The 68,321-nt window shown below is 46.2% G+C and overlaps 5 protein-coding genes across 23 annotated transcripts; 4 read left to right on the top strand and 1 right to left on the bottom strand.

Annotated features, from left to right (window-relative positions):
- The first annotated feature begins 11,499 nt into the window (after positions 1–11,499).
- Positions 11,500–18,994, top strand: KIFC1 (kinesin family member C1). Of its 2 annotated transcripts, none has more exons than XM_074236562.1 (11): positions 11,500–11,682; positions 13,640–13,774; positions 13,917–14,016; positions 15,475–15,528; positions 15,781–15,828; positions 16,013–16,413; positions 16,861–17,511; positions 17,878–18,168; positions 18,268–18,341; positions 18,500–18,575; positions 18,870–18,994. In XM_074236562.1, exons 2-11 carry the CDS (start codon positions 13,652–13,654, stop codon positions 18,912–18,914), a joined length of 1,863 nt encoding a protein of 620 aa, XP_074092663.1. In that variant the 5' UTR covers positions 11,500–11,682; positions 13,640–13,651; the 3' UTR covers positions 18,915–18,994. The 2 variants fall into 2 exon arrangements, with proteins under 2 accessions (XP_074092663.1, XP_074092662.1); XM_074236561.1 differs by having other exon boundaries at positions 16,861–17,628.
- A 686-nt stretch (positions 18,995–19,680) lies between these two features.
- Positions 19,681–25,109, top strand: PHF1 (PHD finger protein 1). 4 transcript variants are annotated; one of them, XM_074236556.1, is made up of 15 exons: positions 19,681–19,826; positions 20,606–20,779; positions 20,907–20,988; positions 21,091–21,186; positions 21,353–21,456; positions 21,584–21,732; positions 21,922–22,017; positions 22,191–22,259; positions 22,554–22,677; positions 22,765–22,832; positions 22,999–23,103; positions 23,212–23,404; positions 23,713–23,807; positions 24,034–24,114; positions 24,329–25,100. In XM_074236556.1, exons 2-15 carry the CDS (start codon positions 20,621–20,623, stop codon positions 24,615–24,617), a joined length of 1,710 nt encoding a protein of 569 aa, XP_074092657.1. In that variant the 5' UTR covers positions 19,681–19,826; positions 20,606–20,620; the 3' UTR covers positions 24,618–25,100. The 4 variants fall into 4 exon arrangements, with proteins under 4 accessions (XP_074092657.1, XP_074092658.1, XP_074092659.1 ...); XM_074236557.1 differs by lacking the exon at positions 19,681–19,826 and adding an exon at positions 19,984–20,249 and having other exon boundaries at positions 24,329–25,101; XM_074236558.1 differs by lacking the exon at positions 19,681–19,826 and having other exon boundaries at positions 19,984–20,779; positions 24,037–24,114; positions 24,329–25,108.
- Positions 25,084–26,386, bottom strand: CUTA (cutA divalent cation tolerance homolog). Its single transcript, XM_074236560.1, has 6 exons — positions 26,254–26,386; positions 25,859–26,058; positions 25,668–25,727; positions 25,538–25,583; positions 25,397–25,446; positions 25,084–25,280 (listed from the first exon to the last, which is right to left on the bottom strand). Exons 1-6 carry the CDS (start codon positions 26,296–26,298, stop codon positions 25,178–25,180), a joined length of 504 nt encoding a protein of 167 aa, XP_074092661.1. The 5' UTR covers positions 26,299–26,386; the 3' UTR covers positions 25,084–25,177.
- A 3,166-nt stretch (positions 26,387–29,552) lies between these two features.
- SYNGAP1 (synaptic Ras GTPase activating protein 1) lies at positions 29,553–62,235 on the top strand. 15 transcript variants are annotated; one of them, XM_074236555.1, is made up of 19 exons: positions 29,553–29,619; positions 33,024–33,145; positions 35,497–35,602; positions 42,262–42,353; positions 42,737–42,858; positions 44,842–44,995; positions 45,198–45,296; positions 46,882–47,511; positions 47,696–47,840; positions 48,072–48,216; positions 49,611–49,847; positions 50,024–50,225; positions 50,525–50,703; positions 51,400–51,441; positions 51,832–52,927; positions 53,189–53,362; positions 55,494–55,705; positions 56,622–56,712; positions 61,455–62,235. In XM_074236555.1, the coding sequence occupies exons 1-19, from the start codon at positions 29,553–29,555 to the stop codon at positions 61,599–61,601; spliced, it is 4,062 nt and encodes a 1,353-aa protein (XP_074092656.1). In that variant the 3' UTR covers positions 61,602–62,235. The 15 variants fall into 15 exon arrangements, 14 of the variants coding, with proteins under 14 accessions (XP_074092656.1, XP_074092654.1, XP_074092647.1 ...); XR_012478482.1 differs by lacking the exons at positions 29,553–29,619; positions 33,024–33,145; positions 35,497–35,602 and adding exons at positions 41,292–42,135; positions 57,617–57,696 and having other exon boundaries at positions 61,455–61,539; XM_074236553.1 differs by lacking the exons at positions 29,553–29,619; positions 33,024–33,145; positions 35,497–35,602 and adding an exon at positions 37,881–38,090.
- Positions 62,236–65,022: 2,787 nt separating this feature from the next.
- Positions 65,023–67,617, top strand: ZBTB9 (zinc finger and BTB domain containing 9). The gene is made up of 2 exons (XM_074236541.1): positions 65,023–65,078; positions 65,195–67,617. The coding sequence occupies exon 2, from the start codon at positions 65,239–65,241 to the stop codon at positions 66,616–66,618; it is 1,380 nt and encodes a 459-aa protein (XP_074092642.1). The 5' UTR covers positions 65,023–65,078; positions 65,195–65,238; the 3' UTR covers positions 66,619–67,617.
- Positions 67,618–68,321: the final 704 nt, after the last annotated feature.

Raw genomic sequence — 68,321 nt, 5'->3', positions numbered from 1 at the left:
GAAGGAGGGGAAGAAAGGGATGGGATGAGGGGAAATGGGGGAAGGGAAGGGGGGGGAACAGGTGATAGAAGAGAGGGAAAATCGAGGGAGAGGGTACTCAGATTCAACACACTTTTGGACAGGGCCAGGATGAAAGGAGAGAGAGAATAGAATAAATGAGAGTGGGGAGGAATAGAGTGAAGGTACAGCTAGTAAGAGCAACTGAGGGAAAAATATTGAAGCAACTTCTCTGGAGGTCTTATGATAAAAAAGGCAATCCACCTCAGAGACAGAGTCATTGAAATCTGAACACAGACTGAAGTACATTTGTCTCTCTCTCTCTCTCTCTCTCTCTCAGATATATATATATATATATATATATATATATATATATATATATATATTATATACTTGAGGTTTCTCATCTTCTGGGGGGAGGGGTTTATGTTTATTCTTATGTTTACTCTTATAACATTCAACTTACATCAATGTATGGCATGGAAACAATGTAAAGACTGTCAGACAGCCTTGGGTGGGGGAAGGGGGGAATTGTAGAATTCAAAGCCTTGCAAAAAATGATGGGTACATATTGCTATTGTATATAATTGGAAAACAAATAAAATGTTAAAAATGTTAAAATGTTAAAATGTTAAAAATGTTAAAAAAAAAATGTTAAAATGTTAAAAAAAATGAAACCAGGGGAGGCTAGGTGGTGCAGTGGATGGAGCACCGGCCCTGGAGTCAGGAGTACCTGGGTTCAAATCTGGCCTCAGACACCTAGCTGTGTGGCCTTGGACAAGCCACTTAACCCCATTTGCCTTGCAAAAGCCTAAAAAAAAATGAAACCAAACTTTGAATAAAAAAAACATTGCATCAACTTGTATTTTTATCTTTTATATTATTTCTTGAGTATTTATTTTCCCCACCAGGAAAATTATAAGGTTAAGAGATATGATTAGGGGCAGCTAGTTGGCCCAATGGATAGGGCACTGGCCCTGGAGTCAGGAGGACCTGGGTTCAAATCCAGTCTCAGCACTTAATAATTGCCTAGCTGTGCGACCTTGGGCAAGTCACTTAACCCCATTGCATTAAATAAAATTAAAAAATATATATGATTAGTTTAATGGCCTCCATTGAGTGTTGCCAGTTAGTTTTTTGGGAAAATTGTACTATATTTCAGTAGCTACTAGTAATATTTAACTCTGTTTTCTAAAGCTCCAAGAGTATCACATTTTATCATTTCTATTTATTTTTGTCAAGTTGATATATAGCAATAAGACTTCTTGGTCACTTTAATGTGTACTTCTTTAATTATTAGTGAGGCCGAACCATTTTTAATTGTTTATTCACTGCCTTGCCTTTTATGCACTATCTCTTGGGGAATAGGTGTTAAATACCCTTATAGATGTGTATTAGCTCCCTATAAAAAAAACTGCAGGTCTTGTTTCATCCGATGGAATAACATTAATTTCTCTATCATTTTGTTCATTTTCTTTTTATCATTATTTTAACACTTTTTTATTAAACAGCTTGAGAGAGACAATGACAAATTTAGTTTCTTCTTTCAATGCAGCATACCATCTAGGCAAACACAAACAAAAATAACAAAAACCCAAAAACATTTCTTCTGCATTGTGTTTAGAACTAGATCTATTTAGAATCAAAATGTCATTGTATAAATAAGCCAGTTTGCAGGAAATTGGTCTCAAAATGGACACTGCAACACCACATACTCAGACAGAGCTCTGAGTAATAGACATGAATTGGTAATTTTTATATATTCTCCAGAGTAATCTAGGCAGTTATTTCTGGTTTATCACTTATGTAAAATGGTACAGATCAGGATAGAACTAATTATCTCAAGAAAGCATTTCCAAAGATCTTATTACAGTATAAATAGAATAAGACATATATAATATTAATGGTCATCAGATGCATCTATGAAATAATTCATGTTTATTATCTTCTTTTTCCTTTACCCTGGGTTTTAAGCCTTTGTTTTTATTTTACTACAACTTGAGGTCTTAGTTTCTTTGCTTCTACAATAAATTTTTTATCTACCCTGAGCATCCAGTCATTTCAGGGAATATTTGTGCAAAATAAACTCTTTGGGAGTCCCTGACTTCTTTGTTATAAGAACTATTTGAATATAAGAAATCTTCTTTTTAGTATGGTGAAGCTAGAAAGAAAACAAATAACAGTTTCTCAAAAGTTTCTCATATATCACCTTTAAAAAAAGGTGACACTTTTATTGATACCTTTTGTTTTTATACCATAGTCACTTACCAATACACCTTCCTCTGGACAAACTGAATCCTCCCCTGTGACAAAGAAAAACTGTCTGAACACAGCACGTCCAACATTCCACACCCATCCTCTCTCTAGAGAAGAGGGAAATGAGATCCATCACTTATTCTCTAGGACTGGAACTACTTCAACCTTTTATCTTATGAAGAAGTTGAAAAGAATTCTTGATAAGAGATTTTGCTAGGGGGCAGCTAGGTGGTGCAGTGTACAGAGCGCCAGCCGTGGAGTCAGGAGTACCTGAGTTCAAATTGCTGAGAGAGAGGAGAGAGGGAGAGGAGGGGGAGAGGGGAGAGGGGAGAGGGGAGAAGGGAGAGGGGAGAGGGGAGAGGGGAGAGGGGAGAGGGGAGAGGGGAAAGGGGAGAGGGGGAGAGGGGAGAGGGGAGAGGGATTTTGCTTTCTAACCTGAGAGAAATGAATGGTTGTGTAATAAATGGTTATAAGTGAATATTTAGTCTAGAGTGATTAATATGGCACACCTCTCTCAAAGGGAGAGGGGCACTGAAATCTAGAACTGCTAGGTGTGTTAATATGCACTTTGAAAAGCTTTGCTTTTGCCCCTTTATGCCAGTCATTGGCTAGAGTCACAATCTAATTGATACATTCATACCAGCCCTGCTCCTTTGATCAGCTACCTCCTTGAGCATGCTCAAAGGAGAAAGAAGCAGACCCTAGTTAACTCAGAACTAGGTGGAGCAGACCTGACCTGATCTCAGATTTTGATAAGATTGAGGCTAAATCTTAAGTCTTAACTCACTTAGTGACCCTTTTGCAACAATACAGACAAACCCCAGTCTTTGCAATGTACACTAACAATTCTCCCTTCACATTCTTGTGGAACCCAAACACCCCCACGTTCCTCACATTCCAGAAATGGAATACAGTTATTGTGATGGTTAAAGGAGTTGATGCCTGTGCTTTTTCTCATAATTCAAATATTGTGGATAGTTATGCTTCATGCTTATTAAGACATCCATTGTAGGAGATGTCATTTAAAACAAGGGATCAAGTTGGGGTTTGGGGTTTTTTTTTTAGGTTTTTGCAAGGCAAATGAGGTTAAGTGGCTTGCCCAAGGCCACACAGCTAGGTGTCTGAGGCCGGATTTGAACCCAGGTACTCCTGACTCCAGGGCCGGTGCTTTATTCACTGCGCCACCTAGCGGCCCCATTAAAGTTGGTTTTTTGGTATTTGTTTTTTCCTGGCTATTGTTGCTAACAAATGATATAGTATATATATGAGTATAAATATATGTTTGTATTTATGTATAAGGGAAACTAAATGGAGCAGTGGATAGAGCCCTGGTATTGGAATCAAGAAAACTCATCTTCCTGAGTTCAAATCTGGCCTCAGACATTTACTAGCTGTGACCCTAAGCAAGTAATTTAACCCGATTTGCCTCAGTTTCCTCATCTGTAAAATGAACTGGAGAAAGAAATGGCAAAGCACTTCAGTATTTTTGTCAAGAAAATCTTAAATGGGGTCACAAAGAATCACACATGACTAAAACAATTTAAAAACACATATATATGGGGGCGGCTAGGTGGCGTAGTGGATAAAATACCTGGGTTCAAATCCGGTCTCAGACACTTAATAATTACCTAGCTGTATGGTCTTGGGCAAGCCACTTAACCCCATTGCCTTGCAAAAAAAAAACAAACTAAAAAAAATAATAAAAACACATATATCATATATGTGTATAAATTTGTATATGTATGCATATATATATACAAATATATATATATAAAGAGAGAAGAAGGAAGGAAAGGAGAGAAAGAGTAAGAGAGAGAGATGATAGGGAGGAACTATTTATGGGGGATAAATTTTCTCCAGTTTAGTGAATAATATCTAATACATTAGAGTGGAAGTTTTGAACTAATTGATTAATCAATGAGAAAGAGTTTATGATTTTGTTAATTAGAAAATATCCAAACATTCCCCTGGATTACCCTATAATTTAGGATAATGAAAATGAACATGGAAGTGAATCAAATAATAAGTTAAAGGGCAACAACGAAGTTTGTGTGATTTGTCAACCCCATGTAATTTGTATAAATACATATATGATATGGATATACATACATACACAAACAATAGTATTATTAAGAAGGACCCTTACTAAATCACGTAAGAAGTTAACATCTTCTTTTGCTAATTTTTTTTAAAGAAATGTATAAATCAAATTTTAAAAGGTAATGTAAGGATGGGGCTCAACCGAGGGAATCAAGCAAATCACTCCACTTCTCTCTCTTTTTTTTTTGCAAGGCAATGGGGTTAAGTGGCTTGCCCAAGGCCACACAGGTAGGTAATTATTAAGTGTCTGAGGCCAGTTTTGAAGTCAGGTACTCCTGACTCCAGGGCTGGTGCTCTATCTACTGCGCCACCTAGACACCCCACTTCACTTCTCTTAAAGCGATAATGATCAGTTAATTTAATCAGGTGGAAACAAGTAATCATATAGACTTTAGACTAAGTGTGGATAGTACTTGGAACTGAAATATTCAGATCTAGGGTCATCCATAAAATGTCAAGCTAGGGGGCAGCTAGCTGTGTGGCCTTGGCATGCCACTTAACTCCATTGCCTTGCAAAAAAAAAAAAGCAAACCCTAAAAAATGTCAAACTAGGTTGAGAAATTATTTTGGAGATAAGAGTAACAGTGGTATGGCTCTAAAAACTCCATGGAAAAAATACAAATAAAGTCAGATCTGAACAACTGGGGGGAAAATCAGTTTTTCATGATTAGGTTGAGCTAATATAATAAAAATGACAATTCTACCGAAATTAAATTACTTATTCAGTGCCATACCAATCAAATTACTAAAAAAAAATTTACAGAACTAGAAAAAAATAGTCACAAAATTCGTCTGGAGCAACAAAAGATTAAGAATATCAAAGGAATTGATGAAAAAAATACAAAGGAAGGTGCCCTGGCTATCTGTACCAGATCTATACTATTAAGTGGCAGTTATCAAAAATGACTGGTACTGATTAAGAAATAGAGTAATAGACTAGTGGATTAGAATAGGTATAAAACAAACAGTAGTAAATGACTATTAGTAAACCATTGTTTGACAAATCCAAAGACATTAACTTCTGAGATAAAAACTCACTATTTGGTAAGAACTCTTGGAAAAATGGTAGATACTATGGCAAAAACTAGCATAGACACATCTCACATCTATATCAAAATAAGGTCAAAATAGGTACAAGATTTAGACATAAAGGGTGATACCTTAGACCAATTAACAGTTCAAAAAATACTCTATCAGAACTATGGAAAGGAAAGAAGAATATAATATTTCAAACAAGAAATAAGGATATATTATAAATAGCAAAATGAATGATTTTGACTGTTAAATTAGTTTTTGCACTAATAAAACCAAGAGTAGAAGGAAAATAGAAAGCTAGGAAATAATTTTTACAGCTAGGGCTTCTGATAAAGTTCTTATTTCTAAAATATATAGAGAATTGGGGGCAGCTAGGTGGCGCAGTGGATAGAGCACTGCCCTGGGATCAGGAGGACCTGAGTTCAAATCCAGCCTCAGACACTTAATCATTACCTAGCTGTGTGACCTTGGGCAAATCACTTAACCCCATTGCCTAGCAAAAATCAACCCCCCCCCAAAAAAATAGAGAAAGAGAACTGAATCAAATTTATAAGGCTAAGAACAAAGAAATTAAATATATAAATGAAAATTTTTCTAAATCATTGTTGATTAGAGAAATGCAAATTAAAACAAACATGGGATGCTACCACATACCTCTTGGATTGGCTAAGATGACTAAAAAGGGAAAATGATCAATATTGGAGAGGTTATGAGAAGATTGGGACATTGATGCACTGTTGGTGGAGTTGTGAACTAATCCAACCATTCTGGAGAACAATATGAATCTATGCCCAAAGAGCAATAAAACTGGTCATACCCTTTGACCCAGCAATACCAATGCTAGGCCTATATACAAAAAAAAAATCACAAAAAATAAGAAAAGTTCCAAATGATCAAAAAATATTTATAGCAACTCTTTTGTAGTGGCAAAGAACTGGAAACTGAGGGAATAACCATCAATTAGGGAATGGCTGAATAAATTATGATATATGAATGATATGGAGTATCATTGCTCTATAAGAAACTATGAATGGTCGAATTTTAGGAAAGCATGGAGGGGCCGCTAGGTGGCACAGTAGATGGAGCACCAGCCCTGGAGTCAGGAGTACCTGCATTCAAATCTGACTTCAGACACTTAATAATTGCCTAGCTGTGTGGCCTTGGGCGAGCCACTTAACCCCATTTGTGTTTCAAGAAAGAAAGAAAGAAAGAAAGAAAGAAAGAAAGAAAGAAAGAAAGAAAGAAAGAAAGAAAGGAAGGAAGGAAGGAAGGAAGGAAGGAAGGAAGGAAGGAAGGAAGGAAGGAAGGAAGGAAGGAAGGAAGAAAGAAAGAAAGAAAGAAAGAAAGAAAGAAAGAAAGAAAGAAAGAAAGAAAGAAAGAAAGAAAGAAAGAAAGAAAGAAAGAAAAGCATGGAAAGAATTACATGAATTAATGCTGAGCAAAGGGAGCAGAACTAAGAGAACATTGAGCACATTAACAATAACATTGTAAGTTGACCAACTATGATGGATGCAGCTCTATTCAGCAGTTCAGAGATCTAGGACAACCCTGGTAAATCTGTTATGGACAATGCCATCCACATCTAGAGGAAAACAACATGAAACAAACAAAAAATTCACAGAATATAAATGGATACTATGTTTACTTTTTAAAAGTTTTTCTTATGTTTTTCTTTCCTATCCCATGGTTTTTTTTCCTGTTTCCTTAGTCCTAATTCTGGGGCCAGATAAACATGTTAAATAAAAATGAACATGTACAACTTTGACTAGACTCTTTGCCACTGAGGGGAAGAGAATGGGAAGGGAGAGAACTTATAAATATGCAAGTGAATGAATAAATGTTGAAAAACTTTCATAATATGTAATTGGAAAAATAAAATATCAAACAAAAAAACTGTGGAGAAACTGTTTGGGATGTAATAAGGAGTCTTGGTTTTGTCACCCACCTGGGTCTTTTCTCCTTCCCTCTTTGGCCAGAAGAGGATCTTGAAAACTTCAGAGTGTGGAGAATTTGGGACTTGGTATCTGTTTTCTAGAGACATTCTTGTATCAGTTGATAGCAGTGTCTACTTTGGGAGTCAAGGATAGACTGGACATAGATTTACAGCTCCACAAGAAGCCCAGCAAGGAAATTATACCTTAACTAAGGGGAACTTTGTGAACACTCTGCAATGGAAAAGAAAAGGACTTCCAACAACCAGGGACTATATTTCTCTTTTGCCATATGTAGTCTTTAAACTCAAACCCATTTTCCCTCGGACTCTATGCGTTGCAGTAAGTCACAGACTTCTGATGGGAATTCTTTGTATCAATTTTTCTTACTATATCATTTCTTTAAATACTCCTTAGTAAAAACTGCTTAAAGAAAGGTTGACTACAATGATTTGTAGCTGACAAATCTTGAAGAGAAGCATACTGATGGGGACTCATGAGTTTTTAGAATATTTAAAACTTCTCAAGCTACCCCTATAAGTATCTCTAGAGAACTGACATGTACCTACTGTAGAGTAGCAGAATTCCTTATTTTGGGTCCCATTCTATACTTCTTTTTCTTCATCTGTGTATTTATATCATATTTTTTTCATCATAGAAGTGGTTTGGGAAGGGACTTGTCAGGATATGGCATGAAGGTATGGATCTTGGTGAGATAAGGTGCAAGGACTGGAAAACCCAGAAGCAAATTCTCCAAGGTTCCAGAAAGAAGAACTAAAGATGGTAGCCTTAATGGCAGGTAAAGCAGTTTCTGGGGGGGGGGGGGGGGAAGGTGTCATTTGGTAAATGTTGTGTAAACAGCATTAATGGAACATAGATTGAATGATCTCAGCTTTGGAGACATCAGTAACCCTTCATGAGTGATGTTTTGTCTCCTTCCAATCTGGGAACACCTGAAATCAGTGCCCTCAAATAAACAAACAAACAAATAAATAAATAAACAAATAAACAAACAAACAAACAAATAAATAAATAGATGAATAAATGAATGAATGAATGAATAAATAAATAGTAATAATAATAATAATGTTAACTACTTTCTAACATTCATATACCATAATTCCATACCATTATTCAATTCCATCTTCCTGATAGCTGCCAAGGATTAAGGTTAGCATTTTAAAAAAGTAAATTTTTTTCCAAAAGAAAGGTAAAGAAATATATGGGATTCACAGCTAAGTCTAGTAGCAAGGAATAACTTTCCCAGAAATAAATAAATACCTGCAGTATGAAGGGGTTTAGGAGGTATGCTAGAGCCTGCTGGTAATTGCCAGATGATTGTTAAATTTTCAATGTGAGCATTTACACTTTAGAAATGAGCAAACCACAAATCAGGGCTTAATTTATTGTTTTGTCTAAAGAAAGTAAGAAGGAAATATATTAATAATGCAGGCTAAGTTTAAAAGTATGTGTGTTTGTACACCCCCCCCAACCTCTACCTGTGGAAAGCCAGTTATTAAACATTTACTAGTATACTCCTGAAAGTTTGAAGTTTTTAGTTGAAGCTTTCAGCAGTGTCCCCTTTTTGCTTTCTTCTTCTTCTCTGTAGCTTATTGTCCTGAGATTTCTCATGGAAAGGATGAGGGGATTTCTCCCATCCCTCTGCTCCTCTACCAGCAATGGCTAATGATAAAATATGGCAGCTAGATCTAGTTAAGTGAAGCTGAGTCTGGCTCTCAAAGCATTGGTTGTCTCTTCTCTTTCTTTCTAAGAGCATATGTGACCAAACAATGATTTTGGGTTGGGTATTCGAGCCTTGGTAACTGGAACATCTCCTGAGTTTGAGATATTTAGAAGCTTCTGAATCTCTTAGTTGGTGTTGAGAGATATTTGATGACTCATTCATTATAAGATGAATCTAAACCAGGTTAGACTTTTTTTTTTTGGTAAGGCAATGGGGTTAAGTGACTTGCCCAAGGTTACACAGCTAGGTAATTATTAAATGTCTGAGGTGGGATTTGAACTCAGGACCTCCTGACTCCAGGGCCCGTGCTTTATTCACTGCACCACCTAGCTACCCCCAGGTCAGACTTTTGACTAATTTCATGATATCCATAAGGCCCTATATCACCATACGGAGCATCTATACTCTCAACAAATCAGAATTCAAGAAAGCACGAAGCTTCAGGATCTCCTTTAGTGTCCTGAGTTTAAGTATATCAGTTTCAGCCTAGGCTTAGATGCTGGAGACAGCAAAATTTTAGAAAGGAATACTAGAAAGAAGGGGAATCAGGACTCATGGGCTCTAATCTTGTTTATTTAATTGAGAAAATTAACTAGAATGTATGAGGTGGTCATGAACATGGCAGTCCAAAGGAGAATTTAATTGGGGAGGGGGTTATACTTGGGCTAAGATTCAAGGGCAATTAGACCCTTGCCCCCAAAGGATTAGAAAATCAATCCCCCAAATCAAAGAGACCTTGAGTCCAAACCTGGAGGGTGGACCAGGGCATTTGAGCCCTGTGAAGGGATAGACTTGCTAGTGAGATTTTCAGACTCACTTACTCCTGGGAATCCAGTAGTATATGTAATCAGCTCATAGTGGTAACCGAGGAGAGTCTATTGTTAAATTCTCAGTGTGAGCATTTAAATCCCAGAAATCAGCAAAGGCTATTGATTTTCTAGACTTAAGAAGTGAGGAAGTAAATGTTAATAATTCAGATTAAACTTAAATGTGTATCATACAGTATTTTTCTCCTGCAAAAAATTAAGCATTCACCAGCACACCCCAATAGGTTTTGCCCTCATACCACTACATGAGTACCCTGGGAAAAAAAACACCATTTCACCCAGGCCCTGGAGGCACCGTGTGACAGAAAAATTCAATAAACATTTCTTAACTACCATGTTCTCTTTGAGACTGGGTTTTCTTGCAAAAAGGGGGTGGTTAGGTGGCAGCAGATAGAGTGCCAGGTCTGAAGTCAGGAAGATCTGATTTCAAAACACACCTCAGACACTAACAAGCTGTGTGACACTGGGCAAGTCGCTTCACCTGTGTTTGCCCCAATTTTCTTATCTGTAACATGAAGATGATAATACCTCCTGCCTCCCTGTGTTGTAGTGAGAAGAAAAATGTACAGTGGCTGGCAATATTTATTATTATCATATATTATATTGTCATATGCTGTATATATTATATGTTATTATTGTGAAAGTGAAAGGTGAAAAATGCTGTCTCCATCCAGATAAAGAGCTGGCAGACTCTGGAAGCAGGCGAAGCCTACTTACTGTTTTCGCGTTTGTGTGTGTGTTTTGTGGCTTTTCCCTTTTGTTCTCTTTCTTTCACAACATGAGTAAAGTGGAAATATTTAACATGATTACATATGCATAACTATATGATTGCTTGCCGTCTTGGGAAAGGAGGGAGAAAAACTTTCAAACATTCAAATTTCAAAATCTTCTTAAAAAATGAATGCGGGGTGGGGAGAAGGAAAATGAAAAGATTGGGATTAGAAGACTATCATCCCAAACTTTTCATTTTCCTTTCCCCCCCACATTCATTTTTTTTTATGATTTTGAAATTTGAATGTTTGAAAGACTACCAAGAACGGCTCTAATGTCCTCAGGGACATCACAACGCCCACCCATTACCTAGCCTAATTTATTTGCTTTAGGGAGGCGGTTTAGGATAGTGGCCCCCCCCCCCCGGGGCCTAAATAGCCCGGCGGTGGAGAGCTGCTTTCCTGGCCTTGACCTTGGACAAGTCGCTTCCCTCTCGGCCCCCGTAGGCAGCCGAGGCGGGCTGCACCACAGGGAGCCATCCACACCCGGAGAGCCCGAGGCTACTAAAACAGATTTGTTCCACAAATAGTCGCTGCTACAACAGTCGCGCGTCACGCCCCGCCCCTGGCCGGGGACGTCTTTACTACTTCCGCCTTTTGGCCCGTCCGCGGCGCTGCCCTAGATCTGCGCATGCGTCTCACGGGCGGGGCCGCGAGCGGGAGAGAGTGAGAAGGGCCCTGGGCAAGCCGAGCTTCGGTTTACCAGGACCTTGTAGGGAGAGCGGAAGCGGCCGGGGAGACGCTGCGATTGGTCCGGAGCTAGAGGCGGGGTCTGTGATTGGCCACAAGCTGCTGGTGGGGTTTGGTTGGCTGAGGAGTCGCAGATTTGAATTTAAAAGGGTCGGGTGGCGCGGGCTGTCGCGAACCGTGCGGAAGGATGGGCCTTGGCAGGGACGCTTGGGCTCCCGGAATGTGCGCTGCCGAGTGGTAGGAGGCGGATTCTTCTCCATCCCGCCGCGCCCCCCTGCCCGGCCTGCCCGCCTGCCCTTCTCCCGCGCTGGGGCTCGGCGGAACCGGAGCTGGTGAGTGAATGAGTCCGCGACTCGCGATGCCCACCCCGGCAGCGTGGGGTGTCCACGGCGCGCTCTCGGGGGCTCTCCCCGCGGGCCTGCCTGGCAAGGCAGCCCCTTCCTCTGGTCCCCCTCCGGCCGAGACCCTCCGAGATCCTGTGTGTCTGCAGGGGCGCGGCCCCCACCTGGCCCAAATGTCTATGCATGTGTGTTGGGGGGGGTCTCAGCTGTCTCGAGGGGGATCGCATCCCCCATGACGTGTGTGTGCGTGGATGGATGGATGTTCGCCCGGTGTCCTGGGTAGAAAGGGAAAATCTATCTTTTTCTTCCCCCTCCAAGCTCACTTTTCATTTAGGAAAAGAAAAGCTGAAAATGAAATCGGTGAAGAAATGATTCTTTTAAATTAAAAAATCTGCAGGGCGTGTGCTGGGGTGGCTTTCTTTGTCTCCGAGCGTTGCACGGGGCTGTCTCGTTACAGTAGGCGCTTGATAAATTCTTCTGGATTTCACTTGTAAATTCAGGCCTTGCTTTCCTGCTGCCGCCCGGCGACTTGAGGCAGGTCCTTAAGTCTCTCCGGGCTCCAGAACTGGACCAGATGGCACCTCACTCCAGAAACTGGATCCCAGAAATAGAACTGCAAGAGCCCTCACAGTTTGTCTAGGTTCTCATTTTACAAATGAGAGGTTAAGTAACTTGTCTGAGCCCTACAGGTGGCAATTAACTTGGTCAGGATAGGAACCCAGGTGTTCTGGCTCCTAATCCAGCCCTCCCTTTCCTTTTCCTCCGACTCGGAATGGGGGATGGGGGAGAGGGGGGAGCTGTTAATATATACATACATATACTTACCAGACCAGGGCCAATACAACTAAGTACAACACAACTCAGGTTTCAACCAATGGGGGTTCATTTGTGTTGTGGAGAAGATGGGGTGGTAGGTACATGATGGAAACCAAGGTGTCTAACTTTCCATCCATTGGAGAAATCCCTAACATTTTCCAAAGTCTGTTTTTAACTATGACAGTACATTTCATTGAAGTATAGCTTTGTTTTCAGTTTGGTCTGCCTCCCCTATAATTTTTTGCAAGGAATTTCTTCCTCTTTCTCTATAATCAACCTTTACTATGTTTGAAAACTATTGTATCTCCTCATCAATTTACTTCAACTGGAACTCATAGAATATGATTTCAAGACTTCTTAAGATTCTGGTTCTCCTAGTTTTTAATAACCCTGGCAAATAACAAGTAAGATATGTACTATCTGTTAGAGGCCCTAACTTAAGTACAATTGGTTGTCATTGCATATTTATAATTGGAAGAATAAGTTTTTTAAAAGATTAACTCTATAATTCCTTCAATAAAATATCATTTCTATTAGAGATTTTATCATCTACAAAGTACTTTAACACATATGCAAAATAAATCTCTTTAGTATTCAGTTTAAATTTGGGCTGTATTGAAACCTTCATACACACACACACACACACACACACACACAAACATTCCTTTGGAGTAATGGGAGAGGTTTTGAATCCAGAAGCAAGCTGGATGATTTGGAGAAGTCAACTATGTATGAATTACAAATTTGTTCCAGTTAAATTTGCACAAAGAAATTGATTGTGTTCTTTTTTTTGAGAAGGTGGTTTGTCTTTTCTCTTTTAATTGTCATGTGGGAATCTTGCCCTGTCTTCTTTTCCCCAACCAATGGTCCCTTCTCCATGAGTACTGAATCAAGAAAGGGACCAACCAAATGACATATATGTAAATTCATTATAACACATTATACTGGTAAGTTAACCTTCCCAATATATTCTTTGGTAAATATTGGCTTCTACTCAAAAACCTTTAATAGATTACTTTGTCTTCAAACAAAAGGGGTAAAGACAATTAAGAGAAATGTTAGACAATGAAGAAATAAAAATGTGGGGTGGCAAGAAGCTCAGGAGGTCTGAATAGCTTCCCTTTTCTTACAGAAGTTAGCACTGATGGAAAAGGGAAACATGGAATTGAAGGTGCCCCCAAGCAAGACCTCATCTTCCCAATTGCCTGTGCTAGGCCGTGGTACAAAGAGAAGACTAGATAAAGAGAATGCCCCTGAGCCAGAGAAGGTGAGAATGAGAAGGGTATTCATTTTTTTTTTAATTTTTAGTTCCAGTTTTTCTCTCTGCCCCCATCTCCTCCTTTCCTGAGACAGTAAAATAAATAATTTGATGTAGTTATACATTAAAGCTTTCCTTTCCCTTTCCTCAGAAACGGATTAGAGGTCCTGCAACAGCAGTGACTATCGCCGTCTCTCGTCCCAGGGTCCCTCCTATGGCCACTGTGCCCAGGACAAAAAAACAGGAAGCAGGTAAATAAACACATGTAGGTTTGATAAATGGCAAATGACATGGTCAGAGTGATTCTGTCTTAGGTTACATGTGAGGTAGAAGATGAAGAGATCTGAGAGAAATGAGTACATTATCTCTTTTTTTTAATGTTATTTCATTTTATTTTTTCCTAATACACAAAAGCAGATAGTTTGCAACATTCATCTTTTTGTAAGTACTTGAGTTCCACATTTTCCTGCTACCCTCCTTTCCCCTCCCTCTTCCCCATGCCATCAAATAATCCAATGACAGGTTATAGATGTACAATCATGTTTAACATATTTCCATTTTAGTCATGTTGTGAAAGAAGAATCATATCTAAAAGGGGAAAAAAATGAAAGAAAAAACTTAAAATAAGTTTTAAAAAATGAAAATAGTATGCTCAGTGTACATTCAAACTCCATAGTTTTTCTCTGGATCTGGATGATATTTTCTAACACAAGTCTTTTAGAATTATCCTTGACCCCTGAACTGCTGAGGGAAGCTAAATCCATCATAGTTGATCATCTCAATGTTACTATTAATGTGTACAATGTTCTCCTGGTTCGATTTACTTTTCTGAAATTAGCTCCTCAAGATTTACAGAACAGTATACTCCATCACCATCATATACCACAATTTGTCCAGCCATTCCTTATTTGATGGGTATCCCTTCCATTTTCAGTTCTTTGTCACTGCAAAAAGAGCTGCTATAAATACTTTTGTACTCCTGGATCTGTTTCCTTATTTTATGTTCTCTCTGGGACACAGAACTGAGAGTGGTATTGCTGGATCAAAGGGTATGCACAGTTTTATTGTCCTTTGTTCTCCAGAATAGTTGGGTAAGTTCACAACTCCACCAGCAATGCATTAAATGCTCCAGTTTTCCCATATCTCCTCCAACAATTTTATCAGTTGAGCCAATGTGATAGGTGTGAGCTGGTACCTCAGAGTTGTTTTAGTTTGCTCTTCTCTAATTAATAGTGATTCAGATAGTTTTTCATAGGACTGACTGTTTTCCTTTGACCATTTATCATTTGGCGAATAACTGTATTCTTTATAAATTTAATCTAGTTTTCTGTATGTTTTAGAAATGAGTCCTTTATCAGAAAACTAGCTGTGAAAATTATTTCCCAGCTTTCTGTGTTCTTTCTAATCTTGGTTGCATTGATGTATTTATGTAAAGCCTTTTAATTTAATGTAATCAAAATTACCCATTTTTACATTTTATGTTTCCTACCTCTTCTTTGATCACAAACTCCTTCCCTTTCCATGGATTCGACAGATAAACTATTCCTTGTCCAAATTTGGTTATAGTATCTCCCTATATGTCTAAATTAGGGTATACTATCTCTTCAGAACATGAAGTCAACCCTGGGCTGCCTCCCATATTCTTTCCCAACAGTATACAAACTGTCCTGAGGATATTCCCTATCATCCTCTTCCTTATTTCCTCGCAGCACAGAAAGCTCCCCTGAAATCTGGACCCTGGCATACTACAGCTACCACCACAGGTGAGTAGGCATTACCAATCATCTCAGGGAGAAGAACATAAGTCGGAATGGAAAGAATGATGAAAGTATTTAGCCGCCTTAGATTCTGGGCTTGATTTCTGTAGCTTATAACTTAGGTGAATTTAGGCAAGGTACTTAATTCTCTACTAGTCCTTGGTTTTCTCTGAAAAATGGAGTGAATCACACCAGTCATCAGATGGCCAAGTAAGGCTGAGTGAAGCTGAAATTATATCATTTTTTATATTTGTACAGATGTGAAGAGTAGGAAGCCAATCTCTGCCATCTCTGCACCAAAATCTGGTACGTCACTGATCTCAGGTTAGGGAATGAAGGAAATAATTTGTACTGAGTACTCTTCTAAAACTTAGCCCATCTGTCTTCCCTGTGACACAAGGAATGGGAGGGAATAGTGCTTGTTACTCATCAAAAGTAAGAGAATGGAGCTAAAGTTTTCATTCACCTTGCTCCTCTTTCTCATTCCTAGTATCAGCAGCATCCCCTACAACAGCGAGGAAAGGATCCAGCAAGCGACCAGCCTGGGATGTGAAGGGACAGCTTTGTGACTTACGCAAGGAGTTCAGTGCCTGCCAGGCACGGACTGAAGTTCTTACCAAGGAGAATCAGGAACTAAGGAGCCAGTTTGGGCAAGCTGAGCAACAAGTCAAATCTCTGGAGGCTGAGAACAAGGTGTTGATGGGAGAGCTGACTAAGGCTCAGGCCCAAGCTAAGCAAGACCAGTTAGAGCTGGTGAGGCTGGGTGCCCGGGTCCAAGAACTGGAGGAACATCTGCATACTCAGGAAGGCCTAGTTCAGTCAATGCAAGAAGAGAGGTTACAGTTGCGAGAGGAGCGAAGGGACCTGGCTGCTCGACTAGATGTGCAGGAGGTGAGTGACAATTGGGTAGAGAATAACACCATCCTGTCTGCATTCACGAGTTCTTGTTGACCTTTTCCTGGGGATGTTTGACTTCTTCCCTTTTATTTGTGACTTGGAATGTACCCTGTCTCCTCAGTTTTGAATCTGCATCTTTCAAGGAATTTCTGTGTACAATTTCCCTTGCCTGATGTAATTTCTTCAACTCGGTTTTGATTTCATTGTCTCTCCTGTTTTTTACCATGTGTAATTTTCTCATCTTTCTTCCAGTCTACCTATATCTCCTTTCCTGGTGTGCCTTACTCATTTTTATTCCTCCTTCTGCATCTCTTCCTTATCCTAATCTCCATTTTTATTTCCTCCCCAGCAGTTACTCTGTATTCTGTCACACTGGCCTGCCTTGACACTTTCCTCCATACTTCTGTGACCCCTCTTCCCTCTCTTTCCCATCCATGCCAGGCACAACTCCAAGAGTCAGTGGCAGCTCTGGCCAAGAGTCAAGCTGATAGCACAGCCCAGGCAGCCTTATTAGCTGAGAGGACAGAACATCTGCACAGTCTTGAGATGGAGCGGCGGTATCTGCATAACCAACTGCAAGAGCTCAAGGGTAACATCCGCGTCTTTTGCCGAGTCCGCCCTGCCCTACCTGGAGAGTCCACACCACCGCCCGGCCTCATCCTTTTTCCTCCGGGGCCTAATGGGGCCTCTGAACCTTCTACTCGACTCAGCCTTACTCGGCCATGTGATGACCGGTGTAGCATTATAGGAGGGCTACCGGGTCCTCCAGTCCGATATGACTTCTCCTTTGACCGAGTGTTCCTACCAGGAAGCCGACAGAGCGAGGTGTTTGAAGAAGTCTCCCTGCTTGTACAGTCAGCCCTGGATGGTTACCCTGTGTGCATCTTTGCTTATGGCCAGACAGGCAGTGGCAAGACATTTACCATGGAAGGAGGTCCAGGGGGAGACCCTCAAGTTGAGGGACTGATCCCACGAGCTGTAAGGCATCTGTTTTCAGTAGCCAAGAAGCTGGAGGCCCAAGGCTGGAGCTACACCTTTGTGGCTAGCTATGTGGAGATCTACAATGAAACCATCAGGGACCTATTGGCCTGTGTGAGTGGGGCCCAAAAGTGCCAGGGGATGGAGTATGAGATTCGACTGGCTGGCCCTGGAAGTAAGGAGCTTATTGTCACCAATGCACAATATGTCCCCGTTTCCTGCGAAGAGGAGGTAGGGATTGAGGTAGACAGATGGGGATAAGAATGAGGAACAAGAGAGGAAACTGGGAAATAGGGAGATGAAGTTGGGGTGGGAGTGGATGGGGACATGGAAAAGATTTGAGGTTGTGGGAAGTTGTCAGATTAGGTTGAGATATTGGGATTGTGGGAAGTTTGTTCCATAGAAATCAAGAGTTGGGGAAAGAGTATGTTTGCTTACTGAAAAGCTGCTGACTGTGACAGTCTTACTCTCTCAATTTAGGTGGAGGCTCTGCTCAATCTGGCTCGTCAGAGTCGGGCAGTGGCTCGAACTGCACAAAATGAACAGTCCTCACGAAGTCATAGTGTGTTCCAGCTGCAGATTTCAGGTAAGCACCTGGGACAGAATTTACACTGTGCAGCCCCTCTCAATCTAGTGGACCTGGCTGGGAGTGAAAGACTGGACCCTGGCTTGTCTACTGGCCCTGCAGACCGAGAACGACTGAAAGAGACCCAGGCCATCAACAGCAGCCTCTCTACTCTGGGCCTTGTTATCATGGCCCTGAGTAATAAGGTAGGGACGAGGGAGATCACAGTTGAGCCATTTGTTCTGAAATTTTAAAGTGCTCACTTATCCCTTTTTAATGCTACCTCCACCCCACACACATTCTAGGAACCACATGTGCCGTACCGGAACAGCAAGCTGACATACCTGCTACAGAATTCTCTGAGGGGCAGTGCCAAGATGTGAGTTGACTGGGGACTAATGGGAATAGCAACCGATAGACCAGGTTGTTAATGATGGAAGAGACCTAAAGGCTGGCTGTGGACAACAGGTTTGGACAAGGGAGGGATAAATGCCTTAGGTATGGTGCCTTTGTGCTGAACTCCCATCTCCTATCTAGGCTTATGTTTGTGAATATCTCTCCGTTGGAAGAAAACTTCTCAGAGTCCCTCAACTCATTGAGATTTGCCTCCAAGGTGTGTATCCCCCCCCCACATAGGACCATAGGACGCCCCAGTTTGTTTGGCTTTGACTTCTGTCCTATCAGTTCTTAGCTCTTTGAAGGGACACTGGACTTTTCCGTGTTGCCTCTCAGGGATCATCATAGCTCTCCTCTTTCCCCAGAGGGAGGGTATCTGGATATATTGACCGTAACCCAAGCTTAGGCACTTGCTTTCAGATTTCCTTTGAAGAATTCTAGAAGGACTGTATCCATCCCAAAGAAATTGTTTTGGTGTTGACATAAGGCATCTCTTCTTTTCCCCTTCCAGGTAAACCAGTGTGTTATTGGTACTGCAAGGGCCAACAAGAAATAGGACCAGTCTTTGTGTTTTGTGCGTGTAGTTTTTATGTACTTGTGACTATACTCCTAAAACTAGATTAATATAACCAGAAATAACAAAATAAAGTTATCTTAGCACCTGCTGTCAAAAGTAATTTGGCGTTGGTTACTTTTGTTGAATTGCGCCCCCTCCACCAGGGGTGGAAAACACGGCAGAGACCGCCCCGCTTTCAGGGGAAGGCTTCCGCCAGTCGGTGTGGGGGGAGTCCCGCTCTCTGCCGGGCCTGGCGCGCGGTTCCGGAGGTCTCCGCCGGCCCGCTCCCGCCGCGGCGCCCCGTTCAAACGGCGCGGCCCCGCCCCGCCTCCCTGTCATTGGCTCTGGCGGCGCCCTGCGGCCGTGCCCTGCGGCCGTGCCCTCCTCCCGCGCGGCCCCGGCCTCGGGGAGGAGAGCGAGGGGGCGCTGCGGCGCCGCGGGGGGGAGGTGCGTCCGCGCATGCGCTTCGGCCGGAGCGGCGGAGGTGGGCGGGGCCGGGGCCGGGGCCGCGGGGATGCCCGGGCGGGGGCGGGGCAGGGCCGCGGGGGGGGGGGGGGCGGGGCGGGGCCGCGCCGGAGCCGGGGCTCCCCTCTGCCGGGGCGGGCCGGGGCGGCTCGGAGGGCCCGGGCGGGGGGCGCGCGCCCAGCCCCCGCCCCCCGCGCGGCGCCCCGGGCGGCCTAGGGGCGCGGGGAGGTGTTCCCGCCCTCCCGGCTCCGCCCCCCGCCCAGCCTCCCCGCCCCTCCTCCCGCCGCCGCCGCCGCCGCCGCCGCCGCTTTGGCTGCTGCGTCACACGCCCCAGAGCAGCCGGGACCGAGGGGCTGGGCCGGGGCCCCCGCCGGTGCGCCCCCTCCCCTGCACCCGCGGCCCCGCGCCTCCCCCTCCGCAGCTCCCCGGCGGCCGCGGCTGTCACCGGTAAGGAGGCGGCGGGGAGGGCGGGGGGCGGCGGGGGCCCAGGCCGGGGCCCCACCAGGGGACAGGCGTTGGCTCCGGGGAAGGGGCCTCCTCCGGCCCGCTGCCCCCCGCAGCCCCCCCAGCCCCATGCATGCGGAGACCCCCCCCTTTCCGAAGGGGCCTGCCCCGTGTCACCTCCGGGCTCGCCCCATCGCAGGGAGTCGAGCTTGGGACCGGGACACGCCCCCCTTCCTAGGTACCCGGGAAGTTATCCGCCCTGTCACCCACCCCCATCCCGGGCTAGAGAACCCCGGATTGTGGGGGACTCAGGAGAACCCAGGAATATTCTTCGGAATGGACTGGAGCGACATCTGAGGACTCCCCCCCCCCCAAAAAAAAACCAGGTTGTCTGAACTCTTGACATCTCTGGACAGAAATTCCAAGGTGAATCCAGCCAGGACGAGGGGGGCCTAGGGACGGAGGGGAGGCCGCTCTGTCTCCACTCCATCATCCTCTCAGAATCCTTGAACCAAGAGAAGCTCCCAGGGACAGCCAGTCCCTGGGAAAATCTTGGGGGTGAAGACTATACAATCAGGTGCCCGAGCTCCCTCTCCCTAAGGCCCGGGGCTGGGTAGAGGGAACTGAAAGAGAAGAGCCGGAGGTCTTGTGATGTTAAACTGGGGGGCTGCAGTGAGAAAGCTACAATCTTGACTATTTGAGTCCCCTTAGGGGCGGTAAGCAGAGAGATGGATGCTATTGGGGGCGGGGGAAGGTAACTCTTCCCCACCTTGTCTTGCCAGGCTCCCAAGGATGCAATGGCGCAGCCCTCCCGGCTGAGCCGCTCCGCTGCCCTCCAACCCTGGGAGCCCACTCCCCCAGTCCCTTCCCCAGGTACCAGACCCCGGCTTTGGGAGGGGCAAGATGTTCTGGCCAGATGGACTGATGGATTACTTTACCTGGGAACTATCAAGAAGGTGAGAGATCCAAACCTCAACCCCAATTTTTTTTCTACATCATGAACTTTAGCATTCCCTTTCCATCCTCTTGACATAGATGAACTCTGTCTCTCTCTCAGCATTCACCCCCTTTTCCATCTCCTAGGTGGATAGTGCTCGGGAGGTCTGTTTAGTGCAGTTTGAAGATGATTCCCAGTTTCTGGTTCTATGGAAAGACATTAGTCCAGGTGAGAAGCAAAATGAAGCAGAGACTGGGGACCAGAAGCTTATCTCTTCCACATAATGGGGCCAAAACCTCAAAGTCCTTATCTCTATTTCTGTTCCATTAGCTGCCCTCCCTGGAGAAGAACTCCTATGCTGTGTCTGTCGATCTGAGTCTGTGGTCCCTGGAAACCGGCTGGTCAGCTGTGAGAAATGTCGACATGGTGAGGAATGATATTTAACCTCTTCCAGTCTATTGGGGCACTCATTTCCTCTCCATATTTTCCCTTTCCCCTTTTTCTATCTCTGTAATCCTGAATCTCTTCCCCCTAGTCATTCTTCCCAATACTTCACCCTCAGCACTCCATGATCCCTCTTTTCGCCCCTCAGCATATCACCAAGATTGCCACATTCCAAGAGCCCCTGCCCCTGGAGAAGGAGATGGCCCATCCCCTTGGGTCTGCAGGCAGTGTGTCTTTGCTATCGCCACCAAGGTACAGAGATCATTCCTCTCAATGATAGATACCACTGACCCCTCACTGTATATACATTGACTTCCCAAGCTGTGACTAACTCTTCTTTCATCACCTCCAAACTATTTCAATGTGTCTGTCCCTGCAGAGGGGAGGTGCTCTGAAGAAGGGTCCTTATGCACGGGCAATGCTGGGGATGAAGCTGTCTCTGCCATATGGGCTGAAGGGACTGGACTGGGATGCAGGACACCTGAGCAACCGGCAGCAGAGCTACTGTTACTGCGGGGGCCCTGGGGAGTGAGTCATGGAAAGGAATGGGGAGGGCTTCTGAAAGGGACTGATCAGCCAGTGAGTTAAGGTGGGTGCTAAGGAGAGACTTTGGGAAAGGGAACTTAGTTGCAGTGATGGAAATTTTGGTAGGTGATAGGGTCATGGAGGCAGAGCAGCTGCAGGCCTCACCAGGTACTCTCTCTCTCTTTCTCTCAGGTGGAATCTAAAGATGCTACAATGTCGGAGTTGTCTCCAGTGGTTTCATGAGGCCTGCACTCAGTGTCTGAGCAAACCCCTCTTGTATGGGGACAGGTGAGTTGCAGGACACAGCGGGATGGGGAAGGGTGAGCTGTGGAGCAAAGAGGGAGAAAGGGAGCTAATTTTTTAAATGTTCGTCCATGATCCAGGCTAATCTCTCCCCCACCCTTGTTTCCCTTGGCCTAATCTCCTTTCCATTCCCCTTTCTATCAACTGCTCATTTCCAGGTTCTATGAGTTTGAGTGTTGTGTCTGCCGTGGGGGACCTGAAAGTGTCAAGAGACTTCAGCTTCGATGGTGAGCTAGATCAGGGGTATTCTCTGAGACTTTCTATTGCCAACCTTTCTGTCAACCAATTCATCATCAAATGATTCATCCTGGCCACGTTCTGACCTTAAGGCTGGAGATGCAAAAGTCCCTGCCTTCAAGAAGCTCATAGTCCAATGGGGGAGACAACCAACTATGGATGAACCAGATGAAGGCAGGAGAAATTGGAAATTATCTTAGGGAAGACAATAGCATTAAAAGGACACCAAAATGGCATTTATTCCTCATACCCACATAACTGCGCTCCTATGTTTTTTTCTCTAGGGTGGATGTTGCACATCTTGTCCTCTATCACCTCAGTGTTTGCTGTAAGAAGAAATATTTTGACTTTGACCGAGAGATCCTGCCATTCACTTCAGAGAACTGGGACAGCTTGCTTCTGGGAGAGGTAGGGAGTGCTATTTGAATGGAACAAGGGGGAAGAAATGCTGGGAGAGATTTGTTACAGCTGTTAACCTGCTACCTCCTCCTCCAGCTCTCAGACACCCCTAAGGGAGAGCGGTCCTCTCAACTACTTTCTGCTCTCAACAGCCACAAGGACCGGTAAGTTTGGGGTGAGGTTGTGCATCTTTGGTAGGCAGAAGAATGAGATAGAGGTATGGGGTAATCAGAGCCTGAGGAGAAACAAATGGACAGAAGTGGCATCTCTGGAGTGGGCAGGCTATTTTGTCCTAGTTCTATCTCACTGCTATTTTCCCTTCACTCCTAGGTTTATCTCTGGGAAAGAGATAAAGAAAAGGAAATGTCTGTTTGGGCTTCATGCTCGGACTCCTCCCCCTGTGGAGCCCCACACTGGAGATGGAGCACATACCAGGTCACTGGCCCAGGGGGGATGGGGACCACTTTCTGGGATTTATCTTGGGAAAGTATACCTCTGGGGGTGTTCAGAAGGGGGCTGGGGGGGTAAGAAGGCCTCTTACAGCTTCCCTTCAGGGCAGGGCCCGGGGGTGGGGGTCTCACGCCCCCTGGGGAAGCGTCGTCGACTGGAACCAGAGCCTCGGAAGAAGAAACTATCAAAGGGAAAGGAAGAAGAGCTGGGGGAACCCCAGGAGGGCCAGGATCAGCCCGAGCCCAGGGAGCAGAGGGAGCGGGCACGTCTTCGGAAGGCGCTGCAGGTAAAAGGAATGTGGGAAAGCAATTAGGGAAGAGGTAGCAGTAAGAGCTAGATTTAGATCAGGATTTGAACTTGGACTCAAACCATGCTTCTGTGATCTTCAGCGTCCTTTGCTATCAGATTAGGATAAGAGTTTCAGTACCTCCAGGGTGTAGTTATCCTTATTAAAGGAGATACAGAAAATTATTGAAAATATGCCAAAACATGTCAGTTATTATTAATAAAAAAAAGTTAAGTGAATATGTGAGGGTCTTGATACCCTTCTAAGAACACTTTTCTCCCTACCCAACCCCCCCAACCCTTTTCCAGGCTTCAGTGTCTCCACCTCCCCCCAGCCCTAACCAGAGCTACCAGGGCAGCAGTGGCTACAATTTCCGGCCCACGGATGCCCGCTGCCTGCCCAGGTGAGTCTTCCCTCTTCCCCAATTACAACTCCCTGGAATCTTACCCAAGCACACACCATTCCCATCACCCCATAGATATCCAAGGGAGACTTTCAGCAACTCCCTCACCTATCCTTATTGGTTGGGAGGAGGGCAGTGTTGGGGCTGTCTTCCCTTTGAATTTTTACTCTGCTATGGGGAGGTGGGTGACATCCTATCCAAGTGACCCCACCCCAAACAACTCCAGCAGCCCCATCCGGATGTTCGCCTCCTTCCACCCCTCGGCCAGCACTGCAGGAACCCCTGGGGATGGAGACCCCCCAGACAGGTGAGGACCCCCCCATGTGCTTGTGATTCCTCCTTTCCTCAAATTCTCTAGTGTCTTCCCTTTTTTCTTCCTATATATACTTTAATCTATAAATATATACATATATATATATATAAAATACATGCACACACACCTATGATTCCCATAGTTTTTCTCTGTGAAAAAAATTTTTTGTTCCAAATAGGATAAATTTATTTTTACCCTTTTTTCATAGGTCACCCCTGGACCTTCAAATTGCTGGTTTCCCTTCGGATTCCCCAAGGAGTGTTCCACACTCACCGTCATCTTCATCCCCAGGCCCTTCCCCTGTTCCTTCCAGAAGATCAGCTCCCCAGGGTCCTTCCCCTCTATGTCGTGGCTTAGCTCCTGGAGCTGGTGTAGGAACCCGGGTAGGGGCTGGGTACCTGTCCAGAGGAGACCCTGTCCGTGTACTGGCTCGGAGAGTTCGACCTGATGGTTCTGTGCAGTACCTTGTGGAATGGGGTGGGGGAGGCATCTTCTAAAAGGAGGAGCAAATCATTTCTCCTCTCCCTAGCCCTTATTCAAGTACATACAACAGGCACTTTCACACCCTGACTTCTGACCTCACCTGCAGCTGGGATGTATCTGGGGGGGGGGGGGGGTTGGTCTGGGGTGGGGCCCTTCCCTATCACCCAGGTTGGAGTCAGGTGGGGAGAGGCCCCTTTCTTCCTCAACCACTTCTCCATGATTCCTGACCCTACAGCCTTTTTCCCATTTCCCGTGATATTTTGTTACAGCTTTTTTTATATTTTTTAAAGGTTATTTAACTCCTTAGGGGAAGGGGAGGGGGATAGAGAATAGGGAAGCCTGAGCTCTGTATGGTTGGAAATAAAAGATAAATATACCCTTCGGAATTTTGAATTATCTTGATAAAGAAGAAAAAAATGAATGGATTGAATTGGGGTTTATTATTATTGTATCCTTCTGTAATAAGGAAAAGAGGCGGCATTCTGAGGATAGAATTTATTAAAGAAAATGAAAGCATGTAGGTAAGTTAGCCTAAGGTATCAGAGTAGGCTCAGAAGTCATCAAAACTGGGTCATCAGTGTGGAGTGGTGCTATCTTTTACCCAGTGAAGGTATGGGAGGTTCCCCTGTTGTACAGGCAATGTAATGACTTCCACCACTTCATATGGGTGAAGAGAACTAGAGGAAAGGGAAAGACCACCAAAGACTTGAGCAGTTATTCCCTCATCCTCCTGAAAATATACCCAGGATTCCTTTCCCACTCCCACCAAAAAAACGAATCCTGATGCCCTCACCGAATATATTCTGTCAAGGATGGTGCCAAGGTAGTCTGAGTCTTCATCATCTGAAAGATGGAGAGGACCAGATTGGGAAACTGGGGATAGGAAGAGCACGAACTAAATTATCAGAAAAAAGCTAGAAAGGGGAAGTCTTACCATCATCACTTCACTATCTTCCTGAATTCTTCCTTTCCATTCATAGCTGAAACACCAAAAGGCTGAGTTATGGGGAGGAGAAGATATGCACTCCCCCTAGGAAATGCCTTCACCCACCTTCCTGACTTACACAGACGTAATTTGAGGTATTAGATTAACACAGGCAGCTAGTCGCTTCTCCACCACAGCCCTGGAAGTAAATGAGGCCCACGTCAGAGCTGACCCTCTTGGCTTCCAGCATCCCCTACCCCAGATGCATTAAGGAGCCCCTCCACCAGCTCCCTCCCCGTGATGTTCTGACGCCCCCCTCCCCCTGCTCACCTGGCGATAATGTTGGCGATCTTGTCACTGGGGCAAGTGACGAACACGACCGAGACGGAGCCTGCGACGTAGTCGGAGTCATGGTGGGTCGAGGTCTCGGGCGGCCGTGAGGCCATGGAGAAGGCTCGGGGGAGCAGCCGAAGACAGGAGGAGGCGGCGAGCAGCCAGTGCATCCACAGGACGGCCAGGAACAAAGCGGTCTGGGGGAGGGGAGGAGCGCGAGGAAAGGGGGGCCCCCCCGCTGCCGGCCCCGAGCCCCTCCCCGCCTCCCGGGGCAGCGCGCCGCGGACCCAAGCTCCTAGGGGCAAGCACAGTCTTGCTTGTTAGGGGAAAGCACTAGGTGGTCGGTTGGGGGCCGGCTGGGATCTTCGGAAGGGGGTGGGGTCGTCACTCACCACTCCGCCGAGGAGCCAGACCAGGGGGCCTCGCCCCACTAACATGTAGCAAAGGTAGGGGCCGGGGGTCAAAGGTCATATCATGGACAGGGAGGAAAATAACCCAGAGCCGGGCACGGGAAAGCCAGAGATCGCGTACCTGTACGGCCACCACGTGATTCCAAAGAGCTCGCCCTCCCCGCACCACGTGACAAAGGAGGCCTCCGCTCACCGTCCTTTCCCCCTCCCAGAGGCCCTGCGTTTGCGATTCACTCCCGCCCCCAAGAAGAGCTAGGCGTGGGGAAGGAAGTGGAAGACTTGGCCAATCAGAAGCCGAGTCCACGGACACGTGCCGTCCCCGCCTCCGCCTCTGAATGACCGTTAAAAATCATTTGTCCAAAAACCAGACATTCATTTTGCGGGCTTCTCTCATCACGTGATGTAGGAGACCGAAGGATGACGGGGACAGTCCAAGGGGAGGGGAAAGGAGGGGCGGGAAGGGAAGGGCTAGATATTGTTCCTAGCCAAAGTAGGACTTCCGCGCGAGGGGGGGCGCTGGCCAATCCAGACACAGCTTCTCCTATCATGTGACGTTAGGGGCAGAAAGCTCCTCCCAGTCGCTGCGTCAGTGCTGGATGGGTGAATGTGGAGCTACCCAGACTGGATTGGAACTTGGTGGCGAAACTTCTCTTTTCGCTAACAGTGAGACTGTCCCGAGGGTAGCAAGATGAGGTCCGAAGCAGTGCGACTAGAATTAGACCTTTCTTTAGAGAGGACTCCAGCATTCCATTCAGTCAGGACCTACCTGGATTTTTAGGGGCTGGGGGCGGCCTCATTTTCCTAATCTGTCCAATGAAAGGGTTAAAATACTTTGTGACCCAACGGGTGACCCAGCATATAAACTCAATCGACTAGTTAATGCTTGCTAGAGAATAATTATTAAACAGACTGGGTGAAATAGATAAATCCAGAGAGAACATGCGGGGAGAAAATGTGAAAACATCGGGAGCTCTGGGGTTTACTGAATTCTACGTGGCTCAAAGGGATGACAAATGAGGTTCACTCTTCCTTCCCAGTAGAGCCAGAATCCCAGTGTCAGTTGAAATGTCAACATTTCAAAGTTCCTGCTTTAAATTGCAAGATAGGAAAAACATGAGACTTGAACCCAAAAGACTTCTGAATCCTGCCTCTGTCATTTATTGTGTTCTTGAACAAATCAGCTTCTTTGAGTGTCACTTTCCTATAGAGAGATAGCACTTGTACTACTTACTTCACAGTGTTACACACTTTAACTCTTAAATATCTTAACTCTAAATCATCAGTATGAGCTTGGGCAATCACTTCAAAATCACTTCAAAATGATATAAGAATAGTGAAATTTGGACCTGGCTTCAAACAGCCTATGACACTTTGATCCTGGGCAAATGACTTGCCCTCTTTTGAGTCTCTCAAAATTTTCTAAAACTTATCCATTAAGAGAACTTCTCTCCAAGGTGTTGTGGCATAGTGTAAACACCATTAGTACCTTTGTGCTTAGAGGTACTGCTAGGCTTAGAGAAGATAAAAATTACCATATTTTCTGCTTTTAAGGAGTTTGGTTCAAATAATTAAATTCAACAAATATTAAGCACCAATTATGAAGCTGTTGGATGCTATGGACAGAAAAAAGTTTAAATCTAGTAGGGACGCACCCAAATAAATGTGATATAAGGTAATGTGACAGAGGCAGGAAAATTAGATTTTTAAAATTAGAAAATTAGATTTTTAAAAAATGGAAATAAATGGCCTGTAGTCAATGTCTAATTTGGAATTAGAGCTCCTAACTAGCCATGTGGGGCAACTAGGTGGTATAATGAATAGCACCCTAGGCCTGGAGCCAAGAGAACCAGGAAATCTGCATTCAAATCCAATTTCAAACACTTCCTAGGTGTGTAGCCCTAGGGAAATCACTTAATCCCTATATTTGCCTTATGGATCACATAGTGGTAGTTGGTCCTGACAAAAGGTAATCTACTGGAGAAGGAAATGCCAAGCCATTCCAGTTGTCTTTCCCAAGAAATCTCCATGAACTATCATGGAATCACAAAGAGACATAAATGACTGAATTAAACATGAGACCTTGAACAAGTCACTGGGCTAGGCCCACCTTGCGGTGCCTCAGTTTCCTTATCTGTAATCTCTAATTTCCACTCCTGATATTTTGTGAATTTTGTGAATCACAGTTAGTTGAAAAGGCAGAGAAGTGGTGGCTTTTGAGCTAGACCACAACTTTGTGGACACTGGTAGAAAAGGGAAGATTAGATATTGGAGAGATCACATGACATTTGGGTGATATGGCGATTCAGTCATCCTTCAACCCTATCCCTCCTGAGTTCCATCTACTCAAGCTACCTTCTTCCCTCCCTGCTCTGGGTCTTGTTTACCCTATCCCCTATTCAGGGACTGCCCTACATTCTATCCCTGGGGCCCAGATTTATCTCATGACCCAAAAATGGAGAGGTGAGATGGAGGAGACAGTAGAGAATAAAGCTTCCTACCCTGAGATGACAGGGTCTGTAATAATATGTTGCTTGGTCTCACCATTTCTAAAAATTCTTCAGGTCTGGGGTCTCTTGGGTTAGCCTTCTCATTGAGATTTCTCTCTTGGCTGAGAGGGATCTGTATCAGGTGAACTCATCTCATCCTGAATCTGGAATCTGTCTTGGGTCTAGAATGTCTCTTCTTGTCAAATCTTCTCCTAAGGTCTCAAGTCTCAGTTTTGGAGATCTGTTTCTTGAAAAAAATCTCTGGGTCTGTCGTCTTAGATCTCTTTGACTGGGTCTGAAATATTAATTCTCCCTCTGGGTCTGGGGTCTCTCCAACTTAAGATATATATCTCTCTCCAGATCTCACTTATCTTTCTCCAGGTTTCGCTTACCTATCTTTCTCTGGGTCTGGGGGTCTCTTTGTGTGACATCCCCTTCTCTGAGTCTGGGGTCTCTTTATTTGGCATCTCCATTTCTGAGTCAGGGGTCCACATCTTTGATTCTCTTTGGGTAGGGGTGGGGGCTGCAGTGCATCTCCTCCTCCTCCTGCTCTCTCCTCTCTGTTCCCCCGCCCCCCTCTCTCTCTCTCTCTCTCTCTCTCCCTCTCTCTCTCTCTGCTGCTGCCGCTGCTGTTGGCTCCTTTTCTCCTCCTCCTCCTCCTCTCTCCTCCTCTCTGCTCCTCTCTGCTCCTCTCTCCTCCTCTCTCCTCCTCCTCCTTCTCCCCCTCTCTCTCTCCCCCTCTCTCTCTTCTCCTTCTCCCCTGTCCCCCCCCTCCGCCCCCTCCCCCCTGGCCTGATGAGCAGGTCTCGAGCCTCCATCCATCGGGGGAGCATCCCTGCGATGTCCTATGCCCCCTTCAGAGGTACGAGGTGGGGGGAGGGAGAAAGGATTAGGAGGGGGAGGGGAGAGGGGGAGGGGCAGGGGGCGGAGGAGAGGGGAGGCCCGGGGTTAGGGGGAATGAAAGGGAGAGAGGGTAAAAGAAGAAGAGAGGCCGGAGACCCTGGCGTGGGGGGAAATAGGGAAAGGAGGTATAAATGGAGGCTGGAGCCATGAGGGGATTGGGGGATAAGAGAAGCAGGCCTTGGAAGAAATATTAGGAAATAAGATGAAGAGATAAAGAAGTAGAGGAGACACATAAGGAAAAGGTATAAGGGAGAAGAGCTATAGGAATATGGGGGTATTAAGGGGAGGGACAAGGAGATGGAGAAGAAAGAAAGAAGGGGGAAAATACACAGGGGTGGGGAAAAAGGAGAGGACAGTAGGATGACGGGCTAAGAGGAATGAAGATGAAGGGGGTAAGAGAACCAGGTAGATGAATAAAGGTCTGGAGATGGAGGGAGAGAAGAGGCCAGATGGAGGAGGGGGAGGGGGAAAGGGAGTGATGGAGGGGCCAGATGGAGGGAGGAAAGAGTGGGGAGGGAAGGTGGGCTGGGGGAGGGGGAAGACCAGGGCAGAGGGAGGGCCAGATGGGGGGGTGGGAGCAAGCAAGACAGGGAGGTGGGGAACTGGGCCTCCCCCTCCTCCCCAAGTCCCTAACCAATGAGATCTGGAGTCCAATCTTATTTCTATTTCACCACCAACATCCCTCCTCCCCTCACTTCCCTATATTCAGTCCCCATCCCACCCTGTGTCCATCACCTATGTCTGCCCCCCTCCCCCCATATGGTGTACATCCCTTATATTTGTCCCCTTTTATGTCCATCCCCTATATATGTCCCCTCTCCTGGTGTCCGTTCCTTATATTCCTCCTCCACCTGGTGTCTCCCTTATATCTGTCCCATCCTCTTAATCCCCTCCTTTCCCTTTTTTTTCCCTTGACCCCCTTATTGTGCTTATCTATTTCTCTGTGCCACATCCAATTATCATCTCATAGTATTTCTTCTTTTCCCAAGGGGTACTTACTGTCTCTCTTCCTAAGTCTGTCTTCTATTCCACAGTCCACAACATGTTCCCTTCCTTCCCCCAGTCTTCTACTCCAAGGTCTAGCTATGCCTTACCTCCTCTAACCTCTAATGGCCCATTCCCCTTTTCCCTCTGACTCCTTAGGTTATTTTATAAATTGGGGGTGAAGGTGGGGGGGGACATGAAGATGAGATTAAAGGCAAAGGAATCCTATATAAGGTTATGCCATTGTAGACCTTTCCCCCTTATCCATGCACCACTCACTTCACTACCACCACCACTACCACTACTGCCACCGCCCCTTCCTCTCCCCACCAGCCTCCCCATCCTATACATAAACATTTGCTTCAACTAGTTTTGTTCTGCCTCTGTCTATTTTCAAGCCTAGTCATATGGCCAGGGAATATGGGGAAGGGGAGGGAGAAATATGAGAGATACTCTATTAGATAGTTGAAGTTTACATGCTTTTCCTCACTTCTCCCAAGAGAAAGTATTTCTTGAGGTCTAACTACCTTTGCTTCAGTCAGTCCCTCAGTGGAATGGTAAGGTTTTCTCACCTGGGGTATTGATGTGCTTATGGGGGTACTAGGAAGTGTACTATCTGGAACATTATCATGTTATTGGTATTAGTGTCTGAGTTTTTCCTGTCTGAAAGTATTAGGGTGTTAGATTAAGAGTGGCTAGTATTAGGTTATTTAGCAGTTCAGAGTGTCAGATAGTTGGGTAGTGTTTAGCTCTGACCCTGAGTCATCCCTTGTTTTCTACCTATCCACTCTAGTAATCCAGGAAGTCAGCTTATGAGGCTAGAGAATAAGGTAACATTTTTAAGTATGTGAATAAAAGAGTGGGAAAGAAATTAGATTTTGGAAAGATCACAGATCAAGTGTCCTATATCAGAAGGTCTAAAACTTGCCTCTTTTCAATCCAATTGTACCTGCAGCTTTATTTCCCCGTGGAGTCTCCAAAACTTGCTTTAACACCCCCATTTTTTTTCACCTCAAATGCCCCTCTGATTTCTCTCAGTCTGACCACTGTTTTGCTGATATCTGCAGATTGATTTCTCACACTGATATATCCCCAAAGTCTCATTAATCCATTTTAGCCTCAATTTCTTCATCTGTAAAATGGAGACAATACAAACTTCACAGCGTTGTTTTCAAGGTTCAAATGAGATAAAGTGCTTTATAGCAATATGTAAATGTTAGCTATATTACTACTACTGCCAAGAATAACCTTCTTGCCATAATTTGTTGGGGCTGGGTTGCACTTGGGCAATGAAGCTAGGAGTCAAGGGTGGCATCTTACTGCACTAAAGTATAGATTTTCAGATTCTCATATTTCCCCTTAGATCTAAAAAGTACCAATTTCATGAGATATGGTATCCGTGTTTCCTTTTCTTCCTTTTTTTCATTCCTCCACTCTGTGTCCTGGGGAATATTCTGTGCTAGAGGCTTGCTTCTCCAATCATTTGGGAGGGAGGAACCACAGATGTTGATTGGGGCAGTTCCCTGGGTTCATATTACTGTTTTTTGAGGGGTGGTGCTAAGAGGCCAATTTGATCTCTCCTCCTTCCCTAAACAAGGACCTGAACTCCTGGGCCAGTTGCTGATAAGAGCTTCCCCCTCCTCCCTTCCACTCCCCAAGGAAACAAAACTATCCCTAGGGACCTGGGAAGGCTAAGGAGGCCATGGAAGGGATGGCTTCCATCTCTGAGATTTACAGGTATCTCCCTCCTTCCTTTTCTAGAAGTTTGGTTTTCACAATCCAGTTGTTTGGGACACCTTCACTCTTCCCAAATGTGCACCCTCCCCACACCTCATGTCACTGTACTCTCCAGATGTTTCACCATATTCACTCTCCCAAGTTATATTTCTGTTAATTCTAAATTCATTCCAAATGTGCAATCCCCTCTTCCATTTGCTATCCTCAGTACTTAGCACATTGTTTTGCACATAGTAAGCATTTAATTTTTCATTCATTTAAATGGGTCTGTTTCCCTCAATCCCTCTGTCCACTTCAGACCACCTTCTGTTTTTTTCCCCTTCAGATGTATATCCTTTTGAAATGCTGACATTCTTTGTATATTCCTTCCCCCACTTAAATTCTTATCTACCATATTCACCTAGATGTATGGAATCTTTTTCATTCTCCCTATTTTCCCAGATGTTCAGGTTCACTTTGTGTTCCTCCAGATTTTTCAGGTGTCCCATCATCTGTGTTTCTTAAAATGTGTAGTCTCTTTACCAGTTCTAACCTCCATTTCTATCTACAATGCTACCATCCTCTAAATGTGTAAATTTCCTCACATTCCATATTTGTCTCCCAGATGTTTGGGGTTCCTTGACTCTTCTCTTTATTTCTCAGATGTACGGGGACCCCCTATGCACCGAACCCAGTACGTTCATTCCCCATATGAACGTCCTGGCTGGAACCCCCGATTCTGCATCATCTCGGGGAATCAACTGCTCATGCTGGACGAGGAGGAGGTGAGAGGGAGGAAGGGAGGTTGCACAGAGATGGAAGAGGAACAGAGAATTGAGAAACAAAGTATATGAGTTAAGAAGGGAAAGACAGGTGTATAACATAGAGGTGGCAAATGAAGATGGGGAAAAGAGAAGGGATGAGACATGAGATACGAGAAAGACAATAAAGATATGCACATTCAGTTTATGTCACTGTTGGGGGAAGGAAGATCCTCTTTGGAGGTTAACCTTCATAGCTCATCTCTTCGTCATGGAGGAGATAACATGCCAGATAAAATGGGGAAGTTGTGCTTATTAAAATAGGGAAAGACTGGTGGACTGGGGTGAGGAATTGAAGTATCTGGATGGAGGAGGGTTAAAGTAACGAGTAGAATAATGGAAGTGGCTGGGATTCTGGTTGGCTTGGTATTTAGGACTGAAATTAACAGAAAGAGGGAGTTGAGAGGACAATGACAGGCTAAGTCAGGGTGAAGGTAAGGTTAGAACTTTGTGAATTTAGGGCATTAGAGGGAACCAGAGGAGGGATAGAGGAACAAAGAATAGTGAGACTGGGAAGACTAGATGTCAGGAATCTGAGGAATAAGGGGTAGCTGTGGAGTAAGGAAGATGGTGACCTAATCTTTAAACTGACTAGGAATAAGGGGTATAGTATAAATTTGATTTGGGAGACCAGAGAGGTGAAAATGAAGATGGGTATAAGAGGTAGAGCTTTGGGAGACAGTAAGGAGTTGAGTGTGACCAGATGTTTAGGGATAATTTGGGAGCTCAAAGAATGAGATAGGATGATTTGAGAGCCAGAGTGATAGACAATTTGGAGGAGTGAAATATCACTGTGGGACACTATATGGAGTACAGAATAATAAGAGAGTCATGATGTCCTAACAATTCAGATGGAGGGAAGCAAAGAAATATAGAAAAGTCTGGGAGACCAGATAAATAAAGAAAATGCCAGAGTGAATTAGATAGCCAGAGAAGGCAGAAATAGTTGGGAGAGTTATTAAAAAAATTCAAAAACTGGGCAATGTAGATAATAGGAGGATGAAGTTGTTAGGGGAACCCAGGGGAATAGAGGGGAAATTTAGGGGCCAGGGACATGAGTAGAGGGAAAAAAAGGGGTAAGTGAAAAAAAGGATTTGGGGACCATAGAGTTGAAGAATGAGTGGGTAATGGGACGGCTAGGTGGCACAGTGGATAAAGCACCGGCCCTGGAGTCAGGAGTACCTGGGTTCAAATCCGATCTCAGATACTTAATAATTACCTAGCTGTATGGCCTTGGGCAAACCACTTAACCCAATTTGCCTTGCAAAAAAAACAAAAAAAAAAGAATGAGTGGGTAATGTGGAGTAACTGGTAGTTATCAGGTGAGAGCTGAAGTGAGAGAACTGGGAGCATTAATAGTAATGGGAAAGGCTGGGTCCTTTTTTCTATGAGGGAGAGAAATCCAATAAGAAAAGACCAGATAGAATTGTTAAGAGGTGGTAGTAGAATGGATAATAGAAGAAGACGAAGCTCAGAGGCTGCCTAGGGTGACCCAAAAGAGGGCTGATGAGTTGAGGACCAGGGGAGTGAGTATTAGTGGACTGAGAACTGTGTGCACAGTGACCAGGGAGCCTTTGGGAAATTGCTAGGAAGTGACACTGGCCTCTAGTGGTGGAGAGGAGAGATTAGGGAAGGGGGGTGGTGGTTAAGGACTACAAAAATGGAGATAAGGGCCTATGGCTTGGGGTTGCCAGGAAGGAACTGTTAAAAAGAAATGGGAGAGAGGTGCTGAAGGGCATCTGGGGAGAGATCTGGGATTAAGAAGAAATTATGAAACCTAGGGGAGAGGTTAGAGCATGTTAAAAGGGGAACCAGGTGGGTTCTGGGGAGGGGTGATGGGGCCTTTGGGGAAAGAGAAGGTTGGGTCCCAGTCTGGCCGAGTGCCTGACTGTGGGAGGGAAACAAGCTGTGATCCTGATTATAAATGCAGCTTCTACTGCCCCCGTGACAGGCAGTAAAGGGGGCTGGGGGTGGGGACACTAAAAGATGAGGGGAAACCGAAGTTCAGAGGGAAACTGGACTAGGTGAACATAAAATACCTGATGAATTGGAAGGTCTAAAAGGCCTAAGAGAAACCTCTAGGGTGTATTGAAAGAAATGAAGTAGGGAGCAGTGAAAGGATGGGTGAGCAATAGGAAAGGAAAATTCCCATCCATAGATAAACATCTGGTATGGCAGGAGGAGGGGATATGAGAGGGAGACAGGGTCCATCATTTTGTGTGGAACATCTTTGAGAAATGTTAATAGTTTTCCTGGTGGGGGAAGAGAAGGCGAGTGTGGGCCATTGAGATCTGACCACATCCCCCATCTCCTAGATACACCCTCTTCTGATCCGGGACCGGAGGAGTGAATCCAGTCGAAACAAACTACTGAGACGAACAGTCTCTGTACCTGTGGAGGGCCGGCCCCATGGCGAACATGGTATGGGGCTTTGGAAGAGAAAACTGTCATGCCCCTGAGAAAGGGAACTGTATGAGAGAAGGTTAAAGGGTGGATCTGGGTGTGTGGATGAGTGGGAGGGTGGCTTGAGGAAGATGGTTCCTGGGGAGAGGGTCATGGGAGAGAAGGCTCTTGTACTTCTAAGGGCTTCAAAGGCGGTATTCTTGATTTGGGTTAGGATGGAGGATAAAAGGCCAATGTCTTGACTCCACCTTCCCTTTTTTACCCCAACTGTGAGGTTTGCCTGCTTTCTGGGTGCTTATAAAAATAGTCTCCCCAGATCTTTTGCTTCCTGTCCTGAAAATCCTTTCCTAACCCCCCCCCCTCCCCTCCCCTTGGTTCTGGTCATCACTGCTCCCCTACTGACAATGACCTAATTCCTTCATTACTCCTTTTATCCACATTCTCTTTGCTTCCCTACCAGCCCTGCCCTCACTTCCCTCCCCCTTCCTCAAACTGGCTGGGGTGCACTGGTCACTGGTTTGTTCAACCTTTTTCTTTACACATCCTTTCTTCCAATATGCTCTTCTTTGTCACCCTTACCCCAGTCACTTGTCCCCCTTATTTCCTCTCTCGTCTTCCCCTCCTCAACTCATCACCTTTATGTCTCTGTAATCCTGCCTCTGAATGGCTGCTGCTCAGTACCTCTATCTCAATCTCGGTTTCTTCAACTCTCTCCTTCTTTCCATCTGTCTCTTTCCCTCCCTCTCCCCCCTCTCTTCCCCCCTCCACCCCCCTCTTTAGTCATTTAAAAAAAGATTTTTGTCTTCCTGAGAAGTTCGCTTAAAAGGTTTCCATGGGAACGGTGAGGGGAGATGAAGGCAGAGAACATAGATCCTGCCGCCAAGGTGCAGAGAGACGCCCTCAGCCCCCGGAAACCATCCCCCCACCTCCATAACTGCCCCCCATCCCCCCCAAACCTCCATCCTACCTCCTCTACCTCTTTCCATTTCTAGGACCCAGGCATTTAATATCCAGCTATTTGGCCATCATTCTTTTCTCTCACACAGTCCTCACTCCCTCGAAGATCCATGCGTCCTACATCCTTTTATTTAAAAACCCTTAGCCTTTCCCCTTACCAAATCACCTCCTCTCATGGACTTAGCCCTTAAGACCCTAACCATACTGGTTTGGATCTATCTACATGCCTTCAAAGCCCCTCTGCCCATGAAGGATCTAAGGTTGTGTGGGCAGCAATCTGTATGGCATGTCCCTTGTATGTGTCCAAGTATGTGATGTTTGTCATAGATGTGCGTGGCATGTCTGTGACTTTTGTCCTGTGTGCATAGTGGGCCCAAATCGTTTTCATGTTCGTATGAACCTTACCATCCACCATCCAATGTAAACCATAAATCCCTTATCCCCTACCCTTGTCCACCTGCTCCCCATTTCACCTCAGTCCTTCTTTACCCTAGATCCTCTCCTTACCCCGTGTCCTCAGGGCCTGGGGGTCTCTGATCTTGGTCTTTCTGGGAGGTGTCTGTGGAGGTGGGTGTCAGTCCATAAAGGTGTATGTATGTATGTGTGTGTGTGCGTGCGTGTGGATTGAGAGATTTGTGGGGGAAGGGCTGTGTTGGAGGCTGTCCTTATCTACGGGTCTGTGAGGGCCCCGGTGTCCACCCTTAGGGGAAGGGCCTACTGTTTGGACCCGGGCAGGGGAAAGGTTGAGGTGTATGGGGGGCGGGGGGGGGGGCCGAAGGTTGTCTTTCTACCAGGGGAATGACCGTGTCGGGGATCCACCCAGAAGTGTGTTTGGAGGGTCCTGGGGATGAGTGGGTGCCCATCCAAGCATGCGGTACAATAGACTTGGGGAAAGGTGTCTGAATGAGGGGGAGACTGTGGGGGTCGTTGCGTCTGGAGGGGCGTCCACCCGCAAGTGTCTCGTGGAGGGAGGCCACGGGTGGGAGAAATTCCTGGGACCTCCGAGGGCGTGGAGGTTAATGTTTGGGAACTCCACCTCCTTGGGGCGGAGCCGTGGCCCCACGTTTCTCTCGGTGGTGGGGGGGGGTCCCTACGGTGGGGGGAAGGTGTGGGGGTCCCTAGTTGGTTTTGGGGGTCCCCTCCCCCTAACTCTCTCGCGCCGTCTCCGGGCGACGGGGCTCGTGACAGAGGCGGCCACGGCAGCAGCGGTCGCCTAGCAACGGCGGCGGGGCCCGGGCAACGGCGGCGGCGGCGGGAGCGGCGGCGCTGGGAACCGTTACCCGCGGCCGTGCCCGCCGCCGTGCCCGCCGCCGTGCCCGCGGCGGCCCTTTCCCCCCGCGGCCCCTGGCGGCGCCCCCGCCCCCATCCCGGGCTGCGGGAGCCGAGCGGAGCCGAGCCGGGCCGGGCCGGCCAGCCCGCCCCCCGCTCCTCCGCGCCCCCTCCCCAGACCCGGGGCCTGCCTCCTCCTCCTCCTCCTCCTCCTCCTCCTCCTCCTCCTCGTCTTCCTCCCCGACTGACCTGACCCCCCGCGGGGTGGGGGCGGCGCGAGGTAAGGGCGGGGCAGGGGCGTGCGGGCGGGGCGGGGGCGCGTGGCGTTCGGAGGAGCGGCGTTCGGGGGAGGGGCGCGCGGGGGCGCGCGTGTGCGTGGGCGCGCGGGGGGGAAGGGGAGGCCGGGAGGCCGCTCGGCGGCGGCGGCAGCTGCTCCCTCCGCATGTTCGCGCTGCACCTTCCGAGTGGGGGGAGTTATGGTAACGGGGGTGGGGGGTGAGTGCCGGGCTTTTTCGGGGAGGGGGAGCCGGGGTCGGGTTCCTTGGCACTTGTGGGGGACAGAGTCCGCTTTGTGGGGACCGGTTGGAGGTCCTGACGACCGAGGGTGGAGTGGAGAGTGGGGCCGGCGCCTGGGTGTGTGTGTTTCTGTTTTTCCCACCCGTGTGTACTCATGTCTCTCTCGTGCACATAGCCTTGTGTGTGCAAGCGTGACCACTGTGCAAAGGATGCCACACGTGTCTCCTTCAGAGCCTCCCTGTGTGCGGGCATGCATGTCTGTCGGCCCGGCCAACTGCCCTGTCACCTGTGACCCTGTGTGCACGGCCGCGTGCCCGCTGGCACACAGGCGCCTGGGCATGCCTGAGCCGTGTCGGGCCGAGCCTGTTTGACAGAGGGCCACAGTTGTCCAGGGTGTGCCTGTTTGCAGGCGTGTGTGCTGGCAGGGGGGGAGGGGGTTGTGTGCATGCATGTTGCCTAAAAATCCTTTCCTAGACACGAAATATCTTGGACCCAAGGCAATATATGTCATCGAGATTTTACCCTTTCCTTGGCCTGGGAAATGGAAAAGCAAGTTGAGGAGGACAGAAAAAAATTCTGGACAGGAAAAAAGGAAGAGAGGAAAAGCTTGGAGAGAAAATCAAGAAAAGAGGAGAGAAAGCTAGGGAGAAACAAGAGTCAAGGAAAGAGAGCTAGGAAGGAAGAAGATAAAGAGGAGGATGGGAGGAAGGCAAGAATCACAGAAAGGAAGAGGCATGGTGATGGGGGTGGATGGATTAGAACTAGAACTGGAAGGAGAAAGCCTGAGATATAAACCTCAATTTTGTTGATAATGGACAAAGAGAATAAAAGAGGGAAGATGAAGAAAGGAAAGGAAAGGGAAAGAGAAAAGAAACAGGCCCTATTTGGGGAAAGAGGTTTGTGAAGGAGGGGAGGAAGAACGATAGCAATTTGTCTCTTGTTGGACCTATGGGAAGCAATGGGGAGTACTGGTTTAGTGTAGGCCTTCCAGGAATGGGGCCTGTCATAACAGTGACTGTCAGTATAGGTTTGTCAGCTCCTCCCTTTCCTGTCCCCAGCACAGATCTTGTCCCCAATAACCCTATTCCTCTTCTCTCCGCCCCAAAGTCCCACCACCTCTGGCAGTCTGATATGAATTGCATATTGTTCATCTTGTCCTGGCCCCTTTTCCATCTTTTCCACTGGCAAGTCAGCCAGAGTAGCTTACTGGTAAAGAGCTGCCTGGGGAGAAAAGAATAAGGATGGTTAAGGGCTTTGGAACTGGAGGACTGGAAGGAGAGGGAAGAACTTTTGAGGTAATGACAAGATCAAGGAGCTTGGTGGGGTGGTAGTCCAGGTGCTTGCTCTGTGTGTGAGTGAAGTTGTGTGTACATGGGGTGTATACATGTGTGGGTGTCGGCACAATGCCTGTTACAAGTCTGTGTAGGTGGTATGTGTATGTACAAGTGTGTAGGGATGCAATGTGGAGCCATGGAATTATATATACTTGTAAGGTTAGTTCTGCACCTATATTGAGTTTTTCACTTGGCATCTGTGTTAACTCTGTGTTTCTGTCCCATCTTCCTCATGTCTTTTTTTTTAATTTTCTTTATTTTTTATTTTTTCGTTTTTGCAAGATAATAGAGTTAAGTGACTTGCCCAAGGTCACACAGCTAGGTAACTATTAAGTGTCTGAGGCTGGATTTGAACTCAGCCCTCTTGACTCCAGGGCCAGTGCTCTATCTATTGGGTCAATTCACTGTCACTTCCCCATGCCTTCTTGTGGCTTTTTCTAGCTACCTGTTTATAACCACATGTGTCCTCTCTGTATAGCTGTGACCTGTGTTTTAAGTTCACAGATTTGTGTTTCTGCTTGTCTTTTATGAGGATGTATTACTTAATGCCTAGTGAAATATTAGCAAATTAATGAATTTTTCTGATTATCCCTAATTTCCAAAACCTACATATTTATTTAAAGTTTGTTTTGATTAGAAACATTTTGGACAAAAGTATTGACCGAGATGGTTTTAGAATACTAATGACCTAGATGAGCCTTAACATTTGTGCAATGCGATTTGTTCTTAGAGTATTAGTTAGCAGACCTTTAGTCAACTTAGCACGGTTAAGTTTTTTTTCAAGAAGTTTTAAGCAAAGTATAAACAGAAGACTAATGAATTTGCTAATTGTTTTTGACAATTAATAAATATGAATTAAGGGATAAGAAGAAACAAATAGGTCCAATGGAGTGTCAGCAGTGTAAGTGGAGGATGTGTGCTGTTTGTGGGGACCTGTGTTGGAGGTTACAGTGAATCTGTATGTCAGATACTATGTATTTGCATGAGGTTAAATATGTCTTCCCATAACGTATTCACATTTGTAGCTAAAGAGCTAAGTATGTATTCCCCCACCTTATAGCAGTCACACAATTAAGTACACCTTCCCACATTAGCACTTTGCATGTGGGTGTCTGAGTCTTAAGCATGTATTTCCATGTTGTGTATGGTCACCTAAGCATGTATTACCATATTCCAGTGCTCAAGGCTCTCTGCAGGTCTGATAAACATAATCTCACATATTTTCCATGTTTTCCCCACACATGTGCCTGTATAGCTGTGTCCCCCTGATATATACATATGTTCCCAAAGAACCAAGTGTATGTTTCCCTGTCATGGTGTTAATATGTCAATTTGGGCCTCTTGCACTGTTATTTTAGAGGTGCATGGAAGCTATATATATCCCAGTCTGGGCCAGTTCTCAACCATAAAGGCAGATCTTTGTAAAAAACAGAAATAGCCTTCTCTTCTCCCCTCTCCCTGTTCTGGAATACACAGAGTTAACAAATCGCTCTTCCTGCCTCCCCCCCCTCCTTCCAGCCTGTAGCTTCTTGTTGCCGTGGTGATGGTGGCCCCGCCCCTGATGCAGCACCTGCCCCCCCATTGGCTGCAGTGGTGACTGTGGGGCTGGGTGGGGGGAGCCCGGGCCTGGGCAGCCATTCTGGAGCTGGAGCCGGAGCTTTAGCATACCCCTTTAAACCCCTCGGCATTCCCTCAACCCGACCCCAGCCCCTCCAAATTCCCTGGGATTCGTTAGCTTCTATATCCATCCCCCCCCAAACTATCCTTCAATAACCTCCTGAGGGTCAGAACCTTATCGGCATTCAACCTACCTCCTCTTCCCTTCCCCCTACTTGGGAGCCCAAATATCCCCCCCCCCCCAACCTCAGTTTATTTTCCCCTTTCCTTTTCTTTGTCCATCTTTTTTTTTTTTCCCCACTCCCCTCCAGAGTCCTGGCTACTGCAATAGAGGTGGAATCAATCTCTTCTACCCACTACCCATTCTATTCCCTGGCATTTCTCCTTTTTCTTAGGATTCTTCCATCTCTATACTTCTAGCCCACATACCCCAGGTCCCCACTATCCCACGAGCAGCTCCCCCCACCCCTTCCTAGGCCAAGGAGGGGGGAAATGGGGAGCAGCACTGGCACTCTGAACAAGCAAGGCCCCCAGGAAGGAGGAGCGGGTTGATGATGTGCCCAGCTGGAGGGGAACAAGCTGCCTAGGGGAGTTGACATTTGACCAACCTCCTCTCCAGCTATGTCCCCTGAAGGAGTAGGAGGGAGGGTACCAGAGAGACAGCCTCCCTAATCAGTAGCTATAGTTAATGACCTAGGGTCTCTCTGACCCCACTAGCTATGCCCCCCTACTAACTGCCAGCCAAAATGATGGGCATAGGGCCTCCCACCCCATCTTTGTCTGGGGGCTCCGGCTCTAGCTCCTTACCCCCACCTTCTCGCTGCCATCACCGCTGCTGTTCCTGCTGCTTTCCGGGGGGTAGGTGAGGCTGGGGTGGAGGGAGGGGGAAAGAAAATTTAGGGGTAAGGGTACAGACTTGGGATGACATTTCTCCCCCCTTCCTATCTCCTCCCCCACCCCCCCCTCCTCCTACCTCCCCTTCAGAATACCACCTGGGCCGCTCCAGGAGGAAGAGTGTCCCTGGAGGGAAGCAATACAGCATGGAGGCCGCCCCCGCGGCCCCTTTCCGGCCCTCGGTGAGTGAATGACTGCACCCCTGCCAGATGTGGTCCCAGCTAGGTTCTCCCTCCCCCTCAGTCTCAGCTGGTTTCTGGGAAAGGGGGTAGGGAGGAGTATGTGTCTGTCTGTCTGTCTTATGTCCCCACCTCCTCCACGTCCCTTCTTTTCAGCTCTGTCCTGTGCTTCTTTGACCAGCCTTCCTGTCTTTTCTTGGCTGGTATGTGTGTATAGGAACTGTGAGCCAGCATGATGTTCTTTTCCCTTTAAGATTTTCCTTGCCTCCTAACCATTCTTTTCCAAGCTATCTCCTGGGTTGTAGAGGTGGGTGGGCACTGCTGACCTTGCTTTTCTCTCCCCTCCCCTTTCAATCCCAATCTCTGCATCCCCACCCCACCCCCAGCAAGGCTTCCTGAGCCGGAGGCTGAAAAGCTCCATCAAACGCACAAAGTCGCAGCCCAAACTTGACCGGACTAGCAGCTTCCGACAGATCCTGCCTCGATTCCGCAGCGCTGACCATGACCGGTACAGTGGCTAGGGTTCAAGCTAGAGGAACATAATATTATGGGGGGGTAGATTATGGAGGCGAAGGTTGAGATTATTGGGGGGGGGGGACAGGATTGCAGTTATGGGGAAAGATTACTATGGGTCAAATGGAATGGAGGAAATACTCCATAAGGTATACTTAACAAAAGTGGGGTGCTGGGTTACATAGGTAGACAGTAATCTGGGTGATGATGGGGTAATTAATTTGCATTATTAGCAGATGGAAAGATGGTGGTAAATTTATGTTGTATATATTCATTTCAGAAGGACTGAGGTAAGGCTAAATAGAATATATAGGCTGATAGAAGTGAAGATATGAAATGGGGAGTGAATGAGATGGACTGGACTGCTGGTATTTATACAGGTGGATAAAATAGGAGGAAGAGAGACCAGAGTTAGTAGGGAATGATCACATCACGGAGAAGAAGTTGGACTGGAAAATTCACAGGGTAGGGTGAGGCCAGTGAATATAATTTTATAGGCTAAATTTGGGGGGGGGGGATAAGACTGAGATGAGGTGAGAAATACAAATTAACAAGGAAGGAGCTGAATGTAGGGAGAACTATCTAGATGGACAGGTCTACCTTTGATAAAGTGGGGGGGGTGGAGGGGATAATCTACCACTATCTGTCTCCAATCCTTGGAGAATTTCATCCCACCTTGCTTCCTTTTGTTGGGGGGGGGGGGCAGAGTCCTATCCTACCCTTCCCCCATGTCTAGCTACCCTCAGGGTTGGGCAGGTAGAAAGATTGGGATAAAGTGAATCATTACTCCCCTCCCCCCTTCTCTTTCTGATTGAAAAAGCTGGATTTAGGGCCAGTGGGGGGGGGGGGTGAGGGCATGGTATTCCTGGCCGCGGGGGCGGGGGGCCGGGGGAGCGTGGTGCTGACGGCAGCCAGAGCCCGAGATGACGGGGCTGCTATAAATAGTCTCTAGGAGGCTCCCACACCCAAGTTCCCCCCCTCCCTCTTCTCTAAGACTCTCCACTCCTTCCCCTTCCATCAGTAGTCCCCCATGCTCTAGTATTTTGAGGCTTTTTTATTATTTCACATTCTCCTGGGGAATATAGGACAGGAATCTGCCCCATCTCTCCATTTCTCTTTTTCTCTCCCATTTCCTGTCTTCTCTCAACATTCCATCTTTCTTCTATGCCTCCTCTTTTAAAATTCATCTTTCTTCTCATTCCTCATTTTTACCTGTCTCCCCATTTTCCTTCTTTCTATTCCCTTTTATCTGCCCATCTTTCCTCTTTCATCCTTTCTTCCCATACTCCTTTCTCTCCTCTGTTTCTTCTCCAAATTATTTTTTCACCCCCTATTTCCTCTATCTTCCTAGCACCCTTTCCCTCAGTTTCTCTGCCTAAATTGAGAATTTGTCTCTGAGGTAAGTCTCTCAATATTTTTCTGGACCATCTTCATCCCCTTTTCTCTTAAATCATATTTTATCCTGTTCTCTTTTCTCCCAGGGTCCCAACTATGTACTTAAGGTAGTATGTATATAATGATATGTTTTTGGACACCCTTCAAAAAAATTTCAAAGCCTGTCAATATGTAGGGATCTTTTTTTTTTTGTTTGTTTTTGCAAGGCCATGGGGTTAAGTGGCTTGCCCAAGGCCACACAGCTAGGTAATTAGTAAGTATCTGAGACTGGATTTGAACTCAGGTACTCCTGACTCTAGCCATACTGTTCAGTATGTAGGGATCTTTATAGCATCTCAAGAATTCTCACTTTTCTCCACCCTGAAATTTACCTCTACCCCCTCATCTCCCAAGGACTGGATGAAATTGAGACCAGTCTTTGTGTTCCTCTCTGTGTGTATCTGTATCTCTATGTAAGAAATGGGGATAGCATAAACAGACAGATGGAAAAGCTCTCATGCCCTCAACTCCAAGGGAAGAGAGTTAGTTGAAAAAAAAATCCATGTATGTTTCAATTTTGTACCCCTTCCCACTGCCTATCCAGGGCCCGGTTGATGCAAAGCTTTAAGGAGTCCCACTCCCATGAGTCCTTGCTGAGTCCTAGCAGTGCAGCTGAGGCCTTGGAGCTCAACCTGGATGAAGATTCTATCATCAAGCCTGTGCACAGCTCTATCCTGGGCCAAGAGTTCTGCTTTGAGGTGGTGGCCAGAAGATGGGCTTGGAGGGGAACCAAAGGAGAAGGGATAGGGGTTACATTAGAGGGAATCAGGGAAAGAAAATAGTGGGAAGCTGAAGAATGTTAAGGGAGGAGAAGAGCAGGGGGTTAGGGGAGGAGTTCTCCAACTTTATTGCTTCTCTTTACTGTGAGATCTCATCTGTCTATACTGTATGCTCTTCCAGGTGACAACATCATCAGGGACTAAGTGTTTTGCCTGTCGCTCTGCAGCTGAAAGGGACAAATGGATCGAGAATCTACAGAGGGCAGTAAAACCCAACAAGGTATTAAGAAGAAAATTAGAAAGAGGATTAGAGGGAGAAATAGATATAGGAGAAGAGGAGAAATCAGGAAGGATGAAAGACAATCTATCATTTTCTCTGGATTCTCCATTTCTCTTTTTCTTTCTCATCCTTCCCACCTTATCAGCTCACACCCCCCACCCCCATCAGTCCCATATTCTTTGCTCAATGGACTGTTAATCCTCAGAGTTCTTGTAGTTTAACTTCCCTCCTAATACAGAAATTGGTTCTGCAACAAAAGTAGGATCATATAGAGTCCATAGATATAAAACTGAAAGATATCTTAGAAACTATTTAGCCCAAACCCCTTATTTTACAGATGAGATAACTGAGGCCCTAAGAGGTTAAGTAACATTTAGAGCTTGAACCCAATTCCCCTGACTTCAGAGCCAGTGGTCTTTGCACAGCACCACATCAGGTGGGTCATCTAGCTTCCATTTGAAAACTATAGTAGTGGGTAGTTCACTACTTTTGGCATTAACATTTATTATAAGGCTGCTATAATTATTTTTTAAAATCCTTACAATTCTTATGTTGAATAAAAAGAGTGTCCCTGTAACTTTCATACTTTGATCCTATTCTTCTTGTTGAACACAAGCAGAATAATTCTACTCCTTTCAAATATTTGAAGACAGTATGCTGTACAATGTATTCAGAAGAACTCTAGTCTATAGTTTAGGAGCCGAAGCCTTTTGCTACCTAGAATTGTGACCTTGGACGAGACAGTTCATTTCTTTGGGCCTCACAGTTTGTTCATCTGTAAATGAGCTCTAAGGTTCCTTCCAGCTCAAAAATTTAATGTTTATGTTTTAAGTCTTTTTTTCTCCAGGTTAGATATCCTGAGTTCCTCTACTATTTTATAATAGGACATTATTTTTTTCACTACCCTTCTCTGGAAGCTAAAGTCAATCTAGATTAGTCTGGGTGATATACCCAGCCTGATCAAGTGTTCTAAGAGTGTTCTGATCAGTGCTTCATTTAATCTGAAAACTTGATTAACATTATATTAGTTTCTTTAGTACTTGTGTCATAATCATAACTCTTACTGAAATAAAATTAACTAAAACTTTAGGTTTTTTTTTTGGTTTTGTTTTTAACCTGAATTGCTGCCAAATTAGATATACCCTATCTTGTACTTAGAGAATTCATTTAAAAAAAAAATCTAAATGGGGGCAGCTAGGTGGCATAGTGGATAAAGCACCGGCCTTGGAGTCAGGAGTACCTGGGTTCAAATCCGGTCTCAGACACTTAATAATTACCTAGCTGTGTGGCCTTGGGCAAGCCACTTAACCCCATTTGCCTTGCAAAAAACTAAAAAAAACCCTTAAAAAAAACCAAAAAAAATCTAAATGTAGAACTTTAAATTCTCCCTCATTAAATTCTCTTTTTAGTTAGACCCATAGAGTCTGTCCCAACCTTTCTAAATTCTTATTCTGTCATTTAGCATATTAACTGTTCCTAGTTTTGTGATCTGTTTTGCTAACTTCATCTTACTCCCTTGACCCTCCTCTCTTGGTATCTCTTATTCCCTTTTCTTTTGTCTCATATATCTCTGCCATCATTCCAGGACAACAGCCGGCGTGTGGACAATGTTTTGAAGCTGTGGATCATAGAGGCCCGGGAATTGCCCCCCAAGAAGCGGTATTATTGCGAACTGTGCCTGGATGACATGCTCTATGCTCGAACCACCTCCAAGCCTCGGGCAGCTGCTGGTGATACAGTCTTCTGGGGTGAACACTTTGAGTTCAACAATCTGCCAGCTGTGCGCTCACTTCGGCTGCACCTCTACCGTGACTCGGACAAAAAGCGCAAGAAAGACAAAGCAGGCTATGTGGGCCTGGTGTCTGTGCCAGTGGCCAGCTTGGCTGGTCGACATTTCACTGAGCAGTGGTTTCCTGTCAGTCAGCCAGCAGGCAGTGGTGGCTCTGGGGGTGCTGGCGGTGGCTCTGGAGGGGGAGGGGGTTCTGGAGGTGGCTCAGGGGGCAAGGGCAAAGGAGGCTGCCCTGCTGTTCGACTGAAAGCACGTTATCAGACAATGAGCATCCTACCCATGGAGCTGTACAAGGAATTTGCTGAGTATGTCACCAATCACTATCGAATGCTATGTGCTGTACTAGAACCTGCACTGGGTGTTAAAGGCAAAGAAGAGGTGGCCTGTGCCCTTGTGCACATTCTGCAGAGTACAGGCAAGGCCAAGGTAAGAGTTGAACCCACGTGGAAGGGGAGGTGAGAAATTCTAAGGACATCTGGGAATGAGAAGGCCAGTACCAAGGGGTGAAGGAGGCTTTTGCCTTCACAAATACCATTTTGCAGAGCTAGGGTAAGGGGTCAGAGATTGTATCATTTCTTCACACTGACCCTTGAACTTCTTTGGTACTCAGGATTTTCTTTCTGACATGGCCATGACAGAGGTGGACCGGTTCTTGGAGCGAGAGCACCTCATATTCCGCGAGAACACACTCGCTACTAAAGCCATAGAAGAGTATCTGAGACTGATTGGGCAGAAATACCTCAAGGATGCCATTGGTATGGTGCTTAGCTCCAAAACCCCAGCCCACAACATCCCTACTGAGTCCCAGACCCTAAATCTTCTCTCTCTCAGCCCTAATTCCCCACTATAGCCTCTCATTTATACTCTTTCCTAGCTTAGATCCTCTAGGAGCCTAGCCCCTGACCCACTTGACCCACCTGACCTTGACAATTTTCTCTATTCTCACCTTGGAGATTGTGACCTTTCCTACTTGGTGTGTCTCACAGGGGAGTTCATCCGTGCTTTGTATGAGTCTGAGGAGAACTGTGAGGTTGACCCCATTAAGTGCACAGCATCTAGTCTGGCTGAGCATCAGGCCAACCTTCGGATGTGCTGTGAGTTGGCCCTCTGCAAAGTGGTCAACTCCCACTGGTGAGATTTGGGACACTGGTGTGGGTGGGAGAGGGAGGAAAATTCATTTGATACATATTGAGCAAGTGATGGAAGCAAAATTATGTATGAAATAGTACTTGTCCCCTTCTCCCTCAACCCAAGAACTCAGCAAAAGAATATCCAAATTCATAGAAAACTTTATGAAATAAAGTAGCAGCAAAATTCCTTATGTGTATGGCACAAAGAAAATTTTCTAGGAGTTCAGAGTCCACTCCTTTGATAGGGTGCTCAAGAAAAGTTTCATGAAGGAAGTAGAAGTTGACCTGGGTTTTGAAAAATCTATAGGATTTCCATAGATGGAGGTTTGTTGATAGGTGGTTACTCCAATAAGAGAGAATGGCAGTATTAAAGGTAAAGAGATATATATCTGGGGAACAGCAATTAAACTTGTTGGACTGGAGTGTTAGGGAGCACATAGGAGTTCTGAGAGATGGGATAGGAAAGCTTTAACTGGAACCAGAATGTGAAATGCCTTGACTATTGGGAGAATAATTTGAACTTCATTCAGTAGGTAAAGGGGGAGATATATTGATGAATTTTGACCAAAGCACTGCATTAATAAAATTACTCTGTCTTTGGTACATAGGTGGAATGGGGAGACAAAAAAGTGGTAAGAGCCAACTAAGAGGCTATTGTAAAATCTATCCACAAGACAAAGAGGACCAGAATTAAGGAGGTGTCAATGTTTATAGGAAAGAAAGAACAGGTGCAAGATAGATTATGAAATTGCGATTTGGTGACTGCTTATCACCAAATAGGTGGAAATAAAAGATTTATGGGTTTAGGATTGGGAGAATGGTTGTGCCATTAACAGAAATTGGGACATCAAGAAAAGAAGCAGCTAGTTTGGGTTTAAAAAGAGATGAGGAGTATGGTTTTAGAATTGCTGAGTTTGAGTACAGGAAGGTGGGGGGAAGGAATGAGCCTTGGCTTGTTTCAGGGTTTCATAGATTAAGCTTTGAAACTACTTGTCCCTATTTTCTTGTCAACCAAAAGAGTTGGGTGTCTAAGTGCCTTGTATTTTATTAAGTGACTCCCCATCTCTATTCCATCCTTGTCTCCCCCCCCATTGTCTGTGTTTCTGTCCTCCCCATTTTTTCCCATAGCTTTATCTCACATACTCTTCTGTCTTTCTCCCCTACTCTACCTCTCTATACCTCTCACTTCCATTTCTTACTTCTTCCATTCTTCTTCATCTCTTTTTCTTCTGTACCCTGTATCTCTTTCTTCCTTCCCTCCCTGTCTCTCCTCCTGTCTTTCCCCTTAACTCTGTCTTCCCCCCTCAGCATGTTCCTTGGGACCTGAGGGGTCTCTGGGACTCAGTCCCGGTCTCTCTCTCTCTTTCTCTCTCTGTCTTCCCTCCCCTACCCCAGTGTGTTCCCGAGGGAACTGAAGGAAGTCTTTGCATCATGGCGACTTCGATGTGCGGAGCGGGGCCGAGAGGATATTGCTGACAGGCTGATCAGCGCTTCACTTTTTCTACGCTTCCTGTGTCCAGCTGTCATGTCCCCCAGCCTCTTTGGCCTTATGCAGGAGTACCCTGATGAGCAGACATCGCGTACCCTTACCCTTATTGCCAAGGTCATACAAAACCTGGCCAACTTTACCAAGTGAGGGACACTCCATGGGGAGGGTATGAAGGGAAAAAGAAACCATGATCTATCAGGGAACCATTGGGGAAACCCATATCCTAGAAGATTCTGCCCCCACAAAATCCCTGAGACACAGAACATAGGAATGTGTGAATGTGTGTATGTAAACCTCCAACTCTTGACTTTCTGGCCAGGTTTGGCTCAAAGGAAGAATATCTGGCATTTATGAATGAATTCCTGGAGTTAGAGTGGGGATCCATGCAACAGTTCCTATATGAGATTTCCAACCTGGACACACTCACCAATAGCAGCAGTTTTGAGGGATACATTGATCTGGGTCGTGAGCTTTCTACACTGCATGCCTTGCTCTGGGAAGTGTTGCCACAGCTGAGCAAGGTGAGAGGCCTCCCCCCCACCCCCACCCAAGGTTCTTTTCAGAGACATTTGCTACCTTCAATATCCCTTTAACTCCAGATACTACCTGTTCTTTAGAGACAAATTTCTTCTAAATACCATTCTTACTGTCCACCTTCAGTCACTATGTCTGGATCTGTAAAGTTGTCTGGATCTGTAAAGTACTGCCAAAGCTCATGAAAGTCATAGATAACTCCTTCCCAACCCTGGAGACCCTTTTAAAGTTTATTAACTTCTTCCCATCTTAAAGCTTGTTAACTTCTCCCCATTATCCCCTTTAGGAAGCACTCCTGAAGCTGGGCCCACTGCCACGCCTTTTGAATGATATAAGTTTAGCACTGAGGAATCCTCATATCCAAAGGCAGCCTAGTCGTCAAGGGGAGCGATTACAGGCCAAGCCTATGGTACTTCGTGGGCCATCTGCTGAGCTACAGGGCTACATGATGAGGGACCTCAATAGGTGAGAACCTTAGTCCTCTTTTGTTCACATACTACCCTCTCGGGATCCTTCCATCAGGGTCTCTTTCCTTCTACCCAAGCTCCTTCCCGAAATACTACAAACTATGATTAAAAATTACGAAGAGGGGCAGCTAGGTGGCGTAGTGGATAAAGCACTGGCCCTGGAGTCAGGAGTACCTGGGTTCAAATCCAGTCTCAGATATTTAATAATTACCTAGCTCTGTGGCCTTGGGCAAACCACTTAACCCCATTTGCCTTGCAAAAAAAACCTAAAAAAAATTTGAAGAATTGTGGAGTACTATTCCTGATGTATATGCTCAACCAGGAAAGAGGAAATCCTTTCCCTGGATTCCAGATTCCTATGCTTGGTAGAGCCACTTTGTGTGGTAGAGAAAGAGATAAGGAGAGCTTCATAGGTAGAAATCCTTAGTGACAAAGATAAAGAAGTGAGACACTATGAATCTTACTCTCGACTTCTGGGGTAGGGGTGGGAATCAACTCCAAATGGAGGGAGGAGTAAGTAGTCTATTTCTGATTATCTTTCCCTTTGTCCATCCGTGCTTGTCCTTCTACCCATCACTTTCCTTCTGTGCATACATGCCCATCCCTTCATCCCTTTTTCTCCTTTTGTGCATTTGTGCTCATTCCTCTCTCCCTCTCTCCATCTATGTCTATTCCTCTATCCATCTCTCTCCAGCTCCATCGACCTTCAGTCCTTCATGGTTCGAGGCCTCAACAGGTGAGGGGCTCTCCCCTCCCCCTGTCCCTCTTCTCCTTTCCTCTTTCCTTTCCTTCCTTCTGAAACCCCCTCATCTCCTCCATATCTACCCTTCAGCTCCTCCTCTTACTCAGTTTTTCCCTATTCTCTTCCACTTCCCACTGTCCCCTCCCCTTGGTCCCTATTGTCCCTAAACTTCCCCACTTCTTCACTTCTAGTATCCCTTCCTCTAGTTCCTCCACCTCCTTTCCCCAGTGTCCCCTCCCCTAACCCCACTTCATTTCCCTAGGTTTTCCCTTCTCTCCCCATGAGTATCCTTGATTGGGTCATGTTGGGCTGTGTCCCTCTGATATCCTTGGACTCACCATCTGCCTTAATCTTTCCCCTGCTCCTCTTCCTTTCTTCTTACAGCTCTATGGACATGGCCCGACTCCCCTCCCCAACCAAGGAGAAACCCCCACCACCACCTCCTGGAGGGGGTAAGGACCTGTTTTTTGTGAGCCGTCCACCCTTGGCCCGCTCATCCCCAGCCTACTGCACAAGTAGCTCAGATATCACTGAGCCAGAACAGAAGATGCTAAGTGTCAACAAAAGTGTATCAATGCTGGACCTACAGGGTGATGGACCAGGTGGTCGTCTCAATAGTAGCAGTGTTTCCAACTTGGCTGCTGTTGGAGACCTTCTGCATTCCAGCCAGGCTTCCCTCACTGCTGCCCTTGGGCTTCGGCCTGCACCTGCTGGGCGCCTCTCACAGGGCAGTGGCTCCTCTATTACAGCTGCTGGCCTTCGACTGAGCCAGATGGGTGTCACCACTGATGGTGTCCCTGCTCAGCAGTTGCGCATTCCACTGTCCTTCCAGAACCCACTCTTCCACATGGCAGCTGATGGTCCTGGCCCTCCAGGGGGCCATGGTGGAGGGGGTGGCCATGGTCCACCCTCTTCTCATCACCACCACCATCATCATCACCAGCACCACCACCGAGGTGGGGAGCCCCCTGGGGACACCTTTGCTCCTTTCCATGGCTACAGCAAGAGTGAGGATCTGTCTTCTGGAGCTCCCAAGCCACCTGCTGCCTCCATCCTGCATAGCCACAGCTACAGTGATGAGTTTGGTCCTTCAGGCACTGATTTCACTCGACGGCAGCTTTCACTCCAGGACAACCTCCAGCACATGCTGTCTCCACCCCAGATCACTATAGGCCCTCAGAGGCCAGCCCCTCCAGGTCCTGGAGGTGGGGGTTCTGGAGGAGGAGGAGGAGGAGGAGGAGGAGGAGGAGGGGGACAGCAACCCCCACTGCAGAGGGGCAAATCTCAGCAGTTGACAGTCAGTGCTGCCCAGAAGCCCAGACCATCTAGTGGAAATTTATTGCAGTCACCAGAACCCAGTTATGGCCCTGCCCGTCCTCGACAACAGAGCCTCAGCAAGGAGGGAGGAGGAGGAGGGGGCAGTGGGGGCAGCAGCGGTGGAGGAGGGGGTGGAGGGCTTAAGCCCTCCATCACTAAACAGGTGAGGGGACAAAAAGGTGATTCAAATTGGGGGTGGGAGGGAGAAAGAGGGCAGGAAGGAACTAAGACCAGGGGTTGGGAGCTGAGAGTTTAGATTTGAAAAGGGGTAGATGATTTGGAGCGTTTGGGGTTATGCTTGAAATTACATATCTAATTATCTTACCTCCAACTAGCTGTCATCTTTTGCTATGTATATTCTTGTTTCTTCATTGTTTCTTCCATTATTCTTCCCCCTTGTTTTACTCCCTGTCACACACTTCAGCACTCTCAGACACCATCCACACTGAACCCCACGATGCCAGCCTCCGAACGGACAGTTGCTTGGGTCTCTAACATGCCTCACCTGTCAGCTGACATTGAGAGTGCACACATTGAGCGAGAAGAGTACAAGCTGAAGGAGTACTCCAAGTCTATGGATGAAAGCCGGCTGGATAGGGTACGCCTCCTCTCCCATCTCAGATCTCCTCTCTTATCTCTGTGGACCCTTCCTTGAGTTTCCTTTAGGATTTCTTGTTATCTACTCTCTTGGCTGTAGCTGTCTTCCCAGAACCCATTATACACATCAGAGACCTGTCATCACTTTTAGGTTGGACAGGGGCATTTATAAGCTCTGGAGATAGAGTCCTGAGCTGCGTATTTCAGGAGTTAAATAATGATTGAACTATTTTGCTTTCAGGGCATGCCCAGCCCAAAGAGATATAGTTCTCACTCTTGAGAAGTTTCTTATCTGATGATAAAACTTAGCCCACACACATTGGGTTTTACCAATTTAATAAGGGACCCAGCTCCCTTTGAGCATTGTTCAAAGATGAAAGGAAGAGATATGTGGAAGGACATATAGGCAGGATAATGTGGTGGAGAAAGCACTGGGGGTGGCTAGGTGGCACAGTGGATAGAGCCCTGGAGTCAGGAGTACCTGAGTTCAAATCTGACCTCAGACACTTAACAATTACCTAGCTGTGTGGCCTTGGGCAAGCCACTTAACCTCATTTGCCTTACAAAAACCTAAAAAAGAAAAAAAAAGGGAAAGCACTGGACTTGAAGTCAGGTAGACCAGGGTTCATTCAGATTCAAATTCTAACCTTTATTATGACACCAGAGCAGTCACTTTACCCAAACCTCAATTTCCTCATCTGTAAAATTAGAATATTAAGACTTCTCCTTTGGAGTCTTTCTCAGCTTTTAACCTATGATCTGTGTAAACAATTAAAAGTATGTAGTCAACTCAGTTTTTTTTTGTCCTGAAAATCATATGTGATTATCTACAGTAAAGTTTTAAATCCTGGATTTAATACCACATGCTCAGAACTTTAGTAAATTTATGCCCAGGGAAGAAAATTTTCCCCACCCCTCAATTTTTTTTTAAGCACTCAAAATATACATATATTTGAATTGTCTTGTTCTGTACTCTGTTACTGCTCCTTATGGACAATGGAGTGGATGTACGAAAAATGAGAGAAATGCTTTTTTAAAAAAAAGGTTGAGGGGTGTCAAGGATTCTGTTGAAGATGGATAGGACTAATCAGGAAGGCGGCTCTGAAGAGTGAAGCTGGGGATAGGGGTAGGAGTGGAGATGGCTTCATAGAAAAGTAAATTAACTGGAAGGAAGATTGTGGGCTGAGGCAGAATGGAGGACAAGAGCAGAACAGGAGTTAATCAGGGAAGGTTTGGCAGTCTCCAAGGGGACAATAAGTAATTCTAACTCTTTCCAATAAAGACAGGTCAATGGGGAAAATTGTAACTTAAAAGATTTCAGCCAGATGTTAAGGAGAATTGAGAAGAGGGGAATGAAAAAAGGGCCTCTTTGAGAGATAACATTTAGGAAAGATTTTCAATGTTGGGAAAATTCTGGGTTTCAATATGTATGAGCTACCTGAAAGCTGGGAGATGGACAGGGCTCTCCCCAAACTTTGAATTTTGTATTCACTGAAATAGAGAATTTTTCATTTCCCAGCCTGAGACTCTACATACCACTTTGAATGGAGGAATAATGGATTCCTAATTAATGGCTTCTTAGGGGAGGGAGATAGCCTAGACAAGAGAGTCTTATATAGGCCTACCCTTTCCTGTCCTCCATGTATTTTGAGTCTAGGACACACAGAGAGAGGCAAGTTAGGAAAAATTGGGTGAATAGTCTTTGACTCTACTTCCTAGGAAAGGGGCTTAGATTAGATGGAAAGATTCTAAAACTACAGATATATGTAAAGGTACATTTCTGTTTTTTGAGGATGTGTACATATGTGTCTGTATGTGTATATGTTTGTTACTATATTTACACCTGTGGGCATTACTGGGTTTCTTTTTCCATTCCCTAGATATATAAACATCTAGGTGGGTTGGGATCTTTCCCTTGAAGGAGAAAGGAGGGGTATATGTGTACTTAACAGGCAGGTAGAGAAATGAGATCTTTATGTGGTTAGTTTCTGGACTGAAATAGTGAGTTTGAACTTTCTTCAAAATGTGTTGAGGCAATGTTTAAATGGTTTAGTGGGAGGGGAAAGGAATCCATGATTGGGTCAGGGTCAGAGCTGTCCCTCACAGTGCGGGGTGGTGTGCCCGGCGGGCAGGTGAAGGAGTACGAGGAGGAGATCCATTCGCTGAAGGAACGGCTGCACATGTCCAACCGGAAGCTGGAGGAGTATGAACGGAGGTTGCTGTCCCAGGAGGAACAGACTAGCAAGATTCTGCTGCAGTATCAAGCAAGGCTGGAGCAGAGTGAGAAGAGGTTGAGGCAGCAGCAGGTGGAGAAGGACTCTCAGATCAAGAGCATCATTGGCAGGTGAGGGGCGGCCTGGGAAGGGAGGGGTCATAGGGAGTTTCATTGAAAGAGTGAATTAAGCTTGGTCCCTTTTGAGGACAAATAGTCACATGCATCTCAGAAGACATAGATGTCACAATCACAGATGTCTCTCACACCCAGAAAAAAGTTACCTCTCTTTTTGAACATAAATGAACTTTCCTCAAACAATGACTTCTCATCCTCAACAGTATTCTTAGGCTTGAGGCAAACGAACCTTGCCCCCCAGTAGATGGTCTCAGTAAAGAGAACCCTATGAACCCTAGAACTATCTTTAGAAATCCTCATCAGTCTAGAAGAGAAGTAGTAGAAGCTGGGGTGGAAGGGATTAGAGAGAATGTCCTCAGGATAGGGTGTCATAGTATAATGGAGATGTTGGGAAGAGATGCTTCTGGACAGGAAGTTTGGAGCAGGGGCAACGAAGCTGTCTGTAGTGTAAGGGGTTTCTGGGAGGAGAATGTCATTACATTTCTATAGTTCCCTAGGTGAGTATAGAGTAACCCTAAGGCTAGAGAAAGGATACTAGAGAAAATTGTAATGAATCAGCAGTGTTAAGAGGTTACTAGAAGGGGCAATCAGAGTCATCATTTTATAGCATATGAAGAGTTACAAAGTAAGTCATTTACTCTGCTTGATATGAGTATTATGACATCCCAGATAAGTAGTCATCTAGTCTGATTATTTCCACTTACAGGGAACAGCCAGGAGATGGTTATGGAATGTTTGCAAATAATTTTTGTAATTATTGGAGAGGAATAGTAAGGGTTGCATATAAATGGTTTCTGAGTGTTCTTGAAGGGGAGTAGATGTTTCTGGGGGAGGAGGGAGGGTTAGTGTTATCTGGGTGGGAGCTGAGCACCCTGCCCCCCATTAACCCCACTGAAGCCCGTCCCTTCAGGCTGATGCTGGTGGAGGAGGAGCTGCGCCGGGACCACCCCGCCATGGCTGAACCGCTGCCTGAGCCCAAGAAGAGGCTGCTCGACGCTCAGGTGGAAATTACAATGTCATTTATCTTCTCCGTGTCCCATCCCCATCCATCCCACTGTCCTCTGTGCTCCCAGTGCCACCAGTGAACCCATCCTAATCCTAGTCATCCCACTTTCATTTGTGCCCAGTACTCTTAGTGAATCCTCCAGTGACCCCATTCTCATTCCATTGTCTGTGCCCCAGTCACTCCCAGTAACATCTTTCCACTGTTAACACTCTGATCCTTTCCTATTCCTGTCTTTCCTATTCCTTCTATATCCCACACCCTTTTAGATCCCTAATATTATTGTCCCTATTAGAGATGGAAATTCTGCCTTCTAGGAGCTATTTTGTGATAAAGGGTTATAGAAGCTATAATTCCTTTTGATAAGAAGTAATGTAGCAAAGGATGCTAGAATCTGTTAGGAGTTCTTGGTGGAATTAATAATTCCTCTCATAACCTCTGTTGTTTTAGCCAATGAGTCATGATTGCCCTGACTACCTGATCTCTCCCAGTGTCTACATCCTCTTTTAGCTGTATTTAAGGTGGTCCTTAAATATAATCATACCTCTTTCTCAAAGTCTCTGAGAGTGTACTGATATACCCTTTGTCCCTTTGGTGCTTATTTTATTACTGACTGACTTTGTTATCCTCCTAGATCCCTCCCCTGGCCTTTTAAACCTTTTCCCTTCTTCTTAACTGATATTCAGGTCCATGCCTTGTTGACCCAACTTTACCCCTTCACCCTCTGACCCTACCTTCATCTTGATCTTTTGACCTTATTCCATCTCTACCTTATTCTCCCTGACTTTACATCTTTCTAACCACTTAACTTAAGTCTGACCCCTGATCTCACTGCCCCCCCCAGGCCCAATACTTCAGGTTCCTAATCCCTGACCCCATGACCCCACTCTCTCCCCCTGCAGCTCCTCATCAGGTAATTCTCCTGGTTCCGCTTTGGCTACTGGCGGAGGACACAGGGGGAGGTGACTCCGGACCACAGCAGGTTGGTCGTGAAGCCCACTTCCCTCTACTCCCATAGAGACCCTTCTCACTCAGGATAACATATGCAATAGCACAGAGAGGATGTCTTCTCTTCAGATTCATTCACATCCACAGAAATTTTTCTCTGTGATACTCGTCCCTCCTGAGATATCATAAAGGATGTCCTTTAGATTCTTCATTGATATATCCAGATATCCAATCGATGTTCTAAAACACTTCCTCAGAGATAATTCTCTAATATTGTTCACAGAAATACATATAATTTTCAGAAACTTGCTTGACTTATTCAGTAATCTTCCCCTTCCCCCCATTACCAATCAGCTTAGAGGTAGTTCTCTCCTTATATATACAAAGGTAGCCCTTCCCTTACTACCTCAACCCCTATCCTAATCCCCTTTCCTTTCCTACCTACTCCTTTGACATCTGTCACCCCCCATTTCACCAGTGCAAATACTGAACTTGAGGGGAGAATGATAGAGGGACTAGGGCTGATGGGGTTAGTGAGTCTTTTGTCATAAGAGCTATGTCCATTGCAGCAGGTAGGTGTGTGGTGGTGGTGGTGGTCATGGTGGTGGTGGTGGTCGTGGGGGGGGGCATTTTCTCTCTTTATCTTTTCTATTTGTCTCTTCCCAAACCCTTTTCACTCTCCTCACTTCTTCCTTCCCTCCTTCCCCTTCCTCTGTTTTTTTCTCCTTCCTTCCTTTGTTATGAGGGGTGGAAGGCATCTGAGATTTACAGCTTTATACCTCAGTAGAAGTATAGTGTTAGAAATCAGAGTTAAATTGGGGAGAGTAAAGTAAAACTAAGACTCTCTTACTGGAGAAGAAGAAATGGGTTAGACTAGAGGAAATGGACTGGAGAATATAACTAGAAGTTTCTTTGAAAGGGTGGTACAAACAGATAAAAGTCTAGAGATGAAATTACTTAGAGATACTAGAGTGCTGACTTGGGCTTGTCTTTGTAGACAGGGAAAATGTCCCTCTGAAATTCAGGGATCTTATTTATTCCCAGTTAGAGATACTTGGTGAATAAAACCATGTACTTTACCCCCAGCCTCTTTCCTTTTGCCTTAGCACATACTGCTTTTTCTGGTTGGTGGCCCTACTGCCACCCCATAAACTGGACTTTGTATAAGAGAGAAATGGGTCTTGCACTCAGTGAAAAGAGTACTTGATCTGGAGTCAGAGGACCTGAGTTCAAATCCCAGCTCTGCTGCTTAACTTCCTGTGTGATTTTGGGCAAGTCACTTTTTTTCCTCTCTGGATTTCAGCTTCCTCATCTATAAAATGAGGGATTTCAAGTAAATGAACTTCTTAGTTATCTTAACTTCTAAGATCTCTTTTCAGCTCTAAATCTTTGGTTCTATGAAAATAAATGGGAATGTGTCCTGTTCTGACCTCATATTCATTAAGATAATTATATTTTAATTTCTTATTGATCTGCATTAGGTAGTGAAGTTGTTATACTGTTATTTTAAACTTTACCTGCCAGCTCACCTTTTCTCTGAAGAAGTTACTAAATTATGAACAAATGCAAAATAGGACCTCACTACTTAAGGAAAACTTGTGGTGATTTATAAAATGAATAATCAAATCATAACCCAATTTATCTCTTTACACATTTGAGTGTATGGGAGTGTGTCGGGGGCATGCCTCTAGGCTGTTTCCAGCTGTATCTCCAGAGGAAAGATGAGGTTTGAAATTCCCTTCCTCTCTGCCATCCCCACACCCAGGATTTCCTAAAATACTTTATTATCTCTTCTTTTCTGACAGCTCTCCAAGAAAATATATGCTAGACACATAGCAGGTTGAGAAAGAGGGCAAATCAGTTTAGGATGAGGGATTGGTGCCCTTGTGAGAGGTGAGCTTTGTTTCTAGGGTAGAAGAAGAAGAATTGATAATCTGGGTAGAAGGAGTGATAAATTATACTCTCACTTCAATTTTATGATTCTTCAGGGAGTAGTCAGATAAACTTCACAGTTCGAGTCTTACTCTTCAAGTCAACTAGAAATAATTTGAGATTTAAGTCTGGACCAATGTTTAGATTATCTAGGATTCTGTTTTCTTGTCATTAAAGTGAAATCATTTTATGTCAAAGGAGGAGCCAGAGAGGAAGAATTTTAGTACTTTCATTCTTTCTTAACAAAATAAATAGAAGTAGGAGGATAAGAGCAAGACTAGGAGTTGGGTGCCCCCTCTTTAACTGTGAGAGTGTAGAGAGCTTTCTGGCTCAAAGCCAGAACTGGGTTCAAATTCTGCTTCTGACACCCTTTGACCCTGGGCAAATAACTTGACCTTTTAGAGAGCTAAAGAGAGGCACTTCACCCTGGAGTTTCCTATATCTAACCTCTCTCTGTCCCTCTTTTTTTTTTTTTTAAGGTTTTTTTTGCAAGGCAATGGGGTTAAGTGGCTTGCCCAAGGCCACATAGCTAGGTAATAAGTGTCTGGGGGGAGTTGAACTCAGATACTCCTGACTCCAGGGCTGGTGCTCTATCCATCACGCCACCTAACTGCCCCTCTTTCCCTCTTTTAAAAGACTAAGCAGAGTAACTGAAGGAAAGATGGTCTTAAAAAAAAGAATGAGGCCTTTTCAGGTTTCTGGAACTACAGAATCAAGGTCATTTCTTTTGTAAGGATGAGGTGGGGGAGAAAGTTACTATTTCCTGTAGGAATGCATGTCTCAAACTTTCTCTTCACATAGATGACCTTTCCTAATTTTGAATATATTATAATTGGGGGGTGACTGGTCTTAAAAATAGGTGATAAGAGTATTTAAAAGAAATAGAGTAATTATTTTAAAATACATACACTAAACAGAACTAAGTTAACAGTGTTTCCTAATTGAGGCCCTTAGGAAACCTGATTTAATGAATGCACAGGAAAGAAAAGTTTTTTCTTTTGAATAAGTTAAATATCTCCCCTTCAATCACATTTCTACCATTAATTTGCTCAGCACACCCTTTCTTCATGGTTAAAAGTAAACCTCAATCCAATATTTGGTCATAGTATCACAAATTCTAAATCAGTGGGAGTACAGATTAATGAGATTTTTTTTGTATTCTGCCCCTGTTCCCTATTCAGAAAATTTCTGACATGGTTCAGAGGGTATTCAGGCAAAGACATGGGGAGGATTCAGGTGAAGATGGAGGTTAGATTAGTTGTGGAGGAGGTAGGATTAAAAAATAACTAGCATTTATATAGTACTTTAAGGCTTACAAAGACTTTACAAACATCTTTAATTCTCACAGCTACCTTGAAAGGTTGGTGCGGTTATTGTTCCTATTTTACAAATGAGGACACTGAGGCAGACCCTAGCGATTAAATGACATGCCCAGGGTTATACAGTTGTGTCTGAGGTGGGATTTGAATTCAGTTTTGTGTAGTCTCTGGATCTAGTATTCTATAGACTGTTCTGTGTCATATAGCTGGCTAGATTAGGCAGGGGGGTCTTTTATTCCTCCCGTCTAGTTTCTTGACTCCCTGGTTTAAATGCCCTCAACTTGAACAGGGGGATGTGGGCCTGGAGGAAAGGGCAATACCTTTCCTCTGTCCTCTCTACCCTCCCCCCCAGAGGATGCAACTTCTTTGATAAAGGTGAGAAATGAGCTATATGGGAAGGGCTGAGGGAGGAACAGAGGGTGAGGCTTGGGGTTGGGGTGGAAGACATAATTGCTGGGGAAAGTTGGTTGGTGGGGACAGAAAGGAGGATCCCTTGAAGCGTCTCAATAAGTCCGCGCTCTTCCTCTTTGGTGTCTTGCAGGAGAGGCAGCTTCCCACCCTGGGTCCAGCAAACCCGCGTGTGACGCTGGCTCCCCCCTGGAATGGCCTGGCTCCCCCACCCCCACCACCCCCGCCCCGGCTGCAGATCACAGAGAACGGCGAGTTCCGAAACACCACGGACCACTAGTCAACCCAGCCTCATTGACATCTCGACCCTATCACTACATCCCCTGTCCTGAACCACCGCCTGCCGCAGAGACCAGATGTCGCCGAGGGACCAAGGGACTGACTTCTCTGTGGGAATGATTCCCACCCCTACCCACCATTCTTCTGGGGAGGGGGCTGGGGACCCTCAAACTCTCCTTCCCTTTCTGCTGGGGCAATGCCTCTTGTATGTCTCCCCAGGGCCCTCCTTTGACGGCCCTCGATGCTCATACATCTCCCTTCCACTCTGGGGTGCTATCCCCATCTTCTGCCTCATTCCCACTCCCCTGAGCACCGGGGGACAGTTCTCACTCCCATCTTGGGGGGTGTGACACCTCCAAACTCTCAACTTCAGGGTGATTTTTTAGCTGTAACCAGAGCCGACAATCTAACTCTCCCGTCCCCCCCTTTTGGCCTCCCCTGCCCCCCTTGTTATGGGGAGGGGTCCCCAAATGGGGGCCCTACTCCCCTCTGATTTCTCAGGAGCGCCTGGGGGGGGTTCAGCACGCACAAACTCCTCCTCCTTCCACCACTCTTCTTAAACTCACTCCCTCCCACCTTGACCCTAGATGGGGAGGGGGGGCCACTAGGGGCAGGGAAGGAGGGGTTGGGCAGGGGGGACGGGAGTCTTCTCCCCTTCCTCCCACACCTGATCTGCTCTTGGCTGGTCCCAGAGCGGGGTGAGGGGTCTTATTATGCCCCAGCCTCCCCTGGTGTGTTGGGTGGGTGGGTGGGTGGGAGAACTGAGGCAACAGGGAGAGGTTGGGGTTTATGAGGGTAGTGTGTGTTTATGGGGACACCAATTTATCTGCCTCCCCTAATTCTCTCCTGCTTCCTCCCTCCTGCTCTCTCTCCCTCCCCTTGATCTCTACTCCCAGGGGGAGGGGGGAACTTAATCTAGGAAAAGCCATGTCTCTCTCCCCCGAGGGCGGGGTGGCGTAGAGGGCCCCCTTCAGTGTCTCTGTCCCCCTGAGAGGTGGGACAGGGCTGGGCTTCCCTCTTCCCCTCCTCCCTCCTTCCTTCCCCAATCTCTTACCGACAGCTCCACAGTTTTTCGGTGTTTCTCTCTGTACATAGCTCTTTGGTGGGATGGGAAAGGTAGGATGGATGAGGTTTGGGGGAGGTGGGCCATGGGGGAGGAGGGAACCCCCTCTTTGGTATCCCCTTCCCCTGACTACCATCCCCCCTCCCTGCCTTGCTCTTTACTTCTTTTGTTTGGTATTGGGGCCCTTGCCCTACTGCCCTGCCCCATCTACCCATATTATTCTTTTGTATGGACAGTTCTCCCACAATTCCACTCTCCTCACATACCCAGCCGGGGCCGAATTTATAGTATATAGAAGTTGTAAATATGTGAAATTTTATCCCCTGTGCCCTTCTCTCCTTTGCTCTCCCCTATTTTAGGCCCCAATTCAGTACCCCGTTTCCTCTCTTTGGCTGTTGTAATTATCTGGGGTTTGTACTGTACATATCCAGGGTGTGTGTGTGCGTGTGTGTGGGTATGTGTGGGTGTGTGGGTGTGGGCTGGGGGGGTGATTCCTCTGTACAAAGCTTCCTAGCCCTCCCATCTTCTGTGCTCCCTATCCACCCTTCTAAGGGTGGGAGACTTGCCCTACCTCTGGTTATTTTTTTTTTCTCATTCTATACCCCAAATCCATCCACAGCTTTCTCTGTTTCTCCCCCCCCCCCATCCTGTTTTTCTCCACTCCCAGCCCCATTTCCTTTTTTTCTGGAGTGTGTGATAAAACAGAAAATCATGTTTAATAAAAGGAGATTGTTCTTTTATTGCTGTGCTCCTGACTTTCTCCCTGCCCAACCCCCATAGTGGTAGTGGGATCTCTTCAGTGAAAGCAAGACTGGGAGCCACTGACTACATTATTCCCCCTTTATAATGTCACAAGCTCTGCAATGACTTGACTACTCTGATTTATTTTAGTTATTAAGGGCTGGCACTCTGGGGGAAGGACCCTCCCCTTTCAACCAGAAGGGCCTCTTTTTAGGCTGGTTTCCCTGCCCTAAATTTGGAATTCACTTTACATTTACTGGAGTCGGGGCTCGTGCTAAGTGTTGGCCACACTGACCAAGAGGCAGGGGGGCTAGGATTGACTGCTACTTGCATAAAGGGCTGCAATAAATTTATTTTTCAAAAACTTATTACCCCCACGTTTTTTTCTCTATTGTTGGTTGGTTAAGGGCAGCTAGATTGTTGCAGTGGATAGAGTGCCCGACTGGAGTCAGGAAGACTCATCTTCCTGAGTTCAAATCTGGCCCCAGACACTTAAGAGCTTTTTGACTCTGGGCAATTCACTTTACCCCATTTGCCTCAAAAGAGCTGGAGGAAGGAAATGGTAAACCACTTCACTATCTTTGCCCGAAAAACCCCAGATGGGTCTCAGTCAGACACGACACCTGAACAACATCAGGTGATTGGTTAAAGCAGCTTCACATGTCTTATTCATATTTCTACTATTTTGTGTCTTGGTGTTAGAAGCTCCTTGTGAAGACAATCCCCAAAGTTCCTAAAAGACAGGTTCCCTAGACTTAAAATGAACAATGAACTTAAAAACAATCCATGAGAGTAATTCTTTGTTGTTTTAAGGTTATCAAAAGACTTGGCTTCGGGGCCAGAATTCTGCTACTTCTGACCTCAAGAATATCTTCATAAAGGACACTCTTTTGCCCCAGAAAATTAAAGTCTTGCTGCCCTATTTCGTAAAAGGTTACTAAAAGTCAACATTTCCCCCTTGACACTGGGTCTTTAAGCCATTGTGAAGGCGGACGATTTAAACTTTTTAATTTCCGCTGAACAGGATTTTATTTTTTCCAATTACATGTAAAGATAGTTTTTGAGCATTCATTTTTATAAGTTTGAGTTCCACGGTATTTTTTCCTGTCCTCCCCCCCCCCCCCCCAAGACAGCAAGCAATCTGCTGTAGTTTATACATGCAAAATCATGTTCGGCATAGTTCGCATGAGTCATGTCAAAGAAAAATGAGAACAAAAGGGAAATCCCTAAGAGAGGACAAAAAGTACGTTTCGCTCTCCATCGAAGACTCCATAGTCCTTTCCCGGGGGTAGGGAACCTTTTCCACCCCGAGTCTCCGACCACGCAGGGCTTAGCGCTAAGGCACAGCGCTCGGGGCACGGCGCCGCCGCCCGGCCCCGGGAGTGCCCGGTTCTGCTCACTGCCCGCCGCGTCGGCTCCGCTAAGTCTTGGCGGGCTTTTCCGAACCCCGCCCGCTCCTTTCCGCCGTGACATTAACATAGCACGCCGGGCGTCCCCTCGATTTCCAAGGCTCCGCCGGAACAGGCCAATCCTAAGGAGGCTTGTAAACGCACGGCAAAAACCGGCTCCTGATTGGTGGCCGTGCCAGGCCCCGCCCAATCGCGTTGAGGCTGGTGTGCGGGCGTGGAAGAGGCGGTGCGCTTCCTGCCGGCGGAGCTCGGCTCGTGTGCGGAGGTACAGCCGGGGCGGGGGAGGGGCCCCGAGGCTCGGGGTGCCGGGTGGGGAGCCCCGCGGGAGCGGGCCGGGGCCGGGCCTCATGGAGTCCCTGAGTAGCCGCCTTTCCCCCACAGCTGCCTGCGCGGAGCCCCTCAGGGTCTGCAGCCCTCCCGGGGCCATGGATGCCGCCACCCCTCTGGCCCCGGCCGCCCCCGGCGCGCCCGCCCCGGGCCCCGCCGCAGCCCCCAGGACCATCCAGATTGAGTTCCCCCAGCACAGCTCCCTGCTCCTGGAGGCCCTGAACCGCCACCGTCTGGAAGGGAAGTTCTGCGACGTGTCCCTCCAGGTGCAGGGCCGGGAGCTCCGGGCCCACAAGGCCGTGCTGGCCGCCGCCTCGCCGTATTTCCACGACAAGCTCCTTTTGGGGGACGCCCCGAGGCTCACTCTGCCCAACGTCATCGAAGCCGATGCCTTCGAGGGGCTGCTCCAGCTCATCTACTCGGGGCGCCTGCGCCTGCCGCTGGACGCGCTGCCCGCTCACCTGCTCGTGGCCAGCGGCCTCCAGATGTGGCAGGTTGTGGACCAGTGCTCGGAGATCCTCCGGGAGCTGGGCGGGGGGAGCTCCCACCACGCCCTCCCGGCCTCCTCCCCTGGCATCTGGTGCCCGCGCCCAGCCCCGCTCCAGCCTGCCACGCATGCCCCCACGCCCGCAGAGAGCCCTGTGGTAGCAATAGGGGGTGAGCTGGGAGAGGTGCTGCAGATCCAGGTAGAAGAAGAAGAGGAGGAGGAAGAGGAGGAAGAGGAGGAAGAAGAAGTCCAAAGAAGCTTACCAGTCGTCCCTCAGACCCCACAAACCCAAAGAGTGGCAGGGGGGACCCCTCGCCCTCGGGTCCCCACGGCTACCCCCACCCGCAGGGATGGTGAAGGTGTCCCAGCTGAACCTCCCACCCCCCCTACACCACTGCCCCCCAAAATCTTCTACATTAAGCAAGAGAAGCTGGACCCTGAGGAAGAAGTTATTGGGGGTGGAGCCCAGCCTGAGGGAAGAATGGAGGCATCCAGAGAAGGGTTTGCAAGTGGGGGTGCCGGAGCAGGAGGAGGGGATCTTGGATTCCTGCTGCCCCCCAGTGCAGGGGGAACTTCGAGTGGAGGCGGCCCGTCATGGAAACCCGTAGATCTGCATGGGAATGAAATCTTATCTGGGGGGGGTGGACCAGGAGGGACAGGACAAGCCGTCCATGGGCCGGTAAAGCTGGGGGGGGCTCCTCCCCCTGATGGCAAGCGGTTTGGCTGCCTGTGCGGAAAGCGGTTTGCGGTGAAGCCGAAACGGGACCGACACATCATGCTGACCTTTAGTCTCCGTCCTTTTGGCTGTGGTGTCTGCAACAAACGCTTCAAACTCAAACACCATCTGACTGAGCATATGAAAACACATGCTGGAGCCCTGCATGCCTGTCCCCACTGTGGTCGGAGGTTCCGTGTCCATGCTTGTTTCCTCCGACACCGAGAGCTCTGCAAGGGTCAAGGCTGGGCCACTGCTCATTGGACATATAAGTGATGATTAGGGTCAGACACAGACTCCCCTCAAAATAAGTGGAAAACTTATGATGAACTTCCTGGTGGAGGCTCACTGATCCTACTTGGCAGGTGTTAGGAAGGTGAATTGCCTTAACTACTACTTTATAACAGGATGTGACCCTCAACCTTGCCTGTCTGGAAATCCACTTTCATCAGATCATCTGGCAGATAATCCAAGTTAGGCACTAGGGAACTGGATTCTTATAAACTAGAATGCCTAATATATTTTACTAATGGATTTCCCTCACATGAAAACACCAGTTGAGTACCTTCCTTAGAATGCCCAATCAGGAAGCCAAATTTCAGTTGGAAGGATTCATACAGCAAAGGAGTGGTCTAACAGATGTTTAACTTGGCCTATTTTGGAAGTTAAAAGATTCTTAACTCTACAGATAAATCTTATAACTAAATTCAGGCATTCAGAAACTGATCTGTTACCCACTAGTTTGCTGACTGTTGGACAGAATAACCCACTCTTCCAACAGTTCTATTTTATAGCAAATTCTCCACTGTTCAGTATATGTGATCCTTCGTCCTTGTGACCCATTTTTGGAATTAGACTTTTATATCTGAGTTGGACTGACAGTGGCAGTGGCCACTCATCTCGGCCATGATCCTGTTATTCTTAGTCTGAGGATATCTCCTTTATGACCCATTTGCCCAAGACTTATTTTCTGTAACACTGATGTGTATCCCAATAGTCCTGGAGATTGTAATTATAATGAAAAGTGATCGTGTTGACTGGAATATGACAACCACTGACCCAGGACATGAATACTTTCCTCATTTTTTCCAGACCCCGAACCACTGCATATAGAACATAAAAGTTGACTATATTTAGAAAGACCCCCGGCCTGAGGTCATATGACTGGTCCCCAAGAGAGATTTGACAGACGTGCCCTAACTCATTGATACTATCCCCACATCCACACAACTGAAGCATTAGGATGCTTTATTCAAATAAATTTATTCAAATAAATTCAAAGTTCTGAACCCTTATTAGAGATCATGATGGGTCTGAATATGAGTAGACTTACAGTGACTAGCTGGTGTGTGAGATTAAGGATAGTATATAGTTTAGAGATGGGGATAGGAGACTGGGTGTGTCTGCTTGCTTTCCACACCTTATTTAGGGAATATGTATTACAACACTATCTGTTTCAACCAAAACTATACTGTCTGAATGCTTAGAAAAAATTTATCTTTATGTAAGTCAGGAATTATTTGTTTCTCAGTAAAATGAAGGGATTGGATAATCCTGTTAAAAGGGTGAAAACACAAGTTTCCTTTAAAGTTGGTAAGTTAAAAAAATTGAATTCTCCCTCCCTGCTCATATCTGTTTCTCCCAAGTCCCTGACCCTGAACCCTGGAAAACCCTGGAAAACTATTATGTTGAAACCTGTGTTGTAATAGCATTGTTCAGATTGGGACACACAACTGAATTCTAAGGTCCCCTGATCTAACATTGAGTCCCAGAATCCCTGCCTGAAGGGGCAAAGATGATAAGCTGAGAAAATCTAGGCCTTCTACCACTCCAGTTGACTAAAGATAGGTTTAAGAAGTGAAAATATTTACATTAGCATCTTTGCCAGAAGAGCAGACAAGATGGAGTCAATTTTTATTAATTGTATTATCCCAGTGGAGGAAAGCAGAATAAAATAATTTGGATGATTAACAGATTCT

This window comes from Macrotis lagotis, chromosome 5 (genome assembly GCF_037893015.1).
Source record: "Macrotis lagotis isolate mMagLag1 chromosome 5, bilby.v1.9.chrom.fasta, whole genome shotgun sequence".
NCBI lineage: Eukaryota > Metazoa > Chordata > Mammalia > Peramelemorphia > Peramelidae > Macrotis > Macrotis lagotis.
Note: the sequence above shows the minus strand (reverse complement) of the source record. Positions and strands in the feature narration are given on the sequence as shown.

Bases quoted from the DNA above. Each gene is read 5' to 3' on its own strand.
- KIFC1 (XM_074236561.1), top strand. From the start codon at position 13,652: ATGGAAAAGGGAAACATGGAATTGAAGGTGCCCCCAAGCAAGACCTCA. The intron at 13,775-13,916 runs GTGAGAATGAGA...CCCTTTCCTCAG, and splicing joins ATGCCCCTGAGCCAGAGAAG to AAACGGATTAGAGGTCCTGC. The intron at 15,529-15,780 runs GTGAGTAGGCAT...ATATTTGTACAG, and splicing joins TACTACAGCTACCACCACAG to ATGTGAAGAGTAGGAAGCCA.
- PHF1 (XM_074236557.1), top strand. From the start codon at position 20,621: ATGGCGCAGCCCTCCCGGCTGAGCCGCTCCGCTGCCCTCCAACCCTGG. The intron at 22,018-22,190 runs GTGAGTTGCAGG...GCTCATTTCCAG, and splicing joins CCCCTCTTGTATGGGGACAG to GTTCTATGAGTTTGAGTGTT. The intron at 23,405-23,712 runs GTAAAAGGAATG...ACCCTTTTCCAG, and splicing joins GTCTTCGGAAGGCGCTGCAG to GCTTCAGTGTCTCCACCTCC.
- CUTA (XM_074236560.1), bottom strand. From the start codon at position 26,298: ATGTTAGTGGGGCGAGGCCCCCTGGTCTGGCTCCTCGGCGGAGTG. The intron at 25,728-25,858 runs GTGAGCAGGGGG...ATTTACTTCCAG, and splicing joins ATCGCCAACATTATCGCCAG to GGCTGTGGTGGAGAAGCGAC. The intron at 25,584-25,667 runs GTAAGTCAGGAA...TTGGTGTTTCAG, and splicing joins ATACCTCAAATTACGTCTGT to CTATGAATGGAAAGGAAGAA.
- SYNGAP1 (XM_074236555.1), top strand. From the start codon at position 29,553: ATGAGCAGGTCTCGAGCCTCCATCCATCGGGGGAGCATCCCTGCGATG. The intron at 44,996-45,197 runs GTGGTGGCCAGA...ATGCTCTTCCAG, and splicing joins GCCAAGAGTTCTGCTTTGAG to GTGACAACATCATCAGGGAC. The intron at 50,704-51,399 runs GTGAGAACCTTA...ATCTCTCTCCAG, and splicing joins ATGATGAGGGACCTCAATAG to CTCCATCGACCTTCAGTCCT.
- ZBTB9 (XM_074236541.1), top strand. From the start codon at position 65,239: ATGGATGCCGCCACCCCTCTGGCCCCGGCCGCCCCCGGCGCGCCCGCC.